Source organism: Protopterus annectens, chromosome 5.part0 (assembly GCF_019279795.1).
Source record: "Protopterus annectens isolate FY-2018-M chromosome 5.part0, PAN1.0, whole genome shotgun sequence".
Taxonomy (NCBI): Eukaryota; Metazoa; Chordata; order Ceratodontiformes; family Protopteridae; genus Protopterus; species Protopterus annectens.
This window is the reverse complement of record NC_056735.1, coordinates 366,153,294-366,225,382: the sequence shown is the minus strand read 5'-3', so window position 1 is coordinate 366,225,382 and position 72,089 is coordinate 366,153,294.

The following is a 72,089-nucleotide window of genomic DNA, read 5'->3' as shown; positions in this document are numbered from 1 at the left end:
TAGTTAGTCAGGGAGAGCAGACAAGCATGTCATCAGAGGAGTATGGCAAGCTAACAAGGAGCTATTTGGCTGAGATGTGCCGGGCTAAACAACTGGTGCATGCCAAACTGACTAAAGTAGACATTACTGCAGCTTTAGTAACAGCTGCATCACATAATAGCAACCAGGAAGACAATCAGACTGGCCGTGGAGATGTACAACTCTTAGAAAATGGACGGCTCAACCTTTCCACATAGGACTTAAAAATCCATCTGGAGTTAAAGAGACTTGCGTTGGAGGCCAAGCATTTGGAAATAGACACAGCAGAGAGACTGAGACATCTGGAGGCTGAGAAAATGAGAAACTGTGACGTCTGCAGGCTGAGGAGAATGAGAGGCAGAGGCAACATATAAAGGAAATGCTGACTCTTCACCGGAGTCATGGTGGTAATGGCGAAGGGAGTAACTGTACCCCAGAAGCAACAAAAGTCAGTAAATTTCTTCCATAATTTACAGATGGGGATAATTTTGATAGCTTCATTCATATGTTTGAGGGTATGTAAACAGTATAACGTTGACCAAGGGCTCTGGGTACAGTTTCCGACCCCCTTACTCCATGGTACAGCTGTAACTGTAATTTCTAAACTGTCTGATACTGATTGTTTAATTATAATGTTGTAAAGAACTGTTTGCTGGAATATTTCAAGTTAACAACTGATGCTTATAGGGAAATGTTTTGTGAGCATACATGCAAGATAGATGAAAGTGTGTGTGAATATGCTGCTGAACTGAGCACTTATTTTCATTTGTGGGTGAGTGGATGTCAGATCACCACTTTTGAAGGGCTGGCAGACCTTTTGGTGAGGGAACAAGCCCTTAGCACTTTGCATGAGGACATGAGAATCTGTTTAGCTGATAGACAATGCACCACTGCAGATGAGTTGGGGAATAAGGGAGACCAACACCTAGCAAGCAGGGCATCAATGCACAGGAAAGGGACACCCAGTGCTGCTCAAGGGTGTAAGGGAACCCATGGTGGGCAGCCCAGACTGCCCCAACAGAGACTGCCAGTAGCAGGGGAAGCCACTAGTCCAGGTACATGTCCAGGAGCAAGTTAAATCTTTTAAATGCAACCAGTGGTGCCATGTAGCATATAGAAGTCCATGGAGGCAAGATGGGGAACAAAAGGTGGGAGAGCCAGTACATGTGAAGGACAAAATGCCAGCAGTAAGTTATTTTGAGTCAACAAGGGTACCAAACTACCACAAGAGGTTATATCCTCTTTTAGTGGATGAGAAAGAGACCATGGCTAAGAGAGATACGGCTTCTGACCTAACCATTGTGAAGCCTGCAATGGTTATAGAGGAGCACTACTTGCTTGGGCAGTCTACTTCAGTTAGAGCTTTAGGAGGGACCCTATTCTAAATACCTTTGGCTAGGGTTCACTTTGACTGAGAGGGTGGAAAAGGAAGCAAGCAAGTAGGTGTGTTTGAGAATATTGCTGAAGATGCCCTGATAGGGAATGAGTTTGATAATGCAGTACTGTGTGTGCATGCAGTTACACGCAATTAGGCTTGGAGGCAAGCATGTGGGTCTGGTACCCTGGGGGAGACCCAGACAGACTGCACACTTGTAGCCAGGACTGGTGAGGTGGTTACTTCAGGGAGGGAGCTAATTTGTAGCAGTGAGACAGAAGATGAGCCACAGCTGCTTGTGGGTACTGATGTTCCCTTGGACAGAGTGACTGCAAGAACAGAGCTGAGTAGTAGTAGTACTCAGGCTGACAGTGAGACACCACTGTCAGAACGATACAAGACTTCCTATGGAAGGGGAGCTGGGAGGGGTTACCAAGAGAGAGTTGAGACAGGCTCAGCTCTCAGACCCTACATTACAAGGCCTGAGGAAGGTAGCTAGTGGGGCACCTGATTCTCAAGGAAAGGGGGAATCTGTATACTGGGACAAAGGGTTACTGTATAGACAGTAGACCCCTGAAGGAGGGCTAGAGGGTGAGAGAATACAGCAATTGGTAGTGCCCAGAGCCTACCATCTGGTACTTCTAGCCATAGCCCATGATATTCCTTTTGCAGGTCATATGGGCATAAAACGTATGAAGATATATATTATACAGAACTTCTGTTGGTCTGGGATTTTCAGAGATGTAACAGGGTACTGCAGGACCTGTGAGCAGTGTCAAAGGGTAGGCAAGGCAGAAGACAAAGTAAAAGCTCCTTTGGTGCCTTTGCCTGTGATTGAGGAGCCATTTCAGAGGGTAGCTATGGATATTGTGGGGCCTCTGAGTGTCCCAAGTTCCACAGGGAAAAAGCATATCCTAATGGTAGTAGGATTGGGCACCCTTTGTAAGGGCCTTAGAGTAGCTGATAAGTGGTGGTTGGTGGCAGTGATAACTACCTTATAGTCTGGGTAGAAGGGGAGAATAGCTAGTAAACCTGTGCCACCTTTCCAGGAGTGTCTGTGTTTTTGTATATAAATCAAGTCTCAAAGTGTGTGTGTGTGTGTGTGTGTGTGTGTGTGTGTGTGTGTGTGTGTGTGTGTGTGTGTGTGTGTGTGTGTGTGTGTGTGTGTGTGTGTGTGTGTGTGTGAGAGAGCGTGTGTGTGTGTGTGTGTGTGTGTGTGTGTGTGTGTGTGTGTGTGTGTGTGTGTGTGTGTGTGTGTGAGTTACTTGGGCAGGGACATAATGCACTGGTTGGACAGAGAGGGTGAGGGAGGTTTTGGCTTGACCACTCGACTGAGATCTTAACCCTATGGCTGTGCCAGTGGGGAGTCTTATTGGGGATCTGGAGAAATAGGCAGAAATCATCCCCAGACTGACTGTGATCTCTGTGTGAACTTAAGGGAAATTTACTGTGTGTGCACTTATCATCCTCCCATTGTGTACATCCCTCACTGTTGCCAGTGGTGTGGATTGAATTTTCTTGATTACTGGGCCAGTGATGGGGTGTCACAGGGGGTTTCTCTTTCTCTAAGACTATTTCCAGAATGTGCCAATCTTTTCAGTGTGAGAATACTGCACTTTCTCAGTAAATCTTATGAGCTGTTACAACTGGAATTTCCAGAACCTCCACCCATTCTCCCAGTACTGTCAGCATGGAAGATGTGTGTCACACTGCAGTTTTCCCGATAGTCAGCCTGCTGCCACTAAAAGATTATATAAAGTTCCCTAGTCTTTTAAGTCAGATACACTCATCCTAAACCTGACCCAGCAGTTATAACTAGTTAATCCTACTGCTGCTAAACATTAATTTCAATCCTACAGTTTTTGAGAAGGGTGGGAAAATTATTTTTTAGTATGGAAAAAAAAGAACTTTATGCTTCTGCAACTTTGATTTTCAGAACTTTGAATTATCAGGCTCATATGTTTAAGTTTAGTCTGACTAATTGTGAAAGCATGAATAATGTTTTGTCTGCAGTTTCTTATGGTGAGCAAAATTTGCTTTAAATGGTTTAGTTTCTTTCATCTCACAGGTCACAACTTATTGACTTCTTTATGGGCAATGGTACTGTTTTGAGGAGGTTTGCCTGGCTGCATTATCAGAACATCCCAGAAGATGTAAATAATGAGATTTTTAATTCTTCTTTGGTTAAAGATTTACTTTTTGGTCCCTCTACTGCAGAGTTTATTAAAAAGCATGATGAGAGGAACAAGTTGATACAGAAAATCTCAAATTTTTCAGTCCTCTTTTTCCAAATTTTCCAAGGTATTCTCTTAACACCTCATTTAATTTTGGCAAAATACTGGCAAGCAGTCTTTTAAGAAGCAATGGCAAGGTGGTTCCAAAAAGAAGGCAGGAACTCCCAAAACAAAGGACAGTCCAACAAGTCAAGGTGAATATTTAAAGTACCATGCTCCCCCTCCCACCCTAGCAGTCCCTTTTCCTTTCTAGAAAGTCTAAATCTCCACTTCTGTCTTTGGCATCAGATAGTTTCAGACAAATGGGTTGTGAAGGTCATTCATCAAAGTTACAATGGCAATCACGGGAAATTCCTCCTTTTTAGGGAGTAGTTTCTCTTCCACCAGACCAGACTCCTCTATTACCCATGACCTTCAACATATGTTGTCTCAGGAAGAAATAGAGCCAGTTTTCCCTTCCCAGTTTGGGAAAGGTTTTTATTCAAGGATGGTTTTGGTGCCAAAAAAAGAAAATGCTTAGAGACCAGTTCTAGATCTTACTTTCCTAAACCAAGTTTTGATTGTGTGCAAGTTCAAAATGATGTCACTTCACAACCTGTTACCTGATCCTCCTCATTTATGTTTTTTTTCTGGTAATACTACATTTAAAAAATGCTTATCATCACATCCCTATTCATCCAGATTTCAGGCATTTTTTTAAGGTTTTGTGTGTCTGGGTCACATTTTCAGTTTTCTTCCTTATCCTTTGGGGTAGCCACTGCACTAAGAGTGCTCACAATGTGTCTTCCTCCAGTTATAGCTCATTGCAGGCTTCAGTGTATTCACATTTTTTCCATATTTAGACAAGTTGCTTATCTTTAAAGGGTCTTTTTCTAAGTGTCAGGACTCTTTCATTTGGATGAAAGATCTCTTCCAGAAGCTGGGATTCCAAGAGAACATTCAAAAGTTTTTTTTTACTCTATCACACAGGACTGTGTTCCTGGGGTGGGTGTCTGCTAGATTCCTCAGTTCAAAGAGCTTTTCTTACACAGAAAAAATAGATCTATATACAGATCTATGTCTATGGTTTTCTGCTCAGACGTTGGTCACTGTAAGGGAATACCTCAGGATTTTGGGTCTCATGGCATCTTTAATTCTCATGATATCCCTGGCAAGACTCCACATGAGAAAGCTACATTAGTATCTGGAGTCCCTGTGGTCCCAGCACCAACACCATTTATCTTTTCAAATCCTACTTCTAGGATTTGTCAGAAGAAAAATCACTTGGTGGAGACAACAAATATCCCTAAATCTAGATCTACCCCCCCCCCCATTCCAAAGCAGTCAGTTACCACAAATGTTTTGGTCTTTTCTTTGGAAGCAGTTTCAGGAGGGATAAAAGTGCAAGGTGTTTTGGACACCAAGGACAGATGCAAACACATAAAAATAAAAAAGATGATTGCTCTAATCAATGCACTCAACTCTCTGAATAATTTTTGGTCCCTTAGGCATGCCCAAGCTGTTATAGACAATAGCACAGTCATGTGGTACATCAACATGCTAGGAGAAAACAAGTCTTAACCCCTTTCCAAACTAGCATGCTAGCTTGGGATGTAGCTTTACTGCACAATCTGACTATACAGGTATTCTGCATTCCGTCAGAGAAAAATTGTGTGGCAGACAAGGTGGGCAGGACAAAGGCAGACCCTCATGAATGGAAACTAGATCAAGGGGGGGGGTCTTCCAAAATTTGATCCATCTGTGGGGAGTTCCTCAAGTAGACCTCTTTGCCTCTTCTGTGAACAATCAGCTGGCAAACTTCTGCTCCAGAACTCCATGCAAGAAAGCCTAGAAGACAGATGTCTTTTCCTTTCTTTGGATAGGAATGTTTCTGCATGCTTCTCCACATTTTCCACTGACATCCAGGGTAATTTTAAAGATTCAGAAGGAATTCCCCAAGATCACTGTGGCAACTCTCTTCTGGCCCAGGCAACAGTAGTTCTCCCTTCTTTTGGAAATGGCCAGGGGTAATTATCATAAGCTTCCTGACAGAATGGAACTACTTAGGTTCATAGGTTGGTACTAGGCTATTGGCCCTATGGCTTATACAAGCCTACCCATAACAATTCCCTGGCTATTTCTTCCCACATTATTTACTTCCCTGGACCCCTGTCTAGCAGGGCGACTGACGTGATCCCCGGGGTGAATTTACTTTCTCCCATCCAATCATCAAGGTTCCTTTTGAAGAGGGCCAAAGAGGCGCTCTGCTTGACATGTATGGACAGTCGATTCCAGAGTCTGGGGAGTCTCTGGGTCAGGAACCTACCCCTCCAGCATGCTTTGTTTATTGTGATGGCAAGGTTTAGATCCCTGGAGCGTGTGGCTCTGAAGTATTGGGATTTCTTTAAGTGTAGCATCTCCAACAGCTCTGGGTTTGACATGGCCTTGTATTTTAAGCAGAGATCCCTTCTGAGTAGACGATATGTGACAGAGTATAGCTAGAGTTTTTTAAGGCGGTCAGCATAGGGCATCTGCTTTAGGCCTGTGATTCTTTTAGTGAGGTATTTCTGCGGCCTTTCCAGTTGTTGCACCTGTCTTGAGAGGTACATACCAAATGGGACATTGTATTCTATAATGGGTCTAATGAGGGATGAGTACAGTGGGACAATGACCTCCTTTTTTCTGGATGAAAACTCTTAGTGATGGGGTGTGCCACATAGAAGGCTTTCCTGACTGTTGTGGCAATGTGGTTATCAAAGGTGAGACCACTGTCCACCTGTGTCCCTAAGTCTCCTATAACACTTTCAGTGTTTAGTGTACTGCCAACTATGTGGTGATTCATGGGTACATGTTTTTTTCCCAAAGGGGATAACTATACATTTCTTGGCTTTGAGCTTGAGCCCATGGCTCTGGCACCAAGCATCTGTTTCTGTAAGGCCCTTTTGTAGAGTATCCACATCATTTGGGGATTCAGTAATTGCTCCCAGTTTGCAGTCATCTGAGTACCTTGTTAGCCAGAATCCCTAAGTGTTGGCCTGTACTTCATTGAAGTAGATGCCAAACAAGAGCGGTCCCAGGAATGATCCCTGAGGTACTCCACTTGTCACTTGTCTGGAGCTGGGTTGCTGGATACAGGGCCGACTCCAATCAACTTCAGCTGATTGCCTGGATGATAAGGCTTTAATCCCATTTAAGCACCTGTTTACTGAGGATGTGCAGCAGGTACTAATGTAGGCAAGAAGACCTGCTACTAGAAAATCATATATTAGCAAATAGAAAAAGGTTTTCTAGCTAGTGCCAACAACATAACTAGTACCCTTTCATGGATAATGTTTTTCTGGTTATATATTATTTGTGTGAGTTACTATCCTGTGGCCTTTCTTACTCTTCTAGCAAGGCTTATCAGCCATTTCATTATGTCAGCCCATGGATCCCACTCTTTCAATACATTTTCATACGAAAATATTTTTGAAAGGGGCTTTGCATGAGAGACTTCGAAGAAAACTGGTGTTGCTCCCTTGGGATTTTAATTTTGTGTTAGAGAAGCTAACACTTGCTCCATTTGAACCAGCTTATCAGGCTGATGTGAGATTCTTAACATGGAAAACAGTTTTACTAATTGTTTTCTGCAAGAAGAGCATTTGAGCTGCAAGCTCTTAAGGTGAGTCATCCCTATCTCATTTTCCACAGAGACAGGGCTTGTTTGAGAAGAAATCCTTCCTTCACTGGTATCCAAGTTAGTTTTAATCCAAGCTATCCTCCCTGTTTTCTTTCCTGACCCCAGAAATTAGGGTAAAAGGATATTCCATACCTTGAATTTCAACTCAGGTAATATTTTGGCAGAATAAAATCTTTCAGATAATCAGATCAGTTGTTCACTTCTTGGGAAGGTAAGACGGGACAACCTGGGTCAAAACAGACCATTTCCAAATGGTTGCCTCAGGCTATTACCTTTTTTTTTATTAAACAAGAAAACATCTTTATTAAATTATCACATATAATGTAGGCAATCTTACATTTATATGGGAACCACCTAACCTGGACCGAAACACTAAAGGCGGAGGCGTGTCCATATTCATTAAGGATATCCACACCTCCAGGCTAGTTGCTCAGCATAATGCATCCGAGATTATCCAAGTGCAACTAACTCTGGGCAAGACCGCAATCCAAATTGTAGCTTGCTACAGATCCCCCACCATGCCCCAGGATTCCCACTCCTCATTTCTTAATACAGTGGAAAATATTAGGGTACAACCTAACACCATAATAATGGGCGATTTCAACTACCCTACCATTAACTGGGAAAACTACTCATGTACCAACTCTTGTGCTCAACGTTTTCTGGAATTCATAAATTCCAATGCCATGGATCAACTTATCCACATCCCCACCAGGGGCAGCAATATCCTAGACCTGGTTATTACCAACATGGGCAACCGGTGCTCCACACCAGAGGTCAATTCCTCGTTGGTCAGATCCGGCCATAAGCTAATCACCCTAGACATCCACATCCCTCCCCCACCCCCATTAGGGAAACCACAGTAAAAAAAATTTCCAAAGCCAACTTCACGCTTCTTAAGACAGAAGTGGCAAACTTCACGACATCCATGCTGACGGACAATAGAGGTATGACTGCTGAATCCTACACAAATGCACTTTATAAGCACTTACATGAGTGCATGGATCATGCAATTCCTAACAGAACCAAGATGCTATCCTCCAAAAAAAGGAAGCCAATCTGGTGGTCCCCTGCCATAAACAAACTCTACAACAGAAGAAAGAAACTGTTGCAAAAAAGAGTAAAATCCCATGATTGGAGAAACTCCCTGGTCAGTTTCAGTAAGAAAGAAGCTGAGATCCCTCATAAAATCCTCCAAAGCTAGTTATGAAAACAAAATCGCCACTGACTCTAAAGACAACCACAAAGCATTCTATAGCTATGTCAAGAATCTCAATGGCAACACTCAGATCTGCTCTGAGTTACAGCACAATGGCACTAAATATACAGAACCAACGGATATTGCCAACATCCTGGCAGCGATAGGTTCAGTGCTAACTTTACCCCTCTGTCAACCCCTAAAGGGCCCATCTCTATACCAGAAGAATGCAAAGTTCCTGTAATCATGGCTGCACAGGTAAAAAACACACTATCCAAAGCCAAGAACACAGCATCCATGGGACCTGACGACATCCCAGGCTGTGTTCTACATGAACTACAGAACAAACTGGCACCCCACCTAAGTGCCATGTTCAATCATAGCCTCACCTCAGGCTATGTGCCCACTGAATGGCTCACAGCGACAGTTATCCCACTCCACAAAGGGGGAGCCACCACAGACCCTGGAAACTACCGCCCAATTAGCCTAACGAGCCTGGTCTGCAAGGCTATGGAGCATATCATCATGGAACTTATAAACAATGACATTGGTAATCTCCAAAATCAGGACCCCACCCAGTTCAGGTTTGTAAAAGGCAGATCATGTCTCCTAAACCTGATAGACTTCTTTGAAGCAGTCACCAAATCTGTAGATGAGGGTAAGGTGGTTCACACAGCCTATCTACATCTCGCCAAGGCTTTTGACACCATCCCCCACTCTGGAATTATAGATAAACTCACTAAACTAGGTATAAATCCCTATGTCACAAGATGGGTTGCCAACTGGCTCACTGACAGAACCCACACTGTGAAAGTAGCAGACTCTAAATCCAGCTTCAGACCAGTGACAAGTGGAGTACCACAGGGTTCAGTCCTGGGTCCTCTCCTGTTTGGTATCTACTTCTCTGAAGTACAGGCCAACACAGAAGATCTTTGGTTAATGAAGTTCGCAGATGTCTGCAAACTAGGAGCCATAATCAAAACTCCAAAAGATGTGGACATCCTACAAAAGGGCCTTGCTGAGACAGATGCCTGGTGTCAAAGCCATGGCCTCAAGCTCAATGCCAAAAAGTGCATTGTCATTCCTTTTGGTAAAAACTCAGTACCCATGAACTACCACATAGGTGGTAGTCTACTTAACACCGAAAGTGTGATAAGAGACCTTGGGACACAGGTGGACAGTAGTCTCTCCTTTGATAATCACATCACCACAGAAGTCAGGAAATCCTTCTATGTGGCACACCTCATCACAAAAGGTTTCTCATCCAGGAAAAAAGAGGTCATTGTTCCCCTCTACACGTCACTCATTAGACTCATTATAGAGTACAATGCCCCTTTTGGTATGTACCTCACAAGACATCTACAACAACTGGAAAGGCCACAGAAATACCTCACAAAGAGGATTACCGGCCTCAAAGAGATGCCCTATGCAGACCATCTCAAAAAACTTCAGCTTTATTCCATTGCATATCGCCTACTCAGAGGCGATCTTTGCCTAACACACAAAGCTATGTCAAACCCAGAGCTTTTAGACATGCTCCACTTAAAGAAATCCCAATCCCTATGAGCTACACGCTCTAGGAACCTAAACCTCGTCACCACAATAAACAGAACATGCTGGAGGGATAGATTCCTGTCCCAGAGACTTCTCATACTCTGGAACAAACTACCTATGTATATCAAACAAAGCTCCTCATTAGCACTCTTCAAGAAAAATCTTGATGATTGGATGGGAGATAGGAAATTCACACCGGGGATCACTTCTGTGGCTCTGCTCGACAGTGGCACAGGAAAATAATTTTCTTGGGTGGCAGCCAGGGTACCTTTGGCTAGGCTTATATTGGCCCTAGGGCTAATAGCCTAGTACCTACCTATGAACCTATGAACAGTACATGCAGAGGAGGAATGAGGTTAAAAGAAGGCAGGACTTGAATGACCTATGTAATGTTTGACTGACAATGACTCGATAGATTATAGGTGATATATAATGTTTGCAACTATAATTATGTCAATGTAGTTTGTAATGTGTAATGTTTGCAACTGGAATTGTGTCTGTATGGTTTGTTTTCAAAGATCCTATTCCAGTTGTTTTATTTCTGTTACTATATTCACTACTTCTAGAAAAGTTGGTTTAGACTTTGATTTCCATTTTCTACTAATTGCTTTTTTGGTAGCCACCATAATTACACTCAGCAAGGCCTTACTGTATCTATGCAATTCCAATTCTGTAAGATAGCTCAAAAAATAATTTCCTTTGTTACACCAGTTTGCTCACCCAGTATCTCTGACAGAGCAGTCTGCAGGAATCTTTAAAGTCTGACAACTCATTACACTCCCAGAAAATACGTTCCTAGTTACCTCTTTCTTGCCCATCACACCTCTGACATTTGCTGTCTACCTGAGGAAAAATTCTTTGGAGCCTATTTAAAATCTTCTAGACTTTGTTGCATATTTGGGAAACAATACATATACCCGCCCCATGTTTCTTTGTGAATTGTTTATCCAATCTCTCCCTAGTCCTTTCTAACCTCCTCCGATTGATATTTTTAGTTATTGTGCAATATTTTATATACTCTACTAATTATTCCTTTTTTAACAGCAGCTTCTTTTCTAGATTCTACTAAAAACTCTATCAGTGCTGGTCTTTATTTTAGGCCACCCTATTTCTTTCTCTGTGCCTATACTCTGATATCAATCCTTGAGAGGGAAGGCAATCTCTAAGCTGCAGTCCAAATAAGTTTTTGGAGTCTTTCCCTCTCTAGTTATTTGCTCCCAATACCTTGGTTCCTTTGCCAGTTTTCTCCAATAAATTCCATTCCCCTCTTGCCTATAGTCTGTATCCCTAATTGCAGTCGTTCCTATCAGCAAAATCTACTTTCTCCAGTCCCATGTTCACTTAGTTCTTGGAATACTTTCTGCTACTTTATGAATCTAATATTCTGTATGATTATTGTTATTTTCCTTAAAGGTATGCATCCAAAATCCCAGTCTCTCCTTGTTTCTTGAGCTTCTCACCAGTTTCATCATCATACATTTCCACTTTCAATTATAGTTTTCTGCTTGTGCTATGTATAGAAGCCTTAACTGTGTGGCTCTGAAATAGGCCTTCAAATCAGATAATCACAATCCACCTTGTTCTGTTAGAAGAATCTGTTTATCCCACTTGATTCTTGCCATCTTCCTCTCCCAGATAAAATCCTTCAGCTCTTTATTAATTGCTATCCACAACTTTTACTCTGGTTGATAAAAATGTGCCTGAACTGTGTATAAGACTAAAAGGACTAAAAACATTTTAACTGCTTGTATCTTACTATTCATATCCATATAACAAAGCTTCCATTTTCTCAGTTTTTGTATTATCTCTTGTTTAGTCTTCCCACATGCCACAATGGAATCATTTTTAATCCATACTCTTAAATACTTCACCTCACAGTAAGACGTTGTCCTGTTCGGTTCTCAGCTAGTGCGTCTTCTGTGTGGAGACATGCGTGAATGGGCATACCTTTGTTGAAGGTTGTGCATCAGGGCCAGCAACTCGGCACATAAAAATCTACTGTCAATCATTAGTGGACCGAAGTTCCGCTGTGGTGACCCCTAACCGGGAAAAGCTGAAAGACACAACTCTTAAATACTTCATTTTATAATGTCCCCATAAATATGGATATTGCTGAACCAATTTGTGTGTGGCTACATAATTTACCACTATTGCCTTTGTTTTAGCTTTATTAATTTTGTATCCCAAAAAGATTTGAAAATGTCTCACAGTGTTACACAACACTGTAATGTCTCTTCTCAATTTCATCAGGTCATAAAATAATATTATCTGCAAATAGAGACAGCTTTTCCTGACTACCATATGTTCATAGTTTCATAGGTAGGTACTAGGCTATCTGCCTGAGGGCATTTATAAGCCTAGCCAGAGTGTGTCAGCTTTCACCGCCCCATTGATTAATTAACTGAGCCTCTGTAAAGAAGAGCCAATGAAGTGATCCCGGGGTGTATTTTTTGTTACCCATCCACTCATCAAGGTTTCTCTTGACGAGTGTTAGTGAGAGGCTCTGCCTAATGTAGTTAGGAATTTTGTTCAAAAGCATGGGAGAGTCTCTGTGACAGGAATCTATCCTTCCAGCATGTTCTATTTATTGTTGTGGCAAGGTTTAGCTCACTAGAGTGAGTGGCTCGGAGAGACTTGGATTTCTTTAGGTGGAGCATGTCCATCAATTCTGAGTTGGACATGGCTTTGTAAGTCAGGCAGCGATCACCGCTGAGTAAGCGATATGCCACTGAGTATAGCTGGAGTTTTTCCAGTCGGGCTGCATAGGACATATGTTTGAGGCCAGTAATCCTCTTGGTGAGGTACTTTTGTGGTCTTTCCAGCTGTTGGAAGTGTCTTGTGAGATACATCCCAAATGGGGCATTGTACTCTATGATGGCTCTGATGAGTGATGAGTAGAGGGACACTATAACCTCTTTATTTCTAGATGCAAACCCTTTAGTAATTAGATGGGCTACATAGATGGATTTCCTAACTACTTTGGCAATATGATTGTCAAAGGAGAGATTACTATCTACCTGGGTCCCCAGATCTCTTATTACCTCTTCTGTATTAAGGGGGCTGCTACCTATGTGGTAATTCATGGGTGTTTTGTTTTTCCCAAACTGGATGACTAAGCTTTTTTTGGCATTTAGCTTGATACCATGACTTTGACACCAGGTGTCTGTCTCAGTAAGGCCCTTTTGGAGAATGTCCATGTCAGCCGGAGAGTCAATTATGGCTCCCAGTTTGCAGTCATCAGCGAACTTGGTTAGCCATAGACTTCCTGTGATAGCCTGTATTTCTGAGAAATATATGCTGAACAGTAGGGGTCCCAGGACCAAGCCTTGTGGGACACCACTTGTGACTGGTTTAGAGTCGGACCTGGAACCCGCTATTCTTACCGTGTGAGTTCTGTCTGTTAGCCAGTTGGCAATCCATCTCATGATGTAGAGGTTTATGTTCAGGCTGGTGAGTTTTTGTATAATTCCCGAGTGGGGAATGGTGTCAAAAGCCTTGGTGAGGTCAAGTTAGCTGTGTGAACCATCTTTCCCTCATCTATGGCCTTGGTGACTGTCTCGAAGAAGTCAACAAGGTTTAGTAGGCATGATCCACCCTTAACAAAGCTGAACTGGGTCAGGTCAAGTGTTTGGAGGTTCCCAATGTCTTTGTTAATGAGTTTCATGATGATGCGCTCCATAACCTTGCAGACCAGGCTAGTCAGGCTTATGGGGAGATAGTTACCAGGGTCAGTTGTGGCCCCTCCTTTGTGGAGTGGAATAACCATTGCTGTGCACCATTCTATGGGCATGTAGCATGTGGACAGGCTGAGGTTGAATAGTGTGTTTAGGTGGGGGGGTTAGTTCATTCTGTAGTTCATGCAAGATGCAGCCTGGGACACCATCTGGCCCCATTGATGCTGTGCTTTTGGCTTTTGAAAGGGCTGTTTTCACCTGTGCATCTGTGATTTCTGGGACACTACACTTTTCCAGTATTGTTGTGGGCCCGTTTGGGGGTGAGAGGGGGGTGAAATTTGCACTGAATCTATCTGCCAGGATGTTGTCAATATCAGTAAGCTCAGTATATTTTGTGTTATTTTGCACTAGCTCAGAGCATATCTGTGAGTTGCCACTTAGATTCTTGGCATAGCTAAAGAAGACTTTGTGGTTATCTTTCAAATCCTTGGATATTTTTCTTTCAAAGCTAGCCTTGGATGATTTTATGAGGGACCTTAGTTTCTTACTGATACTGATCAGGGATGTCTTTCTTTCTTGGTATTTGCTTTTTTTCTGAACTAATTTCCTCCTTCTATTGTATAGCCTGTTTATGGCAGGGGTCCACCAGACTGGTTTCCTTCTCTTAGGGGAGTGAGTCTTGGTTTTGCTATGGATGGCATGATCCATGCATCCTTGTAGGTGCTCAGAGAGTGCATTTGTAAAGGTTCTTGCATCTTGGACACTGTTATCCTTTAGTGAGGGGGCTGTGAAGCTTACCACATCTGTCTTAAGTAAGGTGAAGTTTGCTATAGAAAAGTGTTTCACTGTGGTTTCCTTGGTTTGGGGTGGTGGTGTGGTGTGGACATCCAGAGTGATTAGTTTATGGTCTGATCTAACCAGTGATGGGTTGACCTCCGGTGCGGAACACCTGTCACCCATGTTGGTGATAACCAGGTCCAATATGTTTTCACTGCTGGTAGGGGAGTTTACTAGCTGATCCAGGGCATTTGAGTTAATAAATTCCAGTAAGTGCTGGACCTGGGAGTTTGTACTTGAGTAGTTTTCCCAGTTAATGGTAGGGTAATTGAAATCGCCCAATATCAGGGTGTTCAGTAGGACCTTAATGTTTCCAGTGTCTCCAGAAAGGCAGAGTGGTGGTCCTGGGTCATGGGGGATGATCTGTAGCAGGCCACAATTTGCACTGCAGATTTGCCCGATGTTAGTTGCACATGGATGATCTCAGAGGTATCATGCTGCACCACTAACCTGGAGGTGTAGGTATCCTTGATGAATATGGATACACCCCCTCCTTTTGTGTTTCGGTCCATGTTATGTGGCCGAAATGTGTGGTATGAGTTGTAGCCCGGTAGTGCTGGGGTGCTCAATGGAGACTTGAACCAGGTTTCAGTTACTGCACAGATGTCGACATTCTCCATACTGAGGAGTGCTTCGAGCATGTGCATTTTGAGATTTAAACTCCTGACGTTGAGTAGCATAACCCTGATTTTTTTATTTGTGCTGTTTACAGAGATGGGTTTGACTTTTGAGCCTTGCCTAAAAAAGGCACTATGGAGGCAGCAAGAGCCCTGGCCAGTATTCGAAAGCCTAGGGGTGACAGGTGCAAGCCATCTCTTGCGAAGCAATGAGGCTTGTTGAGCATGTCATCCCAGGCTGACAGACACTGGATCCCCTTTGAATGACACCAGAAGCTTAGCCAGTTGTTGAAATTGATCATTTTTTCTTTATACTGCGGTATCATTCTTGGTGAGGGCAGGATGCTACTCAGGGTCAGGGTCATACCTGCCTGGGCTACATGATCAGAGAGCTCTTCCATGTCTCTTTTCATGTAGTTCAGGGAGGTACGTCTCAGGTCATTCACACCAACATGAACAATGACAGAGTCATATTTGTACTTGTTCTGGAGTGACCTGAGTGCTTGTGTTATGTGGTGGATTCTGGCTCCTGACAGGCAGTTAACAGTAACCTTCTCATTGTCCAGCCTAGTGAGTGGGACATCAGTGTGCCTGACTATAGAGTCACCTATTACTAGTGTGTTAGGTATGTTATTTTGCCTTAAGGGCTGTGATTGTGCGGCACACTGATTTTATGTTTTTTGTGTTCTGGTTTGTGATGGCAGGTGCAGGTTTTTTGGGTGTCTGCTTTGGAAGTCTCTGATGCTTTTGCAGGTTTTTATTTAGAGCCTCCAAGTATGATTTCATGTATTTATGTGTATTTTTTGCCAGTGCTGGTTTAGTATGTCTATGTGAGGCTGGAGGTGTGGTGCAAGTGTTAACCTTCTCCTCATGACTGCCTGTTCCAGTCTTGGGTGGAGAGAGCTTAGCCTCCAATTTAGCTATATGATTGTATCTCTCGCATATGTTAATGTTTTGTGGTAGGAGGAGAGGGTTGTCTATGTACATGAGGCAGTTGTAACATTGCCTCAGGATACCCAGGTTCACCAGCTGGACTGGAGAGTATACCTGAAATTGCCCTTTGGTCATGCCTGAATAGTAGGGTGAGCTGCTTAGTCGCTTGGTTGGTGAGGGGTGACTAATGAGCCTTGCCCTGCTGGGCAATCAAGTGTCGGGGTATATTAGTGCTTGCTATTATGTCTGAGCAAGTGCTGGACTGTAGGATGCTTTATAAGTGCTTAGGTTGAGAGTTAGACTATTTTCAAGGGAAAAACTGAAGAGGAGACTTGGTGAAGCCGGGAATAATTTAGCCCTATCTAACTGGCACAGCCCGGATGTGCAAAACCATGCAAATGTGTTTTTTACAGCAGGGAAATGAAAGAGATAGAAATTAGCCCAAAATGGCCTATAAACTACTAACTTCTGGGCTGGAACCACTCCTCCAGGGACAGATGGCTGCTCAAAGCTCCCTCTCTCACAGATGAACAGGGAAACCTCCTTCTATCCAAGTAAGGTATGGGCAACTCAGAAACTTGTAACACAGCCCTGAATTCAGCACTAGCCTGAAAACTGGACTATACTAGCTTAGAAAGGTGGGAAACAAGGAACATTTTGTTTGAAAAGATAAGGCAAATACAGTAATAAAATACACTTAAAACAGCTTTAAATGACTACAACCCGTAAAAATACACTTAAAACAGCTTTAGATGACTACAAGCAATCAGAAAAGGCTTTTAAACAAATTACCCAATTAACCAGTAAAAAAATCTCAAAACTGAGCCCTGTTCCTGTAGTCTTCAATCAGACAAGTTATAACTGCACACTCCTGCCACTGGGGTGCAGGGGAACCTTCTCCAAAAATGAAGGCCTGGATTAGTGCTCAAGTTATACAAACAAAGTTAGATTCAGCAGGCCTGAATCTAGTTTATGCAACAGCAAACAAGGCATACCAATTTCAGTAAGAAATAGTTCAAATATGCAGGCACTATAAGCCTCTAACCAGAAATTCCCATACCAATTATATCCTTGAATTTCTGAGTCCCTTATTTTCTTTGCCAATGGTTCAAAATATAATGTAAATAACAAAAGGGAGAGAGAACAGCCCTGCCTGGTTCCTCTGCTCAAGTAGAAATTATCAGAGAGGATCCCATGGACTTTAATTTTCACTTCATTTCAATCATATATCCTCCTTATCAACCTTATAATTTTATCAGGGAATGTAAATGCTTCCATTGCCCTGCTCATAAAGTCCTAGCTTACTCCGTCAAATGATTTCTCTGCATCAAGACCTTGTGTCAGTATGGTTTGTTTTCATTTATATAAATGTAAGATTGCCTATGTTATATGTGATAATTTAATAAAGAACAACAGTGGTATTTTCTTACATTCTGCTTCCCTCTGGATCATCAGTGTTCTGTTAATGTTGTCAGATGTTTGCCTCCCATCCACTAAACCACATTAATCCATATATATATCAATTTTGGCATCACTTTTGCCATTCATTTAGGCATTAAGACATAAACACTTTATAATCATGGTTTAGTATTGAAATTGGCATTTATGAAGCTAGACCTGATGAATATTTACTCTCTTACGGTATAAAGCATAACCGCTTTCTTCCAGGATGTTGTTACTTCTCCTCTTAAAATACTCTTAAACAAAACCTTCCAGATCTTGATCAGTGTTTTCCCTCCTAACTTCCAAACTTCCACAGGAATGCCATCTATTCCTGGGGACTTTCCTGTAGATTGGTTATACACCACCATTTGTATCTCATCTCCTCCTATCCTAACTGTTAGTGATTAAGCCTCATTTACCTCTAACCTTGATTTCCATATGTCTCTACTTTATACAGACTTTCATAGAATTTCCAAAATATTTCTAATACTTCAACAGGATCTGTTTGTATCTTCCTAGTTATAGGCTCCCTAAGCTTGATGACAGCCCTTTCTATTTCCTATTGCCTAAGTCATTGTGCTTAAAGTTTAGTTATTATCAAAACAGTTACTTAACAGCAAACTTTCTAAACTCATATTATCAAGGTAATCCCTTATTTTCTGTTTAGCATTCTGCAGTTGCTCCTCTTCTTGTTCTGTGGGATTCCCCTATTTTGTAATACTTTAACATTTAGTAGTCCCTGTAAATAATTCTTGTTACTTCTTAACCATATCTGCCTTTCTTTTATTTCCACTCTATTTTTAAACTCCACTTTAATTTTATCCTACTCACTAGCTGTGTTTTCAGAAGACATTTTACCTTCTCTAATATTTCCTGAATAATTTCCACTACCCATTCCTTAAATTTCTCTCTTTTCAACAAATGGATGGGAAGGCACCAGTGTCACATTTGTATTTCATTTCCCTGTCTTTTCATTTTAGTTATTATTGTTGCATGATCTGAAATAGTTATTGGATGCATAGCAAGACCTTCAATTAAATGCACATGTTCCTGTGAAATGTAAATTCTGTCTAGCCTAGCCCGTTTTTTGCATCTTGGGGAATAATATGTAAACTTACTCCAAATGCCTATTACTGAATTCACTTCTTCCATGCCAAATATTCTCATAAATTTCTTCAAAAAGCTACCCTCCTGTGTTATATGTTCCCTTGTTGGCCCCCCAGACACAGCTTCACTGTTGCAGATCAAATTCAATTCCCCACCTATAAGTAACATACCTTGCTGAAAGCTAATTAGTTCTCCCAGAATTTTCTTAAGCTCCATTATAGCAGTTTTCGGTGGAATATAAATACATGCCAGTGTAATCCTCCTCCCTTGCCAGTAGCCCCTTCATACTACAAATCTACCATTATTATCATTTTATCCTCTTCTATCACTATTGGAGCTCCTTTTGAAATTAATATAAGTACTCCTCTTTTCTTTTGCCACATGTATTCACTGAATAACTATCCCAAAAACCTTTCTTTATCAAATTCAGATGTTCAGTTCTTTCCAAGTGTGTCTCCAGTAGCATAGCTGTTTGCACTCTAAATGTTTTAGTATAGTTCACAACTCTTTCTTTTTTGTATTTATCTATGAGAACATTCACATTTAAAGACATTACAGAAAGCATCATTTTCTTAAAATGTTATTATTCTCACCTTTTATGCATAACAGACCATATGTTTGACTTTCTGAAAACTTGAAGTATTTGCATGGAGATCATGGTACAGTGGAAATAGGGGGAATTTACCCTTTCCTCATTGCAGTGCAATCTTAGAGTTGGACTATATAAGTGCAGCCCTCCACATGGAGAGTGCAGAGGGGCTTGTCACCCTGCAAAAAAACTAGATTTTTGTTGTTTTGTTTCATTTAAGTTTTTGGAAAGTCCAACATATGGTCTCAACCATATGAGGTTTGAGTTTCCAAAAACTCGATAATCTGACAGAAACACCGAAGACAAAAAGACTGAGAAAAGATTCACAAAAATGAAAATGCCGAACTGCATAAGTATTCACAGGGCAAGTAAACACTTCCCCAATCTGGGGAAATCATGCACTTTTCTCCACTGTAGTGTGATACCAGAATTGGTATATACAGTTAGGGGGTGTGTGGGCATAGCCCCCCCCCCCACCTAGATAGGTTTTAGATAGTGTGGTGTGTTTTACTGTAGTGATGGGCAAATGTTTACTTGCCCTGGGAATACTTATGTACTTCAGCATTTTCATTTTCATGATTCTTGTTTCGGCCTTTTCATCTTCAGCGTTTTGGATTTTCAATTATTCGAAGTAGATCCTTATATATATATATATATATATATATATATATATATATATATATGTGTGTGTGTGTGTGTGTGTGTGTGTGTGTGTGTGTGTGTGCGTGTGTGCGTGTGTGCGTGGTAGGTAAGTAAAGTAAATGAAATAAAAAAATAAAAGATGGATATGAGGGATGTGGGAGTTTCTGTATCAGAAATGATAATAATGTCATTCAAGTTAAAATTAAAGCTAATGATCTGTTTAATTTCTTTACATGTAGGGCAAAGGAGGACTCCTACTTCTTGGTGTTTGTATCAGTTCAATGCTTAGGTCATCATTAATATGTGGTCTTGTACTGGCCATGTAGTCATGGCTTTGTAGTCAGCTCGGTACCATTTTCTTACAGCCTGCTCACTTTATGTTTATCAACTGTTTCATGCTTACTGGTAATAATTTGCTTATATAATGTACTGATAGTACTTATGAGTGATGTAAATACTTTTTTTAACTTTGGAATCTTACTTGTCACACATTGCTCATCTCAGTAAGCAGCTTAGCTCTATATCACAACCACCAAACCATAGATCCATTTTTGCCAAAGTTGTTAAGAAATCATTACCTAAACAATTAAGATGTTGACAAATATTGGCTGCATAACATTACTTACTCTCAAACATCTTCACTTAAAACTTTTCACGAAAGCATAACTAACTTGGAGGTGAAGGGGGCAGCTGTCCTGGGCACAACCTGTTAGGTGATGTGAGAGCTACTGTAGAAGAGGAGTATCAGTTCTTGCATGTCATTTCTACCATCAGATTTGTTGGGCAGCTGGGCATGAGTGCAGTATTGGTAGTCATTTAAGCTGCTTTAATTGAGATTTCAGTTGCTTAAATGGTTTGCTTGCAGTGTGTGTGTGTCTTTGAATCTGTATCCAGGACACAGTATAGTTATTTTACAGTTTACAGTTGATGATTGCAAACAGTGAAAGAGATGTTACATAAAAACTATTTTTGTCATCAACTCTGGAAGACATTTTCTGTTTTTTTTTTTCCTGATACTCAGCAGTGGTTGTGGTGGAGTGTTGATTGAGAGATTCCCCAGAGAGCCATTTTTCCAAGCTATAGTTCTGCTTCACTCTTCAGTCTTTTTTTTTTTAATTAAGAGTGTGTGTGTGTGTGTGTGTGTGTGTGTGTGTGTGTGTGTGTGTGTGTGTGTGTGTGTGTGTGTGTGTGTGTGTGTGTATGTGTACGCAAGAGGATGTGGGGCGGGTGCTTACCTGCATGTGTGTATGGGTGTGCAAGTACACTTAATAAGGGACAGGATTATAGTCCTTTTAACTGTTATGTTTTAACAATTCATCTATCTTGTGATTTATGTGGCATTTGATTATAGATGAATCCTGAGTAAGGCAGTGCATTTATACAGCCAAGTATTTGGTAATTATAGTCACCAGTGTAAGCAGAAGCTGATAACTCAGTATATTTTTTTGATTATAGGTGTGTGTGTGTGTGTGTGTGTGTGTGTGTGTGTGTGTGTGTATGTGCATGTGTGAATGCACGTGTGTGTGTGTGTGTGTGTGTGTGTGTGTGTGTGTGTGTGTGTGTGTGTGTGTGTGTGTGTGTGTGTGTTGTGTGAAATACCCTAGTTTCTGGTTAAGTGACTTGCTCAGTTGGAGAATCAATCCCTGTACCCTTGATCTGGAGCCTTAGTCTTCCACAGCAATTGCTAGGCCTCCCATTAACTCTTTTTCAGTAGAGTTTCATAGTGTTCACTATTTGGAAAATTTTAATACAAAACCTGCTGTAGTTATGTTAACATTTTAAGTGAATTAGAGTTGTCTGGCACTTAAGGCTCTGAGCTGCTAACAAATTACTTCTAGTAGTAAAAAGTACAAGGTCTGAATCCTTCCACCTCTATCTGCTCATAGATCATAGATCATAGGATCATAAAATGTTACAAGGCTATTGGCCCTGAGGCCCTTATAAGCCTAGCCAAGAGTTTAGCCCATGTTTACACAAGTCAGCACTCAAAGCCCATGTCCAGCAGGGACTCATGGTGTGACTATGATCAAGTCACTCAGAAAGAAATCCCAGGTCACCCTGAAAAGGGACACCTTCTGTAGTGGGTTTACCTGTTTAACAAATAGTTATAATATTTAAGATGCGCCCCCCAAAATTATTTTTGGCTTTGTCCAGAATTATTGAGCAAAAAAAAGAGAATTATTTTGGTCTGCTCCTTGTATAGTCTACAGCTTTCTGGCACATTGTTATGGAATATAGTCGCTAAATGTCAGGCAAGAAAGTTTCAGTCTTTGGGTTCTTCAGAAAATGCTTGCTAATGTAACTTTCTAAGTACATAAGAGAGAAATGTTATTGTTTTCCTGATTGTTGGGTCTAGTGAGCAGAAATATACTTCCTGGTCATTATTTATGCATTTGTTAATTAATTTTATCATGGGCAAACATCTGCAGTTGTACAAGGAGCTGTAATTGATAGTCACACCTTTGTCTGCTTGTCTGTGTGTATATCCTGTATCACAGACTAGTTACAGTGTAAAGAAAGAAATCATTTGTAGCAAACGGGCTTCATCATATGAGCCATGTTCTTTAGGTATGGTTCGTAGTTTTCTTCTTTTGCTAACTAATGTCATGTGTTTATTCATCTGTGAATAAACTGCACAGCATGAAGTTTATGAGTTTAATGTTAAAATATCAACTATGAATGCATTTTAACTTAATTTTTCTAGACACAATGGTGTGAAATACACTGCATTGGGCTACAACAGTTTGGCACTTTTTGCAGAAGAGTTAAGGCTATGAGCTGTTAATAAGCTGCTTCCTGTTTTGCAACTTTTGATTCCATCAGCCTTTGTGTTGTGTGAGTCTGACAAAGGTATTATTTCACCAGGCAGTCCCTGGGCTGTCCCTTAAAAAAAGACACTTGTGTCCAGTAGGCTATCCCATGCTATTAACAAATTCATTAAACATTTTTTTTAATTACTGCATCCTTCAGATAGTCCTTGATTAGTGGATCACTATATGCTTATATGCTATTTGATTATGAACCCCTGCATGTCTAATGTAGTTTAAATAACTGTCAGATGCAATTTCAATAAAGGTGAGATTCAAAGGAAAAGAAGCTTACTGTTGTTCTTGCTGTCTGTTTTCAATATGAGAGTGTTTTCTTTGTTCTTCAAATGGCTGTCACAGTCTGATGTAGGTCAAATGATTCCCTGATATGTTTTCAATGCATTTGAGTATTAAAGGAAAAGAAGTTTACTGTTGTTCATGCTGTCTGTTTTCAATGTGAGAGTGCTTTGGTTGGTTATCAAATGGCTGTCAGTGTTTCTACTGTAAAGTGTTTAATGGAAGTTTTAAATTATATCCAAATCTCGGTGATTATAAAAGTAAAGAAGAAAATAGTATGCACACTGGCATGTTTCAACAGTACTTTATTGTAACAGGGGAAAGACTGCCAAGTAATGGAATGCTGGTATGGCTGGGTGGGGTCTTGTCCATCACTCTGCCTAGGGCCCCATTTAGCCATGATCTGGCTCTGCTCTTCTTGTTCAGAAATTGCAAAGAAGTATTTAGCTTTGTATGTATATCCTATCTTTTTGTCTTTTTATCTTTTAAACGAGGTAAAGAGGCAACCCAAGAGCATTGTCTGGTTCAGTAACTTAATCAAAGTTACACAGTAGGCAAATGGAGGTAGAAGGAATCAGACCCTGTATCCTCAATTATAGGAATCAAAAAACTAAGAATTTAGAGCCTTATCTTCTTATACACTTTGTACTATCTGTCCACTCTTTCTACCTCTTTCCTTACCCTATGTATTCTGCAACACTAGTGATTCTCACATCTAATCCTCCTCTCCTTTTTTCCCACCAGGTCACTGTAACTTGCCAATCCAACTAAAAGAAAACAAAAGCCTATTTCTGGCACAACCAAAGGCTCTATGCTCCTCCCCAATACTGATTCCATAGGTCTTCTCAGTTTAAAGCCATTTGTATGTTATCCTATTGCATTACTTTGTTAGTATTCTACCATAAACATATCACTGCACTGTATCCCGGCTCCTTGCCTTCTTCTATCTCCTCTGTTCCCACTAAACTACTCCTCCACACTGTTTTAATCCTCATTAGATACTTCTGACCCTTGCTCTCTACTACTTTTTCTCTAATCTGCACTTGGTCCCACTTACCACTGCAATTCTACCTGTCTCATCTTCTCTGCCTATTACCTGACCCCCCTCCCCTTAACCTCAGTAATTCTGACACAGCACACTTCTCTGCAGTAGCTCATCCACTGATCTTAATTACACTATCTTAATCTTCACTGATTATTTTTCTTGACTCCTGCAACACTGGCTTAGCCCATTCTGTTTGCTCTCCTACCCTACCCCCATCCCCACCCACCACAGAATACATTACTTTTATACATAGTCACTCAGATCTCCTACCACCTGCACCTCCCCTTCCTTTAACTTACACCAACTATCTCTCACACTACAATTCTATTCTTACTAATCCCACAAACCTACTACCCCTCCATGCAGACTGACACACCAACCTCCTACCTTTGCCAATCATCAAACTTCCACTCTAACCCAAGAGTCCCCGACTGTCACTGCTGCGTTGTCTCCACCACTACTTTCCAATACTTACCCCTTCACCCTCCTCATCAGCTTCACTGCAAAATTCCCCTACTCATCTCCAATAACTCTCACCTAAAACATAAATCTCCACTTTCCATAATCTCCCACTCAATCATATTACTTACTTCCAGACCTTTTCTCACACTGCATCAACATGTTCCCTACTCTCGTTTTAACAACTCTACTTCTACTGCTCTCATGCCTCTCTTCCTACCACACCCATATCAATCCCATACACTAATCTCCTACCTCCACCCACTTTACCTCACCCATATAAATCCTACACTCTTTTGCAATATTTCCTTCTCTCCCCAATTACTAACGCACCACTTCCCAAAATCAAAATCTTTCCCATCAGTCCAACCATCCCTAGGACTAAGCTGAAAGACTACTTTCATCATCTCTACCTAACCACCTCTCTCTACTCTCCTAATACTTTGCTCTGCTCTGGTGACATTCACCCTAACCCTGGACCCAGCAACCATACCACTAATAATCTACCCACACAACCTTTCACACTTCACTCTAACTCACCCTCAAAGCACTTAACTCTATATTCTATCAATATTCACAGTATTCTAAACAAAGTAAGTGAATTTCATGCTTGGGTGGCGCAACAGTCCCTTAACATTATAACCCACACAGAAACCTGGCTCAAACCTCACATCCCAGACAAGAAATGTTCCCTCCTTGGTTACAATGCCCTTCATCTCAACCGACCTACTGAAAAAGAAGGAGGTGTTGCCATTATTTACTCCAACCACCTCTCACTTTGCCTTCCACCCTCCCCCCTCATTTCAACCAGCAGAACTGCTAATAGCAAATTGCAAACTCAGTGATCACAAAATCTTAACCATACATACCTCCTGGTGACAACATCCCAATACTAGAACAAACCCTCTCCTGGCTAACACATAATATGAACAATGAAACTGCCCTTCTAGGTGACCTCAGTATCAACTGGTTGCACTAAACCCCAACACACCAACACACTGCATTAACCTATATGGCTTCACACAACTAATCTCCTCTCCTACTTTTATCAGTAAACCTACTAACTCTACTTCTCTTATTGACTAGATAACTGTATCTGACTCACACATATCACCATCCTGAATCCCTTTCTGATTCTGTAAGTGTCCACTCTTCTATAAGAGTTGATAGATTCTCCCTTCACTACACTAGATCACATAAATTTAAAGAATGCCATAACTATCCAATTTTCACCCTGAAGTCTTCAACAGCATACTCTCCCCTGTTAACTGGAACCCACTATCTTAACTCCCACTAGAGGAAGCAGTCCTTAAACTCAACTCCATGTTTTTAGATGTACTGAACTCCCTAGCTTCACTCTTCTTAAAGATTGCAGCAAACTCAATAGCTTATCCCTCCATCCTGATCAACTATTCTATTAAAGAATCCACAATACCCACAATTTGGAAGCAATACTTTATTATACCCGTTCATAAAGGAGGTAACTCCACAGAACCAACTACCGACCAATAGCAATACTATCCCTGCTCTCTAAAATACCGAAAAATGTGTACATAACAAATCCTCAACTATCTTACCCAAGAAAACCTTCTAACCTCTACCCAGCATGGCTTCTCCCCAAACCACAGCACCACTGCAATCCCCATATCCTTTACTCACCAGATCCCACTTGCTAGAGACAATAACAAACTAATTTCCTGCCTCTCCCATGATCTTTCTTAAGCTTTCAACACTGTCTCTCATACTAAGCTTTTAGCTAAACTCTCTGACCTCAGTCTTTCTAATTCAACCATCTCTTGGTTCTCAAGCTACCAATCCAACTGACAGCAATCAGTCAGATGGCACTCCTTTCTACCCCACCAACCCATCAATATGGGTGCCCCACAAGGATCAATACTTGATCCTCTATTGTTCAAGATCTTTAGAAATCATCTCCACACTTCCTGCTCACACTCATCTCTAATACAATATGCCAATGATTCTACAGTCATCTCCATCACTGACAACCTCTCAGAACTGCTCACCCTTATACAAAACTCACTTACTTCAACTGAAAACTGGCTCGCCAACAACCAACTCATACTTAATCCCAAAAAAGACCAAACTTTTGCTATTCCTTCGTAAATCCCTTAATCAACTCAAAGCATCATTCTCCAAACATATTTTACAATACCATTATCACTGTGGAAACTAACACCAAGCTCCTTGGAGTTATCATAAACAACCAACTTAAATTCAACCTTCAGGTGCTCTGTTGTATTAAGAAAACACACCAGAAACGTGGCCTACTATACCATAACAAAAAATTACTAACCACTGACTCTCACCTCTCTCTTGCCTATGCCTACCTTCTCCCCAGTCTCCTTTACAACTCAAAAATCTTAACTAACATGCATGTCTTGTCAAAACTCAAAAACACCTACAACAAAATTGCTAGATTTGCTGCCAACCAAACCCCCAACTCTCATCACTGTCACTTTCTCTCACTTCTTAACTGGTTAGAACTCCCTCACCTTCTCAAACCCTCTCAACTTCTGCTTATCCACTCCATCCTCTATAAGCCTGCTTTCTGCCCACCATCTCCTCTCTCATCTCCTTATATACTATTACCAGAACCCTCCAAAACTCAGACCAAACCCACTTAGAAATTTATAAGCCAAAAAGATCAGTTGGTCAAAACCTCTACAGCTACTTTCCTTCCCTATCTTGGGACAATCTTCCTCTGTCCATTCTAACAATAACCCAGACAACAGAATTTAAATAAGCCCTCAAAGAATTCCTAACAAATTCATGGAATTCCCACTGTAAACAACCTCCATAATCTTCAAACTATGACTTCACTTTACTCCCCCTCTGCAGCCCTCAGAAGTGTTTGCTTCATCATCTCTCTACTATTAACATACACTAACCCTCCTTCCTCAGTTTTCTCTCCTTTTAACCCCTTGCTTTCTTACCTCTGACAGCATCTCCTATCTTGCCCTTACACCTCTACACCTCCCACCTCTCCAACTTCTACTTTATACACTACAGAGTATAGTATACATAGTTTATAAAATAATTATGTCAGAATTATATTCCCTCAAACTACATAACCAGTCCTTACAACCAGAATAGGTTTAACTTATCATCAGTGTTAGTTACATGAATGCTCTACTCTTGTAAATATCAGAATAATTTACACTTTATACTCTTGTGCAACAATTTTACTTCTGCGGTGGTGCAGCGGTAGCATTTTTGTCTCACAGCAAGAGGTTCTCCTGTTCGATTCTCAGCTGGAGTGCAGGGAGTGCCTTCTGTGTGGAGACTGCATGTCCTCCCCGTAATTGAGTGGGTGTTCGAAAGACTTGCGTTAATGGGCATGCCTTCATTGAAGGTTGAACGTCGAGCTGGCACCTCGGTGTTTGTGAAAATCGACTGCCAATCATTAGCGGACTGGAGTTCCACTGTGGCGACCCCTAACCGGGAAAAGCCGAAAGACAACAACAGCTCTTGTGCAACAACTTTTAATTATTGACTGTATAAACCAAAAGTACTTTCACCCTGGACAGCTTCATAAAAGGCCAATTGCAAATACTGTTCCCTTCAAATTATTTAACTAAAGTTCATTGTATTTTCTATGTTTTTTAAGCTAATTAGGTAACCACTGTCTTGCTTGTGGAGCTTTTCTCCCTGGGCCTCCACTGAAAAAGGGCACTAGCTCAGTCAGTGTATCCCGGTGAACAAATGTTAAATGAAATAAATAAATAAATAAATAAAATAATCCACTGCAGTAACTGACAGATCTTCACATCTGTCTTCATTTCCTGATAAATCACTGAGGGTTTTAGTCAGTCAGTAATCATTTATGCCCTGTCTCTCATTAATTTCATGTCAGTGGTGCATCAAGTAACACTCTCACCTTTGGTGCAAAAAGCTGTAGGTTCTATTCGCATATCAGGTCGATGGATTGCTGGCAGTGCAGTCTGGGGTGCAGGGGTTTTGTACTTCTGAGTGTGCCGTCTTTCAAATGAGATGTTAAACCAAGGTTCCATCTGGTTGAGCTGGTGGTTGATCAGGTAGATGTAAAAGATTGAACGGTACTTATCAGAAAGAGTAGGGAAGTTACCTGTTGCCTTGGCCAAATTAGTTTAAATACCATCTCAGGTCTTCCTTGAAAAGAAGCCACTAGCCTAGTGGGTCTAAACTGCTGAACAAATGAAATGTTTTTCTAGTAAATCACTGTAAATTACTGTCAGTTGAGAATACCAGTCATTGCAGTTTTATAGTTTCATAGGTAGGTATTAGGCTATCGCCCCTGGGGCCTATACTAGCCCAGCCAAAAAGGTACCCTGACTTTTGCCACCCAAGAAAATTATTTTCCTCTGCCACTGTCAAGCAGAGCCACAGAAGTGATCCCCGGGGTGAATTTCCTATTTGCCATCCAATCATCAAGATTTTTCTTGAAGAGTGCTAATGAGGAGCTTTGTTTGATGTATATAGGCAGTTTATTCCAGAGTATGGGAAGTCTCTGGGACAGGAATCTATCTTTCCGGCATGTTCTGTTTATTCTGGTGACAATGTTTAGGTCCCTAGAGCATGTAGCTCAGAGAGATTGGGATTTCTTTAAGTGGAGCATGTCCAACAGCTCTGGGTTGACATAGCTTTGTATGTTAGGCAGAGATCACCTCTGAGTAGGCAATATGCGATGGAGAAAAGCTGGAGTTTTTTTAGACGGTCTGCGTAGGGCATCTGATTGAGGCCAGTAATTCTATTTGTGAGGTATTTCTGTGGCCTTTCCAGTTGTTGTAGATGTCTTGTGAGGAACATACCAAAAGGGGCATTGTACTCTATAATGGATCTAATGAGTGATGAGTAGAGGGGAACAATTACCTTTTTTTTCTGGATGAGAAACCTTTTGTGATGAGGTGTGGCACGTAGAAGGATTTCCTGACTACTGTAGCGATGTGATTATCACTGCCCACTGAATGGCTCACAGCAACAGTTATCCCGCTCCACAAAGGGGGAACCACCACTGATCCCGGGAACTATTGACCTATTAGCCTGACGAGCCTGGTCTGCACGGCTATGGAACATATCATCATGGAACTCATAAACAAAGATATTGGTAACCTGCAAACTCTGGATCCCACCCAGTTCGGGTTTGTGAAAGGCAGATCATGCCTCCTGTCTTTGGCCTAGCACTCTTGTGTGGGGTCATTTACTGCACTGTTATAACTTGCTGATACCTGTTAACCTCTGCTAGCTCTGAAAAAACAAATAAACAAAAAAAAAAAATCTTGCTTTTTTCCCACTTTTCTGAGATTTAAAAAAGTTCAGTTACAGGCTTGCTGTTCTTGAACTGTTTGTAAGTTTCTGTGAGGCCATTTTTTGCTTGGGCTAAAGGAAAGTCTCTCTGTTGATCAGTGGCAGTGAAAAACATTGAGCAGCCTGCCTGCCCCTGTGGGAGTGGTTACTGACTTGAAACTGTAGTTTTATTGGCCATTCTGGGTCAATTCCAAAACTCCTTCATCTTCCTCTCTTAAAACCTGGTTGTCTCGTGGTTTTGGCATCTTTTCAGGCTTGTTGGCTGTTGGTGAAGCACCCACCAAGAGGAGAAAACGCTGAGAGAAGAAAGGAGCCACTTTTGAGACTTTAAGTATTTTTCCTCTGTTTATTTGCTAAGTTTTTCTGCATAGCCACCTATTTTGAGCATTTTCTGGCTTGTTAAATTTGATTTCTGCATTAGTAACTGTATTTAGAGCACAGCCTAGAGCTGTTTACTGAATTTCCTGTTTGCACTTATTTTTAAAATCATTTTTTCTCAAAACTTGCATTTTATCTGTCTTTGGCCTAGCACTCTTGTGTGGGGTCATTTACTGCACTGTTATAACTTGCTGATACTTGTTAACCTCTGCTATCTCTGAAAAAACAAAACAAAACAAAAAAAATCTTGCTTTTTTCCCACTTTTCTGAGATTTAAAAAAGTTCAGTTACAGGCTTGCTGTTCTTGAACTGTTTGTAAGTTTCTGTGAGGCCATTTTTTGCTTGGGCTAAAGGAAAGTCTCTCTGTTGATCAGTGGCAGTGAAAAACATTAAGCAGCCTGCCTGCCCCTGTGGGAGTGGTTACTGACTTGAAACTGTAGTTTTATTGGCCATTTTGGGTCAATTCCAAAACTCCTTCATCTTCCTCTCTTAAAACCCTCTTTTGCGTGGTTTTGCACGTTTTTGAGTGTAGCGCAACAACGGGCAGTGCCGCCTAATTGGGTTTAAACTATTCCTGGCTCCACAAAGTCTGCTCTTCACTTTTTCCCTTAGAACTGCTCTATCTCTCAATTTAAACACCATATTCTCATTCTAAGGCCCTTCACTGGTCCAATTAAGTAATCCTACAAGTTAGCACTATTAAACCATAAGCACTACTTACTCATACTCTCTACGATTACCCTGTCCTCTATTGGTCCATCTTAAATTCAGTTTCCCTATTACTCTAGCATGCCCAAAGGTCAGTCAATGGTTTCCTCTCCAGTCCAGTTGGTGAATCTGGGAATTTTGAGGCAATGTTACAAGTGTCTCATGTACACGGACAACCCTCTCCTCCTCCAAACAGGTTCAAATATATGTGAGAGATGCAACTATTTAGCCAAACTGGAGGCTGAGCTCTCTCATCTCAAAACTGGTGTAACCAGTCAGGAGGAGAAGGTAACCTCACACAACACAATTCCAGTATCACATAGTCCCACCACATCAGCAAACCAAACACATAAATACACAAAAACATACTCGGAGGCTCTAAATAAAAATCTACCTAAGCAACAAAGACCTCCAAAGCAGACATCCAAGCAAACGCTACCTCAAAACAAAACACACACAACACATAACCCACAAAGTCAGTGTGCCAAGCAGCCACAGCCCTTAAGGCTGAATAACACACTTGATACTCTTGTTATAGGTGACTCTATTGTCAGACACACTGACGTCCCGCTCACCAGGCTGAATAAAGAGAAGGTCACAGTGAGCTGCCTGTCGGGTGCTAGGATCCGACGCATAACGCAAACACTCAGGTCACTCCAAAGCAAATACAAATATGACTCAGTCATTGTACATGCTGGTGTGAATGACCTGAGACGTACCTCCCTGGACTACATGAAAAGAGACATAGAGGAGCTCTCTGATCATGTAGCCCAGGCTGGTATGACCCTGACCTTGAGCAGCATCTTACCTTCACCTAGAATGATGCCACAGTACAAAGACAAAATGATCAATTTTAACAATTGGCTAAAATTTTGGTGTCATTCAAAGGGGATCCAGTGTCTGTCAGCCTGGGATGACATTCTCAACAAGCCACGTTGCTTCGCTAGGGACGGCTTGCACCTGTTACCACTGGGCTTTCGGATATTGGCAAAGGCTCTTGCCACCCCCATAGTGCATTTTTTAGGCAAGGCTCAAAAGTCAAACCCACCCCCATAGACAGCACAAGGAACAAGAAACTAAGGGTAATGCTGCTAAATGCCAGAAGTCTTAACCTCAAGATGCACGCACTCAAAGCTCTCCTCAGTATAGAGAACATCGATATCTGTGCAGTGACAGAAACCTGGTTCAAGGCTCCAGAGAGCACCCCAGCACTACCAGGCTATACCTCATATCATGCTTTTCAGCCCCAAAACCCGGACCGAACCACAAAAGGAGGGGGAGTTTCCATATTTATCAAGGATATCCACACCTCCAGGTTAGTGGCATTGCACAAAGTATCGGTGACCATCCATGTGCAACTAACAGTGGGCAAGACTGCTTTTCAGTTTATAGCATCCTACAGACCACCCTCTCAAAGTCAGGAATCCCATTCGGCTTTCCTGAAAACATTGGAGAACATGAAGATCTCTCCGAACACCATTATATTGGGTGACTTCAACTACCCAAACATTGACTGGAAGCACTACTCAAGCCCCAGCACTTTAGCCCAAAGATTCCTGGAAATTATGAACTCAAATGCTATGGAACAACTAGTCACCACTCCCACAAGAGGGGACAACATACTAGACCTGATCATTACCAACATGGGGACTCTATGCTCCACACCAGAAGTATATCCCTCATTGGTAAGATCAGACCATAAATTAATTTCACTGGATGTCCACATCCCGATCCCACCCCTAGCCCAGAAAACCACAGTGAAAAACTTCTCAAAAGCGAACTTCTCACTTCTCAAAACTGAAGTGGAATCCTTCAAGGCCCCAGGGCCAGTGGAAACTACAGCCCAAACTGCAGAATCCTATATAAATGCATTCTACGGACATCTCCAGGAATGCATGGATCATGCTATCCCAAACAAAACCAAGACCCAATCATCCAAAGGCAGGCATCCAGTCTGGTGGACCCTGCCATAAATAAACTGTACAACAGAAGGAGGAAGCTACTACATGACAGAGCAAAATCCCTAATAGGGAAGGCATCTCTGATCAGTACTAGCAAAATTACGATCCCTCATAAAATCCTCCAAGGCCAGCTTCGAGAGAAAAATTGCACAGGACACCAAAGACAATCATAAGGCTTTTTTCAGTTATGTTAGAAACCTGGGATGCAACTCCCAGACTTGTTCTGAGTTGATTCTAAATGACAAAAAATACACTGAACCCACAGACATCGCCAATATCCTGGCAGACAGGTTCAGTGCAAACTTCTCCACCCCCCCCCCAAAAGAGCAAGTATCTATCCCGGCAGAGGGCTGCCTCCCAAACATCTTAGATGCTCAGGTGAAGGCTGCCCTCTCCAAAGCAAAAAACACTGCTTCCATGAGACCAGATGGCGTCCCAGGTTGCATCCTACATGAACTACAAGAGGAACTAATCCCTCAAATAAAACAGCTATACAATCTCAGCCTCACTACAGGATATGTGCCCACAGAATGGCGTACAGCAACAGTGGTCCCATTCCACAAAGGTGGAGCCTCTACGGACCCTGGAAACTATCGCCCCATAAGCCTGACTAGCTTTGTCTGCAAGGCTATGGAGAGGATCATCATGGAGCTCATAAACAAAGACATTGGGGACCTACAGACACTAGATCCTACCCAGTTCGGCTTTGTCAAGGGCAGATCCTGCCTTTTGAACCTGGTTGACTTCTTTGAAACAGTCACCAAAGCCATAGATAAAGGGAAGGTAGTCCACACAGTCTAGCTGGACCTTGCAAAGGCATTTGACACAATACCCCACTCGGGCATCATAGATAAGCTATCCAGCTTAAATATAAACCCCTATGTCACAAGATGGGTCGCAAACTCGCTCAAAGACAGAACCCACAGAGTGAGAGTTGCTGGAGCCATGTCAGACTCGAAACCGGTCACAAGTGGCATCCCACAGGGTTCTGTCCTGGGACCACTCTTGTTCGGTATATACTTTTCCGAGGTACAGGCAAACGTGGGAGGACTATGGCTCACCAAGTTCGCAGACGACTGCAAACTGGGCACCATAATCAACTCTCCAGCTGACACAAACTTCCTTCAAAAAGGTCTCACAGAGACAGATAACTGGTGCCAGCACCATGGTTTAAAGCTAAATACCAAAAAATGTATAGTCATACCCTTTGGCAAAAACAATGTGCCCACAAATTACCACATAGGCGGAAACCCATTAAGTACAGAGAAAGTTATTAGGGACCTGGGGACCCAAGTTGATAGCAATCTCTCCTTTGAAAACCACATTGCCAAAGTGGTTAGAACGACCTTCTACATAGCCCACCTCATCACGAAGGGTTTCACATCTAGATCAAGAGAGGTAATTGTGCCCCTTTATTCATCCCTCATCAGGCCCATCATAGAATACAATGCCCCTTTTGGGATGTACCTTACCCGACACCTGCAGCAATTAGAAAGACCCCAAAAGTATCTCACCAAGCGGATCAAGGGTCTCAAACAGATGCCATATGCTGCTCGGTTAAAAAAACTCCAACTCTACTCAGTTGCATACCGCCTACTTCGAGGCGATCTATGCCTGACATACAAAGCTATGTCAAATCCAGAATTAATGGACATGCTCCACCTCAGTAAATCTAAATCCCTTAGAGCCACATGCTCGAGGGACTTGAACCTCAGCACAGAAATAAATAGAACTTGCTGGAGGGACAGGTTCATAACCCAGAGGCTCCCTTCGCTCTGGAAAAGAATTCCAGTTCATGTGAGGCAGAGCACCTCACTGAATCTCTTCAAAAAGAATCTCGATAAGTGGATGGGGGATCGTAGGTTTGTCCCAGGGATTACTCCCGTGTCACTATTAGACAGAGGCACAGTAAACTAAACCTTAAAAAGGGCACAGTATACTCAAATCAAGGGGTGGCGTAAGCCATACAGAATCGGGCTAGGCTTATAATTGCCCCAGGGCAGATAGCCTAGTATGAACCTATGAACCTATGAACCTGACTGACTTCTTTGAGGCCGTCACTAAAGCTGTAGATAAGGGTAAGGTGGTTCACACAGCCTATCTTGACCTCGCCAAGGCTTTCAACACCATCCCCCATTCTGAAATTATAGCTAAACTCACTAAACTAAGTATAAATCCCTACGTCACAAGATGTGTTGCCAACTGGCTGACTGACAGAACCCACACTGTAAAAGTTGCAGACTCCAAATCTGACCTCAAAGCAGTGGCAAGTTGAGTACCACAGGGTTCCATCCTGGGACCTCTCCTGTTTTGTATCCACTTCTCTGAAGTACAGGCTAACACAGAAGGCCTCTAGCTAATGAAGTTCGTAGATGACTACAAACTAAGAGCCATAGTCAAGTCCCCAAATGATGTGGACATCCTACATAAGGGCCTCGCTGAGACAGATGCCTGGTGTCAGAGCCATGGCCTCAAGCTCAATGCCAAAAATTGCAGTGTCATCCCCTTTGGTAAAAACTCTGTACCCATGAACTACCACATAGGCAGCAATCTACTTAACAGCAAATGTGTGATAAGAGACCTTGAGACCCAGGTGGACAGTAGTCTTTCCTTTGATAGTCACATCGCCACAGTAGTCAGGAAGTCTTTCTACGTGGCACACCTCATCATAAAAGGGTTCTCATCCAGGAAAAATGATGTCAGAACCATACAGTGCAACTCAACTCTGCCCTTGCAACTGTTTAGCTCAAGACACTCATTAGACCCATTATAGAGTACAACGCCCCTTTTGGAATGTACCTCACTACCTTCCAGCAGCTGGAAAGGCCACAGAAGTACCTCACACAAAGGATTACTGGCCTCAAACAAATGCCCTACACTGACCGCCTCAAAAAACTCCAGCTTTACTCCATAGTATATCGCCTACTCCGAGGTGATCTCTGCCTAACATATAAAGCTATGTAAAACCCAGAGCTGTTGGACATGCTACACCTAAAGAAATCCCAATCCCTCCAAGCTACACACTCTAGGGACCTAAACCTTGTCACCACAATAAACAGGACATGCTGGAGAGATGGATTCCTGTCCCAGAGACTTCCCATACTCTGGAACAGGCTACCCATCTATGTCAAGCAAAGTTTTTCATTAGCACTCTTCAAGAAAAATCTTGATGAGTGGATGGGAAATAGGAAATACACCCCGGGGATCACTTCTGTGTCTCTCCTCAACAGTGGCACAGGAAAATAACTTTCTTGGGTGGCGTAAGTCAGGGAACCTTGTTGGCTAGGCTTATGTAGGCTCTTGGGCTGATAGCCTAGTACCTACCTATGAACCTATCAAAGGAGAGACTATTGTCCACCTGTGTCCCAAGGTCTCTTATCACATGTTCGGTGTTAAGTATACTTCCACCTATTCTGTAGTTCATGGGTACAGAGGTTTTACCAAAGGGGATGACAATGCACTTTTTGGCACTGAGCTTGAGGCCATGGCTTTGACACCAGGCATCTGTCTCAGTGAGGCCCTTTTGTAGGATGTCCACATCATTAGGAGTTTCGATTATGGCTCCTAGTTTGCAGTCATCTGCAACTTCGTTAGCCAAAGACCTTCTGTGTTAGCCTGTACTTCAGAGAAGTAGATACCAAACAGGAGAGGACCCGGTGGTACTCCACTTGTCACTGGTCTGAAGTCGGATTTGGAGTCTTCTACTTTCACAGTGTGGGTTCTGTCAGTGAGCCAGTTGGCAACTCATCTTGTGACATAAGGATTTATACCTAGTTTCATAGTTTTATAGTTTTCATTATTTAGAGAATGTATGTCCATGCAACACTTATCGTTCTGTTAACATCTCAAGTAATTTGGAGTTGTCTGGCACTTATGTTAATGAATTGCTTCCTATAGTTACAGGTACAGGGTTTGAATCCTTTCACCTCAATTTGCCTACTCTGTGACTTTGAGAAAGTCACTTAACCAGACAGGGGGCCCGGGTCACCTGATAATTTGCCCATTGGGTTAACCTGGTTGATAGATACATTAAAATATTTAAAATGTGTCACTTCTTTGTCCCTCGTTACTTTTGTTTTGTCCAAAATTGTTATGCAAAGAACTTGAGTTGTATATTGGTCAGTTTGTTTTAAAATTTGTGGCTTCTGCAAATTGTCATGGATTCCAAAGGGAATAGAACCTGTCAGACTGACATGGATTACACTCACTAAATCTTAAGTGAGTGTCAGATTTTGTGTCCCTTAGAAAATGTTTGATAATGCTTGTTATTCTATCAGCATTCTAAGTATATAAGAGAATTATTTCAAAGCTGTTCCTGATTTTGTTCCTTGTTTCAGATTCTTGAGCTAAACAGTTGCAAGGGCAGAGTTGAGTTGCACTGTATGGTTCTGACATCATTGAGCTGAGATATATTTCTGGGCCATTATTTATGAATTTATTCATTCTCTTGATCTCAAGCAATTATCTGAGGTGTACAGTCATACAAGTGGTTGTAATTGAAACGTATGTTTGAGGGGCTCAAACATCAAAGTATTAGCAATGTAGTGGGTATAATGAAGTAATAATAATAGAGATAGGGCAAATGCCTAATGTTTGAAACTAGAGATGCTAAGAGAGAATATGAGAAAAAATTCCTTTTTTTTTGTATGTGCAGTGGCAGGGTTGGGGATGGACTTTTTCAACTTACTCTCAAGTCTCTTAATCTTTGAAGAGCTGGCTGCATAGTAAAACAATTTATTATAACTGCTGTGCTGTATAACTTTTTTGTCTTGTAAATAGTGTAAAAGGAAGATATTTCATTGTAACCAAGTATCTGTTCTGGCAAGCAAAAAGAGATTATGGCTATCAAAGAAGTTTTTATAACTATAAAATCCACAGTTTAACCCTAGTGTGAGCTTCTTACTTCCTAGTTGCTAGTAAATGTGCTATGTTTTACCCATCCTGTTCCATATTATGTGAGATAGTAGAGTATTCTGCATTTTGACAATGGAAGTTTGAATACGGCTATAGCTTCTTTAATTATTTTGCTTTTTGGTGTTATGGATGGTATGGATAGCACGGTGCTCATCATATTGCAAGCTAGTTCTTAGCTATATTGCTTGATTGCTTGATGACATTTTTTTTATTTTGTATTTTGGGGGTGCTTGGCTGCCTGTCTTGGGCCTTGGACTTTTGCAACTTGAGTTGTTTCTCCTGAGAGTCGCTAGTGGCTGAAGAACTACTTATGTGGTAAAACAAGTATAAAGTAACATTTTAACCATTCCGTGAGTTCCTTTCCTAGTTGTTAGTAAATGTTCCACATTGTGCCTAGTACAGTGCTCCACATTTTGAAGATGGAAAGTTTACTATGGCTGCAATTTCTTTAATTATTTTGCTTGTTAATACTATGGATGTGATGGTAATGTCAAATCATACTAAACTGTCTAAAAGTGAAGAAGTAACAGTTTAAGAACAAAAGTTTTAATTACCACAGTCGTTAATACTACAAATTCTTATTTTTTTCTGCTCTGACTTGTTTATAGGCAGATATAATAATTTCAGAAAATTATAACTGCATCATTTAAAATCCTCCACATCCAAAAAAAAGTATTCAAATGTTGGAATGGGTTACTTAAACTAGGCATTCCATTTTGAGTACTACTCATACATGTCAACTGTCCTTATTTTTGCATAATGTCACTGCTTTTGCTGTTTGCCCTTCACTCATATGTTTGATTTTCTATTAGAACAGCCATGATTACAATTAGTCAGTAATGCCAGCCATTACAGTTTTATACTTCTTATTTCTTAAAAATGCATATTGATACAAAACTTGTGCTATGAATTAGAGTAATATTTAAAAAAAACATTCCTAATTTCGCCCCCCACCCCATTATTTTTGACTTTGTCCATAATCCTTGACCAGATAAGTTGAGAGGTATGGTGTTACACCAAAACATTCATATCTAAATTATTGCTATTGGTGTTTTTTCAGCAAACCAGTGTACAAGACAGTTCATGTTGCTGCATATATTAGGTGCAGTTTTTGTTGTTATTAACAGTTTTATTTCTAGGAGGCAAGAAAAGTAGTGTGCTTGTTTACACTCTTAGAAGTTCAACCAGTGGCACATTTGCTTTTTGTTGCAGAAGGTTGTTGGTTCTATTTCCATACGAGGTACTTGAATTTATTTTTTTTTCAGTGCTGACACTGTAGTGGAGCATAAGGGAGATGCGACACTGCTGGGTGTGCTGTTCTTTGGATTTGACATTAAACCGAGATTCCATCTGCCTGAGTTGTTGGTGTAAAAGATCATACAACATTTAGCAAAAAGAAAAGGGGAAGTTTTTCAGTGTCCTAGCTAAATTTCCCATATTTCGTATAAATACCACCTCTGGTCTCACATGAAAAGAGGCCATTGGTCTCACTCTTATCAATAAAAAATACAAATAAATAATGGTTGCCACTATATACCAGTTATTTAATTATATCTTTGTACTCTGACTATTTTAATGCCTCAAAGTCATTAAGTCGTTATAGTTATTGTATCTCAATGGACATGGGACTGTAAGGTGAGCTTGCATTTTTTCCCAGAATCCACTTCAAGCTCCCTTTGTATTAGTCATACTAAACATGAGAAAATAATTTTTTTTAACTTCCAAGTAAATAGAATGACAGTAGCGTGTTTTATCTTGAACGCTGGCAAAATGTGTTGTATTTGTTTTAAAAATATTTTCTTTATAGTGCAGCACAGTACAAAACAAAACTGACTTTTCTGTCTTTCTATTGAAGCACAAATGTCTTTGTCCATGACATTTTCACACCTCTGCTGTATTGGTAGCTGACTGTACTCCTGACTTGGTACACTGTAGCATACCAACAATTAATCCAAACCATAATCCTTAAGCATTACAAATTAGTAGTTTTTCTGTGTTGTGAACATTGTCAGAATTTGTCAGATTATGGCATTTACTGTTTTGTCATAGGGAAATGGTCTTTCATCAGTGGAGTATGGCTGCGTTGTTAACATGCCTCATGTGTTCTATACATTATTGGTATTTTTTTAACATTTCCTATGTGCCCCATCAGCTAGCTACTGTGCCAGTATTGTGCCTTAGCAAAAAAAGGAACTACTATTAAAGAAGTAACAGTTGCACATTTTAAAACCAATGATCAAACAAAACCAAAGCTACTTAAAAATGAGGCAAACTTATGCAAAAAGTACAGTTGTGCAAGTTGAACTTACCATAATAGTACATGTTTGAATGATCACTGCAGCAGTAGCCTTAGCTATATGGGTTATACCCTGTCAAGAATATAATAACTGGCCACTTTTCAAAGCTTCAGGGCACCTTCCATGCACCCAAACTGTCAGCTTGAGCTGAGCTGACAAAAGACAAGTTTGGGTGCAAAGCCCTTCAGAGCTTTCCTGCCAGCAGAGAGAGAAGAAGGCTGAATCTTGAAGGACTATACTAGGAACAACAAAAAATAAATATCCACACCCTGGCATAAAAAAGACACATCAAAAAGCAAGGGGGACAGAGGGAAGGAGCAGCTACTGCAGCAGTGACCATTCAAACATCTGCTGTTATGATAAGTTCAAGTTACACAATTGTACTATGTTCATCATATTAATCATTGCTACAGTAGCCTTAGCTACATGGGTAAATTACCATAGCTAACTACATTGAGGAGGTGGAAGGAGAAAGGTCCAGAAACCCCTGGAGAATGGTCCTAGCAAAGCATGATCTGGACCTAGAGAAGGATTCAAGCTTATAGTGCTTTGTAAAAGTATGTACAGAGGACCAAGTAACATCTTTTACAATATTTCCAGAATCCAATCTTTTCCAAAAAGCCATAGATGAAGCCAAGGCCCTGATAGAGTGGGCCTTGACCTTGCCTGGAATTAATTTGTTATGGTGAGTATAACAAAAGGTAATAGCCTTAGGCAATCATTTGGAAATAGTCTGTTTTGACACAGGTTGTTCTTTCTTCCTACCTTCACAAGAAATAAACAATTGATCTGAAGATCTGAAAACTTTAGCTCTGTCAAGATAGTAAATTAATTGTCTTTGAAGACCCAAGGTATGGAATATCCTTCCTCCCTCATTTTGGGCTCAGTAAAGAAAATGGGGGAAATGGATAGTTTGCCTTAAAGTAAACTTGGATACCACTTAAGGCATAAAAGGATTAGTTCTCAAAGAAACCCTGTTCTTATGAAAATTGAGATACGGTTTACTTACCCTAATTCCAAGCAACTCAGATACCCTCCTTGCAGAGGTCAGAGCAATCAGTAAAAATGTTTTCCATGTTAAGAACCTCAAGCCAGCTTCAAGTTAGCCAGATTAGCTGGTTGAAATACAGCAAGTGTTAGCTTCTTTAACACAAAATTAAGATCCCTAGTAGGGAAGGTTTACTTGGAAGCCTCTTATGCAAAACCCCTTTAAAGAACATTTTAACATGGGACTGCCTTGAAAGAGGAAGATCCATGCGCAGACCTGCTGAAATGGCTGAAAAATTAACTTTGATAGAGGAATAAGAAAGGCCATACACTAGTGACCCACACATATGAATGTAAAATCAGAGAGCAGCTAGCCCTAAATCAGCGCTAATTATGTTGTTGGCACCAACTAGAAAACCTTTTCCATTTGCTAATATATGATTCTCGAGTAGCAGGCTTTCTTGCTTCCGTTAGTACCTGCTGCACATTCTCAGTAAACAGGTGCCTAAAAGGAATTAAGACCCTATCATCTAGGCAGTCAATTGAAGATGATTGATGTTGGAGTGTATCAAACACTGTTCTTGTGTGAGTAGATCCAGTCTGTGAGGAAGTTTGTGGTAATTGCCCCTGGATATTTCCAAAAGAAGGGAGAACCTCTGTTGCCTGGACCACAAGGGAATCACCACAATGATCTTGGGGGATTCCTTCTGCAACTTAAGAAGTACCCTGGATATTAGTGGAAAGGGTAGAAAAGTATACAGGAATACTGCTATCCATAGAAAAGAAATGGCATCTGTCTTCCAGACCTTCTTGCACAGAGCCCTAGAACAGAATCTTCCCAGTTGATTGTTCAAAGAGGAGGCAAAAATATCTACTTGAGGACCTCCTCACAGATGCATCAAATCTTGGAAGACCCCCATTCTTGCTTCCATTTATGAAGGTCTGCTCTGGTCCTGTTCAGTTCATCTGCTACATGATTTTGCTCTGACTGAATGCAGGATGCCTATAGAGTGAGATTCCCTGGATCAGCTTGCGCCTTTCATCACACTTTTGATCGCCTCTACAGCAGAGGGGCCAAACACTAAATTTCTATCTAAGGGTGAATTTGAAATCTCATTTTTATCATCATCTGAGAGATTCTGGGAATGCAGCCATGCAAACCTCCTTAAAACAGTGCCAGTGGCCATAGCCTTGAAAGAGGTATCAACAGGGTCATACATACACTGTAAACAATGAGTAGTGACCTGTGCAACCAAAGAAACTAAGTTATTTAAAGCAGATTTTTCCTCTTAAGAAGAAACTGCAGATAAACCATTCCTCATATTTTCTCAGTTTGTCAGAACAAACTCTAACATATGAGGCTGAGAATTCAAAACTTTGAAAATCAAAGTTACATAAGTGCACATTTTTCCCCATATTTATCAATAATTTTCCCATCCTCATCAGAAAGATTAGGATTGGAATTAGCTATGTGCTTAGCAGCAGTGGGATAAACTAAAACTATAGTTGTTGGGTCAGGTTTGGGAATAGTGTATAAAATTTAAAAGACAGAGGAAATTTTTTTTTTTTAAGGGCAGCTGGCTGACTATCAGATAAACTGCAGGCAGTAACACACACATCCTCTAAAGCTGACAGAACAGGAGGAATGGGTATGGATTCTGGAAAAACCTTTTGTAACAATTCATGGTATTTTCTGAGGGATTAAGAAACCTCAGTGTTCTCCCACTGAACACACTGGCACATTCTAGCAATAGTCTTAGAGAAATTGAACCCTCCACAGAGAGAGACTCAGACACCAAGCTCTCCTCTGTCTTAATCAGAAAACCGAGGGGAAAAAAAACTGTACCCTTCCCTGCATCTTTCTGCTCAGATTCAGAATCTTGAATTTCTACAGTAAAAAAGGAATCCCTCCTTCTTTTATCGAAAACTTTTTTACAAGAAGAATCAATAGCTTGAATTAAACCCTGACACAGAATCAGTAAGGTAGTCCTATCCAAAGAAATTTGAGAAGGAGTAAATACATGCATAGTTTTCTATTTCTTCTTGAATGGAAAAATGGGGCCAACTGTATTACTAATGGCAGCTGCTGCTTCCCCAGAGCTGGACACAGCATTCTGACAAAAGGAAACCTTCCCTATTCCCATTCCCATTCCCAGGACCTACAAGAGTGGCTCTCCATTGCCCACTGAGGGGACTCCAGCAGCCACAGAGGACATGGCTAACCCCCAGTCCATAGTGGCTGTAGGTGCTACACCAGAAGGATTCAGGGTACAAGATGAGTGGTCTGAGGTACAACAAATGGGAACAGCAGTCACCCACCTGCAGCTGAGGCAAATTGCTAGCCTGTTGTGGTATCAAAGGCTGTTTGCTTAACTTTTTCTTTTTCTGGCTGGAAGGACTGACCATGGGACCAGTAGCCTGTTCCATGGTCAAGCCAAAAATGGTTCCTTTTTCCCAGGGAAGACAAGCAGCAATTGCCAGTAAAACTACCAGTCCACAAAGTTACTTCTTCTCTCTTTTTGACAGAAAAAAAAACACAGTGAAAAGCACTTTACAACATTATATCAGCCTCACAAAAGAAAAGTAAACACAATTTCTACAGAGTTAGTTCACACTACTTTTAAACTGACAGTAAAAAGTGCTCTGGTTTAAAACTACGTTACAGTGTCAAGACAGTTCATTAAAACACAATACTCCTAGCTTTAAAATAACTTTTCTGAAGAGAAACATAATAAATTATCAATAAAAGTAAGAATTGGAAGATTTTTTTCCCCGAAAGGTAACTTATCTGCCCAGCAAAGGAAAGCACAAGTTGACCTTTGATCCTCAAAAGCCTCAGAGGAGCGTACTCTTTGGCAGCAGTAAAGTTCTGAATGACTTTGCACACAGACTTGTCTTTTAGTCAGCTCAGCTCAACCTGCTTGATAGTTTGGGTGCCCTGAAGCTTTGGAAGCTGGTCAGCTATTATATCCTTGGCAGGATACAACCCATATAACTAAGGCTACTTCAGCAGTGATGAATATGATGAACATCAAAATGTAAATAGTTCCTGGATAGTCAAATTAGAATGATAAAAATGAGAACTTAAATATTCTTCCTTTTGTACCAAGGGAGAAGTCTAGACCTCCTTAAAAATCAATAACTATGCATATTACACATCTGAAAAGTGAGATCAGATCTTAAATTTTGCTTGTACTCAAGGAATTCATCATTCTTCCCTACAGACTATGTGCAATGAAAGTAATCAACTGTATAATTATGCACTATTAAAAATGACTCCATGAACAAAGAGATAAACCTTGACAATGACCCAGGTGAGACAGGATCAATTAATGATACAGACAATGGAGAAGCAAGCAGCAAAGTTGTATTCAGCAGATGAACCCAGCTTGTTTATCCTTGGGAGAGGAAAGATAGCTCTTTTTTTTTCAAATAGAAATTTTATTGATTTTAACATATGCATATATCACACCATCACAACGAATTGAAGATTAATCATGAACAGCAATATAGAAGAGATCCAAAACATAACATATAATATACAATATATATATATATATATATATATATATATATATATATATATATATATATATATATATATATATATATATATATATATATATATATATATATATATATATATATATATATATATATATGCTGTTAAGAACAGGAAAATCACTGCAAAAACTATAAATGCAAGTCTAGCTGGAAGAGGATAGATATGATGTACACACACACTGCATTAGACCCTTATCAATATTCAGATATCAGGAAAAAAAAGGAGAATTAAATATCAAACTCAGACTTGAGCCGTTTTCAAATCAGGATAAGGGTTAAAAGGCCTAAAGGTGAGTGGGGGTAAGTAATATTAGATACATATAGCTAAAAGTTGTTAACCATCAGTCAGGTTTTCAAATATAAAGTTCCAAAATTTCTGGTAGAAGGTCCGTTTATGAGGGTTAGATTGTAAAAGTTTTTGAGAAGTAATATATTTGATGGCCAGCTCCTTAAAACCCCCCAGGACATCTTGAAATAATCTATCCAGTGTTTAGTAATATAAAATTTGACCAAAAGGGAAAGTGTAACTAGGATATGGAATTAAATTTTGGTATATTAAGGCTGGTAACATGTAATAATGCTATTTCCCAGGACAGCGTTGGTTTGTGGTAACCCGTTTTGTCAAGCCTCACCCTGAGAGAGCACCAAATACTATGGGAATATCTACAAAACCACAAAATATGAATAATATCTGCATATGGTTAAGAGCAGCAGGAACATGAAGTGGATATATTCAAATCAAATTTGTTTAAGTGGACTGGAGTGAAATATAAATTATTTATAACCATAAATTGTGCATAGGTAAGTTTTTTAAAAGGCGAGAACAGAAGGGTGGATGTAATAGCTAAAAGTTTCTGCTCCACTGACAGGTTGGTCACTTGGTAATCCCAGTAATCTGCAAAGACAATTTTTCCTTGATATAAAATTGAAGTAATGAGTTTATAAGACACAGACAACATACTTTTCTTGCTGGCAACATTTTGCAACAGGTTGGTCACCAAGTTACAGTCAGAGTCAGTGTTAGGATATCTACGAAGTAATGATGCAATAATTTCCCTTACTTGCCTCAAAATTATGACGTATTTTTTAGGTAAATTTAAGATGATTTGAAGATCTGTTATTGATAAGTGACTATGCTTATGAATATCCCATAGATTGAATTCCCTGATTAGAGGGTAACTAACCAAACTGATCATATTGCAGTTCAGGTTAAGATTCAGGTTAAGATGGATGGGCTGGAAAAGGAGAAGTGCATTTTCTAGGTTAAGGGACTGAAATAACTCTTGAAAAGTTTTTATTATAGCTTTTAAGGAATGATGGATTTTTAGATTCTTAAGGTTTGATGTGCTTAAAAATGGAAGAGCTTTCGGGTTGAGATTATTATCTCGGCGTGATTATACCACATTTTGACCCAGTGGGGAGTCCAACTGACAGAATTTGAGTGATGACTGGTGATTGTAATTAACCTATTAGCATGTATGATTCTATAATACAAACGGAGATAAGATACTCGTACAGATTTAGGGTGCCATATAAATTTTGTGAAGGCTTTATGTACTCTGATAAAAAAAGGAATTAGGATTGGGGGAGAGAAATGTATTGAGATGATAGAGGAGCTTTGGGAGAATATTCATTTTAATGATAGAAGTTTTAGCTAACATAGGGAGTTTCAACTATTGCCATCTAGACATGTCTTGTGATATAGACAACCAAGCTTTTAATAAATTAGAATGTAGAATGGAATAAGAAAAGTGATTATAGGAAACTCCTAAGTATTTGAAGGAGTATACAGTGCGAAAAGATGAATCTGGAAAGAGATGATGCCTATGTGCTAAAGGGTTGATCGGGAAGATAAAGGACTTGTTTTGGTTAATTTGGTAATCTAAAATATAGGCAAAAGTGTTCTGGGAATCAACTAGTTTCTTGGTGTCAGACAAGGGATGTTCAAAGTAAAGGTTCAGGTCATCAGCAAAAGCAGTCAAACTAGTACTGGTGTTGAGGATTCTGTGGATTGAATGATAAGTTCTCTGCAATATATATATATATATATATATATATATATATATATATATATATATATATATATATATATATATAAGAAAAAGCGTTCTAAATATAGGTTAAAAAGAAAAGGGGATAAAGGACACCCTTGTCTAGTACCATTTGAAATTTGTATCAGTTGAGAGTACTGCTTGTTTATATAAAGGTGTGTGTAAGAACTCTTATATAAAATTTTGATAATGTTGACAAATTTAGAGGGAATGTCAAAGTAGGATAACACAGTGAACAGAAAGTTCCAATTGACACGATCAAATGTCTTGCATGCATCTAAAATCATTGCATATCTAGAGTTTCTGTCTTTTTTGGTGAGGCTGATCATGGTTTCCACAGTTAAAGTATTGTTCCAGGTGTGTCTGCTGGACATAAAACCCGCTTGTTCTGCAGAGATTAGGGAGTGTATTGTTTTTTTAAGCCTACCCGCAAGGATGGCCAAAAGGAATTTTTATGTCCACATTCATAAGGGAGATTGGCCTATAGTTATTTAAATTTGAATGATCTAGGTTATTTTTAGGGATTAGTATGGTCTTAGAGTGGTTAATATAAAGGTCGGTAATGCCATTGCTTGAAATGCAATTATATAGTTTGAGCAGGATGGGAGCTAGTATGGATTTAAATGCTTTATAAAAATCTGGAGAGTAGCCATCTGGGCCTGGGGTTTTCCCTAGTTTGAGATTGTCAATGGCTTCAAGGACCTCTTGAATATTCAAAGGGGTTGAGAGAATGTTTTTCTGACTCTCGTTTAATTTTGGAAATGCGAGGTTGATAAGATAGTTTTCTATCTCTGCACAAGAGGATTGGAGATTATTGCTAGCATAAATATCTGAATATATGTGATGAAATAGTTGAATAATTTGCGTATCTGTTTTATAAAGTGTATTTTGATGTTGAATAAATGCAATTCTAGGAGATTTAAGCTTATTTTCTATCAATCTAGCTAGAGCTTTGGAGGGGGTTTGAATCCATTTGGAGTATTTAATTATAAATCTTAATTCTTGAAAGGAGTAGTTAGATTGGTGCAGTTCAAAAAGTTCTCTTTGCTTATTTAACATCTCCTTTTCCGTGGCTAGGGAATAGTTAGCTAGAAGCTTATCATCTAAATTCTTAATCTCTGACACTAACCCATTTTCCTTCTCCTTTCTCATTTTTTTAAGATAGCTAGATTTTTTAATAAATAATCCCCTAAGCACAGTTTTACACGCCGCCCATCTAACATCAAAAGGGATATCCAGATCTCGGGGTTCAGAGAAGAATTCTTTTAAAACTATGGTAATCTCTTCAGCTACTTTCGGGTCTTTCAGGATGTTACTGTTCAGAGACTAGTTAGAACCTCTATTGACTAGGGATGTATTAGGTGTAAAATATATTCCTAAGACTATCATTGAGTGATCTGAAAAGAATCTGGGCTCAGTTGAGAATTTAATTTGCCTTTTAGTTAGCATACTAGACAACAGAAAGAAGTCTATGTGAGACCAAGAGTAGTGGCACTTGGAGAAGTATGTGAAAAAATTGTTATTCCCATTATGGCTATCAAATGAAACCGGGTCAATCAAATCAAAATCAAAGATTAATCCCATCAGAGCTAGGGAGCCCTGGGTGTTATAAGCTTTAGATTTATTAGAGCGGTCAACTTTAGGGTCAATAACCTTATTCCTAATCCCCCCCTAAAATATAAAAGTGGTTTGGGAATTTAAGTATAAAGTTATAGATTTTTAGGATGAATCCTTGTTGGCCTGAGCATGGTACATAAAGGTTTAGAAATAAAATTGGTTTATCAAAGTGTGGAGTTAGGCATGCGAAGTAGCACCATCTACCCTCTTGGTCAGCACCTTTGTCGACAATAGAAGGTTTAAAAGAATTTTTGATAAGAATTGCTACTCCCTTGGAATTACTATTGGTTCCAGATGAAATAATGTCTTTTACACACTTTCTGTTCTTCTCCTTAAACCAGTCCTCATTGATCATGTGTGTTTCTTGAATAAAACAGATATCTGATTTGGATTTACAGAGTAGGTGCATTAACAAATTTCTTTTATTTTTCTCCTGGAGTCCTCTGACGTTTCCAGGAAATTATGTTCCAGGCTTTATCTATACTTAGGGGGAATCAGGGTTAAGCTATATGGGTATATGCAGCGGGAAATAAATGGCTCAATGTTAATTCCAATACTAGTACAGTGACAACTATTAAATATACAGCACAAGACTCTCTCAAAGCTACCCGAGTGCCTACGCACAAAACCTCTATCATTGAGAGAGAGAAAACAAAATAAACAGTAGATAAGCATGACTTTAACATAATTATGAAATTCACATGAATATCAGAACACAAACAATATTTACAGAAAATATACATCGCTGATCCAACTCCAAAAGTAGCCATTAGAAACCCTTCTTATCATATCCAAATAGCTTCCGTTAGGGTTTTTACCAGTTACAAAAATTGGTTAACTACATAGGACCAAACCCATTTCAATAGCCAAGTACATTGCTAAATAAAGTAACTTAGCAATCTGTAATATTAGCAACATAATATCTATTACTCAGAGAATGGCTAGTAAAATATATGAAAAAGAAAGGTATGGAGATGGGAATATATGCCTAAAAAATTACATTTATAGGTTAAGACTATTAACTTATATTCCCTGTTCTCAAGTTTGCCCGATGTATCCTACTTTAATGATAGTAAAACACTCTATTTACTTCTATTAATAGCACAACATAGCAAAAAACATCAGTAAAAATTTTAATTTACTGAACCAGCAGAAGGCACATGAAGTAGTGGAAAAGAAAAGTATTAACAGCAATAGAAGCCAGGTCATTGAGAAACAGTTGTAAATCTTAACACTGTATGACTTGATCGACGAGGTTCCAGTTAGGATTTAAGTAATCATCAAGTTGGGCCCACCACTCTTTCGCTGATGTCCAGGGCATTCCATCTTAACAAAAACATTAAAACCACAGTTAGAATATGGTTTATTGCCACAACAAGAACTGACAAATGTACCAGAGCACAGAGTATTAAAAACAGGAGTAATTGCTTAGCAGTATAGTAAAACCCTAAGCCGGGATTCTGTCAGCATAATGTAACCGAAAGTTATAGATATAGCCAGAGATACTCCGGAAACTTTAAACACGTATGTATAAGGTCTGCACCATACTCGAAGCTTAATAGCCGAACACAAATTCGAAGGTTGTTTTGGGGGAGAGCTTATCCCGAATCTAAATCTAGGGAGCGGCTACACAGATTCAAAATAACTCTCACCTTCATATGTAGTAAAATTCAGCTGGTATCCTGCTTTTCGTTAGGATAATTAACTTTATAGAACCAAAGCAGATCTTGACATTCTTGCATAGCAGAACTGCTCTTCATGAGAAAAGTGGCAATAAATGCTACAGGGCCTTGCTGATCCACATACGGCAATACAGATTAACAGGGGAATTACGCTATCTGATTTCTGGCTTACTAGGTGCACATATAAGACCTCGTCAAGTTTGTCACCACTCAAAATTCTACAAGCTAACCAATGCTGGACCAAACATTCCTGGGACTAGCTGGTGATTAGCGAAGGCAAGCTTTACCCTTAAATAGCTATTTCTACTTATCGGAGGGTTAGCGACCAACTTAAGCGACCATTAAGTTAGATCAGAAACTTCACACCTGCTTTCCCAGATATCACTTCTGCAGCAGAAAGAGCTATCTTTCCTAAATCTTTCCTTGTTATTTAGGAAAGATAGCTCTTTCTGCTGCAGAAGTGATATCTGGGAAAGCAGGTGTGATGGCAAGACCACCATGATAATCTGGACATGTGTGCGTACTAAGCAATGCAGTGATATTCTGTAGCTAGATCAAGCAAATACAAAGAAGCAAGCATGTTTCTGTGGTCCAGCAATACAGAATGCCAGCATTTAACTGCTGCAGCAGTGGAGGAAATCAGGCCATCAAAATATCTGATATCTGCTGTATGGTGGCCTACCAGGAGTGGCTTTTGCATGAAGTGGAACAAGTGGGTTGGCCAAACAATACAGGGATTAATGGCTGTCAGGCAAGAACAGGAAAAGTGAAAGAAAAAAAATGAAATATTTTCTAGGATCACAGAGGTATTATTTAAGTTAAACTTCTAGTGATGAGCACATCTGTCCCATATTCCCCAGAAAATAATAATTTTTGACTTGAATAATAGACTGTCATGAAATTCCTATTGGCCCAGTTAAATTATGATCACTTAAGAGATTGGCCAATCACATCATCAGCCATCTGCTCATTATTTTTACTAGAGTATCTACTGCATATATTTGGCAATTGTGTGAGCTAAGGTATCTGTACTAGCTGCTGTTGCTGCAGTTGCTCTAATCATTGAAAAGCAATGGGAATTTGAGAATCTGCTGCTGCTTTTCTACCATTGATAAGTGGCAGTTTTGGTAGCATTGTATTATTAGTAGTATAATGAATATTTGGCAACCACCACCTACTAGTGCTGTGAGTGTCTACTATTTCATGGCTCTCTAAGTGCACAGTTTACTGGCTGTAACAACCAAATAAACTTCAACTAAATAAAAATGTTTAGAATTAGGGAAAACACAAACTAGACTCAAAAAAACATGTTTCTTTGCTTTTTTTAAAGCTGTCTCACTATGTTAAACTCCTTTAACATAGCGAGACACTTTCTAAAAAGCAACGGAGATCTTGCCTTCTCCGTTGCTTTAGAAAGTGTCTTGCTATGTTAAAGGAGTTTAACATAGTGGGACAGCTTTAAAAAAAGCAACGGAGATCTTCCTTTCTCCGTTGCTGTTTTTAAAGCTGTCTCGCTATGTTAAACTCCTTTAACATAGCGAGACACTTTCTAAAAAGCAACGGAGATCTTGCTTTCTCCGTTGCTGTAAATAAAAAAAAAAAAGACTTATACTAATGGAAAAGGTCCGGGCGATTTACAACATGCACGCTGACCAATCAGCATGCATGTTTTGGAATATTAATGGGGGGGGTCATTGTATAATGGGCAAGTTGTAACACAAACAGGAGAAACTCTCATGGTTCAGTAATTGCGTTTTATTCAGAAACATATTCAGAAAGTAAACTTCAACATGCAGTGGACCTCCATTAATTTTCTGTTCCATGTTAATTATATTTGATTCAATACTGTATTTTGACAGTAAAATTCTATAAATAGTTTTATGTTAATTAGCTTGAAATGGGAATATGATGGATGCCATCTTTAAGTTTCCCAATCTTATATGATCTACTAAGGGGCATCTTCTTTTCAGAAGTGGCCCAGGAGGTTTGGTTTTCATTATGGGGCTTGCTGACAGTGCATACATTAAGCAGGGTTTTGAAGGAAATCATACTTTTGCTCTAATAACAGATAGCTTTCTATTTTGTTTCATATTAACAAAGGTTTCATTACTGTAACACATTGTGTAGTGACCTAGTGATGTTAAAACATTGCACTGTTTGTTATGGGTGTCATTTTCTTGATTGTGTGATTGTTAACTGCAGGATCCCTCTTGTAAGAGTATGTGAGCATGCGTGCAGGTATGTGTGTATGGCTGGGGGAATAGTAGGTTTTGCCAGGCCCATTGTAATAAAAGGACACCCATGCACTGTAGCTTGAAAACAGAGAATGTATTTGAGTCTATGTGCATAGCAAATGGAGACAACAGGCCAATCTAATTAGCTTTTAAAGTTCCTCACCATTTTACTTGCCTTCCTTCCTTACCTTCATTTTTACTTTTTTTTTTTTCTATGACTGCCATTCCCGCTTGAATGCCTCTGTGGATTTCCCCTCCACCAGCCATCCTGACAGTTCATTCCATGGGTTTATGATCCACTCTTATTATATCTGATGTTTTTTTTTTTTTTCTTAGAGTATATATATATATATATATATATATATATATATATATATATATATATATATAGTTTATATTTAATTGGGTTAGAGCACTGATCTCCATGGACCTTTTTCAAACTCGTCCCAGGAGCACTGTCTGGTTAAGTGGTTTGCTCAGAGCGTCACAGTAGAAAATATGAAGGCTGAGGGAATCAAACTATGGAATATAAAAAGCAACATGTTAGCAGCTCATAGCCTTAATCCTCTGCCAGACTATTTGGTTGTCTGTTTTTTTTTTTTTTTTTTTTTTTTTTTGCTTACATGTCATCTCACAACAAAAGTTAATTATAGTTTACATTGTTTTGTCATTCTCAGTTTTTTTCAGACTTGTGCTTTTGCATGGTGAGGTATCCCACAATCCTCCTGAAAGTTAGTTGTCCTGATTTTTTGCTGAAGTACCTATTTTTCAAGAACCTTTGTCTAAATGTTCTATGTCTGCAGGTTGAGAAGAATGTTGATTAGTTCTAGATGAATGAGCACTCATCTCATCAGTTTTGTACTGATGTTTTGGAAGAAAAACACGATGATGTGATTTCTATTTATATACTGGCAGTGACAGCACTATGTGTGTGTTTTTCCCCCTTTTCCTCATGTTTGTGTAACTGTTCAGTGTTAAGAAATAAGGGAATGTCAGGGGAGGCCATGTCCCCAAAAGAGGGTGCAGAGGGGCTTGCCACCTGAAAATAGACTTTATTTATTTTTTTTATCCAGATTAGGTAACAGTCAGTTATTTTGTCTATTTGTAACTTCATTCAGCTATAACTATGTAACAAATATGGGAAACAGTATTTATTTCATCCTGTGTGTCAGTAAGAATCTGACATCTCTACAGGCACTTGTAGCACTTCCTTGTTGGCATCAGTTTGAACAGTCCATAAACCGGATGGTGTATCTACCATAGCATCTGTTTGAATATATGTCCTGTAGGGATTGAAGGCTGGAGCCAAAGATTTTTGTGGCCTGTTTAATGATTTTATCCAGTGCCTTCTGATCAGCTTGAGAGCAACTTCCATACCAGACAACAATGTTGTTTGTCAGCACAGTCTCAATTGTGGCTCTGTAGAAGGTAATTAGGACCTGTGGGAACCCCCACTAATTATAGATGCACATGCCTTCTTCATTTACATATCTTCAGAAAATCTTGCCTAATATAACACTTCAAATATCAAAAATATAAATGTATTTACTTATTTGTGTATTTATTATTGGCATTTGTTTACCCAGATGGTGTAACTGGGAAAGTAAAAGTTACCCATTTTCAACAGAGATCCAGGGACAAAAACTCCAAAAAGACACTCAGTGCAATACAAAGATCAAATAACAGTGAATTTTGTGATGTACATAAATACAGAGCATGTAAACATTAGTAGTGATAGATTTATATACATTATCAAATTGAAAGTACTGGTGTATATTGACACAAGAAACTGTTATGGTAATAGTGGTTCATTAGTCAAAAACAATGGCAAAATAAAAACATAAGTTGTGTTGAAATAGTAAGAAACACACTTAGGAAAACATTAATCTGTTATAAGAACATAGGTTCATAGGTTCATACTAGGCTATCTGCCCTAGGGCATTTATAAGCCTAGCCAGAATGTGTTTGGCTTTCGCCACCCATTTTAAATTTATTTTGCTATGCCCTTTTTCGAGGTTAGTATACTGTGCCTCTGTCTAACAGTGACACAGAAGTGATACCCGGGGTAAACCTACGATCTCCCATCCACTCATCAAGATTCCTCTTGAAGAGAGTCAATGAGGGACTCTGCCTAACCTGGACTGGGATTTTATTCCAGAGTGAAGGGAGCCTCTGGGTTATGAATCTGTCCCTCCAGCATGTCCTATTTATTTCAGTGCTGAGGTTCAAGTCTCTCGAGCGTAGCTCAATGGGATTTGGATTTTCTGAGGTGCAGCATGTCCATTAATTCCGGGTTGGACATGGCTTTATACGTCAGGCACAGGCGGTATGCCACTGAGTAGAGCTGGAGTTTCTTTAACCGGGCAGCATATGGCATCTGTTTGAGCCCTTTGATCCTCTTGGTGAGGTACTTTTGGGGTCTTTCCAGTTGCTGCAGGTGTCTGGTAAGGTACATCCCAAAAAGGGCATTGTACTCAATTATGGGCCTGATGAGGGATGAGTAAAGAGGCACAATGACCTCCCCTGATCTAGATGTGAATCCCTTCATGATTAGGTGGGCTATATAAAATATTTTTCTAACCACTTTGGCCACGTGGTTGTCAAATGAGAGATTGTTATCAACTTGGGTCCCCAGGTCCCTAATTACTTCTTCTGTGCTTAATGGATTACCACCTATGTGGTAATTTGTGGGCACTTTGTTTTTGCCAAAGGGGATGACTATACCCTTTTTGGCATTTAGCTTGAGGCCATGGCTCTGGCACCAGTTGCCTGTTTCTATGAGGCCCTTTTGGAGGATGCTTGTGTCAGCTGGAGAGTCGATTATGGCGCCCAGTTTGCAGTCATCTGCGAACTTGGTCAGCCACAGTCCTTCCATGTTGGCCTGTACCTCTGAGAAATATATACCGAACAAGAGAGGTCCCAGGACTGAGCCTTGTGGGACACCACTTGTAACTGGTTTGGAGTCTGACATGGCTCCAGCAATTCTAACCATGTGGGTTCTGTCCTTGAGCCAGTTTGCAATCCATCTAGTGACATAGGGGTTTATATTTAAGCTGGTGAGCTTATCTATAATGCCCGAGTGGGGTATTGTATCGAAGGCTTTTGCAAGGTCCAGGTAGGCTGTGTGGACCACCTTCCCTTCGTCAATGGCCTTGGTGACTGTTTCAAAGAAATCAACCAGGTTTAAGAGGCAGGATCTGCCCTTAACAAAGCCGAACTGGGTAGGATCCAGTGTTTGTAGGTCCCCAATATCTTTATTTATGAGGTCCATGATGATCCTTTCCATAGCTTTGCAGACCAAGCTAGTCAGGCTTATGGGGCAATAGTTTCCAGGATCCGTTGAGGCACCACCTTTATGGAGAGGACCACTGTTGCTGTACGCCACTCTTTGGGCACATATCCTGTAGTAAGGCTGAGATTGGACAGTAGTTTTATGTTTAGGTTTAGCTCTTCTTGGAGTTCATGTAGGACGCAGCCCGGGACACCATCTGGTCCCATTGATGCTGTGTTTTTTGCTTTGGAGAGGGCGGCTCTTACCTGAGCATCTGAGATGTCAGGGGGGCAGCACTCTGCTGGGATAGATATTTGCCCTTTTGGTGGGGAGCGGGGGGAGAAGTTTGCGCTGAACCTGTCAGCTAGGATGTTGGCAATGTCTGTGGGTTCGGTGTATTTTTTGTCATTTTGGACTAATTCTGAGCATATCTGGGAATTACCACCCAGGTTCCTAACATAACTAAAGAAAGCCTTGTGATTATCCTTAGTGTCCTGTGCAATTTTTCTCTCGAAGCTGGCCTTAGACCATTTTATGTGTGCCCATAGTTTTTTGCTAATACTGATCAGTGATGCCTTCCCTTTTTGGGATTTTGCTCTATCATTTAGTAGCTTCCTCCTTCTATTGTATAGTTTGTTTATGGCTGGGGTCCACCAGACAGGACGTCTACCTTTGGAAGATTGGGTCTTGGTTTTATTTGGGATCGCATGATCCATGCATTCCTGAAGGTGTTCATAGAATGCGTTTATAAAGGATTCTGTGGTCTGGGCCGTATTTTCCACAGGCCCGGGGACTTTGAAGGATTCCACCTCAGTTTTGAGGAGTGTGAAATTTGCTTTAGAGAAGTTTTTCACTGTGGTTTTCTGGGCAGGGGGTGGGGTCGGGATGGGAATATCCAGTGAGATTAGTTTATGGTCTGATCTTACCAGTGAGGGATACACTTCTGGTCTGGAGCATAGAGTCCCCATGTTGGTGATGATCAGGTCCAGTATGTTTTCCCCTCTTGTGGGAGTGGTAACAAGTTGTTCCATAGCATTTGAGTTTATAAATTCTAGGAACCTTTGGGCTAGGGTGTTGGAGCTAGAGTAATGCTCCCAGTCTATGTTTGGGTAGTTGAAGTCGCCCAATATAATGGTGTTTGGAGAGACCTCCATATTTTCCAGTGTTCTCAGGAAGGCTGAGTGGGGTTCCTGGGTTTGGGAGGGTGGTCTGTAGCAGGCTATAAACTGGAAGGCAGTTTTACCCACTGTTAGTTGCACATGGATAGTCTCTGATGCTTCGTGCTTTGCCACCAACCTGGAGGTGTGGGTATCTTTGATGAATATCGATACTCCCCCTGCTTTTGTGGTTCGGTCCAAGTTTTGGGGCCGAAAAGCATGGTATGAGGTATAACCTGGTAGTGCTGGGGTGCTCTCGGGAGCCTTGAACCAGGTTTCTGTTACTGCACAGATATCAATGTTCTCCATGCTAAGGAGAGTTTTGAGTGCATGCTTCTTGAGGTTTAGACTTCTGGCGTTGAGTAGCATTACTCTTAGTTTCTTATCCCTTGTGATACCTATGGAGGTGGGTTTGTCTTTTGAGCCTTGCCTAAAAATGGCACTATGGGGGTAGCAAGAGCCTTTGCCAATATCCGAAAGCCCAGGGGTGACAGGTGCAAGCCATCCCTAGCGAAGTATCGTGGCTTGTCAAACATATCATCCCAAGCTGACAGGCATTGGATCCCCTTTGAATGACACCAGTACTTAAGCCAATTGTTGAAATTGATCATCTTGTCTTCATATTGTGGCATCATTCTTGGTGAGGGTAAGATGCTACTCAGGGTCAGGGTCATACCGGCCTGGGCTACATGCTCAGAGAGCTCCTTTATGTCTCTTTTCATGTAGTCCAGGGAGGTACGTCTCAGGTCATTCACACCAGCATGGACAATGACTGAGTCATATTTGTACTTGCCTTGGAGTGACCTGAGTGCTTGTGTTATGTGGCGGATCCTAGCGCCCGACAGGCTGCTCACCGTGACCCTCTCCTTGTTCAGCCTGGTGAGCGGGACGTCAGTGTGCCTGACGATAGAGTCACCTATTACAAGTGTATCAGGTGTGTTGTTTAGTCTTAAGGGCTGTGACTGTTTGACACACTGGCTTTGTGAGATATGTGTTGCACGTGTTTTGTTTTGGGGTAGCAGCTGCTTGGGTGTCTGCTTTGGAGGTCTCTGCTGCTTGACAGATCTTTATTTAGAGCCTCCGAGTATGTTTTTGTGTGATTATGTGTTTGGTTTGCTGTCGTGGTAGGTCTATGTGAGACTGGAATTGTAGTGAGTGTGGTTTCCTTCTCCTCCTGACTGGTTATGCCAGTACTGAGTTGAGAGAAATTAGCCTCCAGTTTGGCTATATGGTTGCATCTCTCACATGTGTTGGAATTTGTTGGGAGGAGGAGAGGGTTGTCTGTGTACATGAGGCAGTTGTAACATTGCCTCAAGATTCCCAGATTCACCAGCTGGACCGGAGTGGAGATTGACAACTGATCTTTGGACATGCCAGAATAATATTGGGAATTCCTTAATAATTGAAAACCAGGGCCAGTGGGGAGTGAGGGTGTAGTGCTTTTAATTTTTAGTGCTGACTTATATAATTGCTTTAGTGAGCAAGTGCCAGGTAACTTAAGTGCAATGTGTTCCAGGTAACTTAAATGCAAAAACGACAAACAGTAACTTTCTTTCAAGTGAAACAAGGAAATAAGTACAGTAAGCAATGCAGATATCACTAGTGATCCACAGAAGCACTGAGAAGCCGCGTATTAGGTGGAATTAGCGTTCCAGGGAAATAACAAGCAAACAAACAACAAGCATATAAACAAAGCTAGATTCAGCAGGCCTGGATCTAGTCTATGCTACAGCAAACAAGGTGTACCAATTTCAGTAAGATACAGTTCAAATATTCAGGCACTATAAACCTTTAACCAGAAACATGAGAAACAACTACTAGGACAAGCCCCAATAATGACAGTTTTTTGGTACCAATTGACAAGAATGTTTGAAAGCTCAGAGACAGATAAGACTCATATTGATGCATGTAGTTGGCATTTATGGAGTCACAGACAGGTGAGGTATGCAAGTGGTGAGAAAGGTAGGTTAGATGTGCCCATTGGGCAAGCTATGGTTACATAGAATAGGGGGTGGAGAGTAGGAAAATAAGTTTTTTTTCCAAATAAAATTATTATTTTCACATTATAACAACAACATAGGTCATCTAGGCATGGAGCAGCATTGGATATCCATTGACCAAACACAAAAAATTGACAAAGTAACATCGAGATGCCCAACTGGGTACTTTGATTCCTATATACAAATCTTAACAGTGCTAATTGACTAATCTTTGTTTCTTATACAAAGCAGACATTAACATAAATCCTATTGGACTATCAATAGCTATTACACAGTTTATAACTACAGATTGCACAACCTAACTATATACACTATTTACACACTGGTGTCACCTTAGTTTACAATTTAACTTCATTCAAGAAACCTTACCAGGTTAGACAATGTTTGTGTGTCTGATGTGTAGAGGTGTAGGTGATCCATGGTGTTTATAGCTTAGGCCTTCTTGATGTATTGAGTGCATTTACTTTTGTGATAAAATATCCAGTAGAGTTTTTCAATAATTCTGACAGTAAGAGAGTTTCTTTTGACTTTTTGTAATAAATTTGCTTGCTAGTATGTATTTTGTAGCCATACATTTGTAGTCTTCCCGTGAAATTTTAGATCTGTCTAGCTAGTTATTAGCTATGTATGATTTCATAAGGGCACACAGTGTTATTATGATGTGCTTGTTTATATAAGCAATATTTTCCAGAATTATATCCAGTATTGCAATCTCCCATGACAAGGTAGTCTTTGTATAACCTTTTTTTCTCCAATTTAGTTCTTAGCAAACACCACAATTTATATACATTTTTGCAGCTCCAAAAGACATGGGGGATGTCGGCTGCACTGTTTGGACAAAGGGGGCAAAGAGGGGAATGAGTAGGGTCAAATTTATTTAGAAGGACAGGAGTAAAGTAAGCATTATTATTTATCATGATTTGAGTATAAATTAACTTTTTGAATGGGGTTAATTTCATGGTGAGTTCTATTGCAGATATTTTTTGTTTTGTGGTAATGATGTTATTATTTTTGTCTCAGTATTTGGAGTATAGGAATGAGTCCTGATACTTAATTTTTATTATTAATCTATAGGTATTTGATAGTACTTTTGACCTGAGAAGTAACAATACTAACATTCTGTGCCTGGTACAAGCTTCAAGGAGAATTGCAGATAAGAAACCCAGGTACAGGGAGGATTGGAGACAGAAACAATTTCCCAACAGGAAAGACCCCCTAAAAGTTTAAGATTGTCAAAGAATGCACCTTGAAATGTAGTTAATCAATAAACTGTATGACATCAGGCAAATACCAAAGTACTGACTCTGAAAACTCCCAACAGACCACATTACATCAACATCAAAAGGCTGCTTTCATAAAAAAATTGTATAAAAAGAACAGTGACTGAATGGTGTAGTGGATCTGATTTTTTGTTAGATCTGGTACTTGTGGGAACATGTTAATTCTGAGGTAATTGGAGAGTATCATTCATATATGCCTTGAAAAGTTAAACTTGGTACATGAAAAGCTGTAAACTGTGACATTATTGTACGTGTCGTCTGTTACATAGACAAATTATTTTATTAGTAACTGCACATAATATAGTGCTGATAAAATTATAGTCTACAAAGTTCAGTGCATTAATCAGACTTTGGTTTCAACAAGCACCATCATCATAAATAACTTTTCAGACTATTTTCATCTAATACGCAAGTGTAAAACAGGAAAGCTAGAAATTCATTGATATGTTGAAGCAGCTTTTAAACTACAGTCTGATTGGATTCAAGGACATGAACAAGTTTTCATGCATAACAGCTCAATAAAAATCTATTATGCTAATGCAAGAAGTTTAAGTTCAAAGAAAGAGGGACTACGGACCTTAATATATCTTTCTCAGTATTCCATAATTGCAATTACAGAAGCAGGGCAGAGTAGAGATGCCTGGATTCAGAAAGTATGAATATTTGAGAATAAATACTACAAATAGTGGTGCTGTTTTATTTTTGCTTGATTCTATAGTTGCTAACTTATTATAGAAAGATGTTGAAATGGAATCACTTGCATTGGAACTACCCAGTTAGTTCAACACATCAAGTTTACACCCTTGTGGAAAGGCATCACCCCAGCTATGCACCATATCTGATGGACAAAGCCATGTTCTAAATTCAGGCTGAATAGATCAAGGAGTGGGTTTGCCAGCACTTGTTTAGTGCTTCTTAGAGAATGAGCTATGTGCACATCTTCACTCTGACTGGAGAATAAACATTCTCCAACAGCGTGTTAATGTACAGGTATTGGCCAGAAAAATGTCCACCACTTCATGGCAGCATATTATGGTGCCATGGAACAAAGAAAAACTCAAGTGGACACCATTTTACATCTCACTAAATGGAGATTTCCTGTTTAGCTAACATAAAATTTCAAAAAAGTAAATAACAAAAAGAAAGGAATGCAGGTTTGTGTGTGTGTAAGAAAACAGAAAGAAAGATATCACATACCGATATCTTCCATCTGTAATAACAAGCAGTCCATAAGCACATATTGTGTAAACAATAAGTATGAAACTCTAATGTCTAGCATTCCTGACTAATTTAATCCAAAATGATTTATGAGCAAAATAAACATTCCATTATGGACTGAGCAGAACTATGCAGCAAAATCAGGTATAGATAAGAGGCATGGGGAAAATTGCAATGCCTTGCATTCTACATTTGTTTTCTTTCATTTGATCACTATGAGACTCCTGAGGTGTATTCAGTAAACAAACTGTCTAGAACTGCTAGTAATGTGTGTGTGTGTGTGTGTGTGTGTGTGTGTGTGTGTGTGTGTGTGTGTGTGTGTGTGTGTGTGTGTGTGTGTGTGTGTGTGTGTGTGTGTGTGTGTGTGTGTTTTTTGTTGACATTAAATATTTACATAATTTATATTTTTGGTTGTAAAATGCTTCCTCCAACAATTACATATACTATATGTAGTTTGAATCATAGGTTCATAGGTGCGTACTCATTAGGGGAAGGAACTATTTTATATCAAAGATATATGAAAAAAGCATATTGTAATAAAAAGAGAAAACAAATTAAAAAAACACGTAATAGATAGCCTGTGTTGTCAGTCCTCACAACACCCCTAGAGATGTGTTAATTCCCTGATAAGGCCCACCTTCCAGGCATTATTGCTTGCCCATTAGGCAGCAGAGTCTCCTATCAAGTTCCATGGAGGGCATATTTTTTCTTTCAGGAAGAGCATTTAATGAATATTCTTTGGTGATAATTGAGGGTTGGAGACCTTCAGGGATATGTGGGGTTTGAGAAGTAGTCTTTGGGAATGACGTTTTCACTGAATTTGTTTACTAGTGTGTTGGCAATATCCAGTAGATCTGAGTAGGTGTTTCCATTTTAAATAAGCTCTGACCAGTGTTGAGTATTAGTTCTTATTTTCCTGATGTAACTAAACAAGGATTTGTAGTCTTCATGTTCCATTTCTAGTCTATGTTCATGGAATGCCTTTGTTTTACTGATGGCATTTTTTTCAATTTCTTTGATAAATGTTTTTGATGTTTTCTCTTAATTTGAGGTATATTTTAAGAAGCTAATTTGTTGTACTGTATCATTTATATATGCTTGTGGATCACCATGCTGGTCTGCATTAAATTTCCCATTTTGTTTTGATCTAGTTCGGACATCAAAGTTAATATATTCATACAGATGAGAAAATAAACTGTCTACATAAGCATTTGCTGCATCAACATCTTGGGTAATACAACAAAATGGGAATTTGCAGACTTCATCATAGAATTTTAGTAGGTTTGTACATTTGAAGTCCTTCAGTTCAGTGATATTTACATATGAAGGTTTAGGGATTTTGATGTAGGAGGTTACCAGTGTGTGATCAGACTTAAATGGTGATGCGAATACTATGGGAATAGTACATATAAATATTTGTAAGGACCAGGTCAATAATATGTTGTCTTCCAATGGGCTCTTTGACACTTTGGTCCAGGGAATTCTTATCTATGAAGTCTAAGAAGTTTTGAGCACATCCTACATTTGCGGTATTGGTTTCCCAGTTAATCCTCAGGCATTTGCAGTCTCCTGGAATAATGGAGCTTTAGTTTATATGAAGTTCATCCATATTTTTTAGGAATTTAACATGGTTTTGAGGAGACATAGAGGGTGTTCTGTAGCAAGCTATGATCTGACAACTGATTCTATTTAGTGTGATTTGGATATCAGTAAGTTCTGATTTTCGGTCTTTTGGCACTACAATCTCTAACAAATATGGATATGCCCCCACAGTTTCTGTTGGTTCTAAAGATATGCTATGCAGAAAACCCAAGTGCAGAGGGAGTGCTCTCTGAACATTTAAACCAAGTTTCAGTAACAGCACACACACTAATGTACTCCAAATGCAGGAGTTTCTCATGGCCACATAACTTGTTGTTTATACTCCTAGCACTGAGCAGACCTTTTTGCGGTTTTGTGCTTGAACTAGTTTCCTAGTTAGGCTGGGAGATCCATTAGTTGGCACTATGGGGGCAACAAGGGCTTTTGCCAGTATACAGAAACCTTAGACTGAAAGTGCTATCCATCCCTGACAAAGTTGTTTCTATTGTCAAGCATCTCATCTCAAACTGACAAATGCTGGATCACCCCAGAATGACAACAGCTATTTATCCAGTTGTTTTGTACTTTGGCATCATTCTTGGTGAAGGAGGAATTCTGCTCAATACCATGTTCTTTCCTGTATTTGTGAAATGAATGGAGAGTTCTGATGTGTCTCTCTGCATATCCTTCAGTGGTTTATCCACCAGGTAATTTATCCCAACATGGACCAACACCACCATGTCATAATCATATTTGTCTTGTTTAAGGCACCTGAAGCCCCTTGAAATGTAAGCTATTTTCTCTCCTGAAAGACAACTGTCACCCTGCTTTTATCCAGCCTTGTCAGAGCGAAATCAACATGCTTGATGAATTAATGTCATGAAAACTATGTATTTTAAAACATTATTTGTTATTGCATTTGTTATGACTGTTTGATGTCAATAAAAATTAAGTTTCAGAAAAAGAAAGAAAGAAAGAAAATGTCACATATCAAGAACACCCATTCTGTTCATTACTCTTTAATCTGGCTGCAGAAAATTATGTATTTTATTTTGCTTTTGTTTACCAGGTTTATCTGCTGGGGAAAAAAGTTGCAACATATTGCCAAACATCAAGTAATATTGGTGGGGTGGCCTAATGGTTAAGGTGTTTACCTTATAGACACAAGGTGCAGGGTTTGACTCTCACATGGGGTAATTGGCCAGGCTTAAAATGGCCTACAAGGGCAGTTAGCCTAGTAGTAACCTATGAACAATTACATATACTTTTACTAATTAGATTATATTTCTGTGAAATCAGTGGAACAATTACATTATAAAAGATATCTAAGCAATTGAAGAGGTGTATTAGAAGGTTTGTCAAATAGATAATACATGTTGTGATTAGTGACCAGAAATTAGCAGCATTCATCAAAAATCACAGTAAAAGTCAGCCTTTTGGTAGACAGGCTGTGGTTCCATCTGAAAAACTAGTCATTGAGAGGTATGCCAATCACATATATTTGATATCTGTATATGTGTGTCTGTATTTTGACATGTATGCATAAAAAGTGAAAGTAAAAAATCATTGGTATTCAGAAGCCATGTAACTGAAACAATGGCATGTCCTTAAGAGGTCATTTGCATGTCTACAACTACATGAGGATTAACATATACAGTACATAGGGAAAACTACCCCACGATTCAATAAGCTAAAAAGTCTGTGCAGGAATAGTGTAGCCATTCCTGCACAAAATATGGCCACCAAGCGATCCAGTAAAAAAGCCTGGGGACGTGCATGAGCCTGCTAACACTATTCTGCCATGGACATGACTGGATTATGCTAATGACCTCATTTGCTGGAGAAAATCATGCAAATGAGGTCAATTAGTGATCCAGTAAACAGGCAGGCATCCGTGGCAGAATAGTGTAGCATGCAGAAATGTATTCGGCTACTAGCTGAATACATTTCTGCAAAAATCAAAATGGAGGCATGACAGATCAAAGTAAAGGATGTATTCTAATCCTTAGGCATGCCAATGGCCAAATATATGGCCATTGTCATGGAAAAGTGTTGCAAAATTATAAAATTCAAAGGTTTTTTTTTGGCCGATCTCAGTTATTTAAGCATAGGGCAGAGGCATGCAAATGGGATCGTGCTGAAAATAAAAAAAATGTGAAAAGGCAATTTTAAGTGAAATCTGTATTTTGCTATTATAGTCTATGGCATGCAGAATCAAAACAACAGCAGGGAACAGTGGTTGCTAAGGGGGAAGGCTCTGGTGTAGTGCTGTAACTAGGGACTAAGGCAGTGGAGTATGCTAATGAGGGAAATTTACTGAATCACAAAAAGAAGACAAGTGCCAAACTTCACCTAACCAAGCAGGAGCTATAAGGTAGTGGTGTAAGTAGGAGAAGCAGCTGACATGAAAAGGGTGTGTGTCATGCTTGGTGTAAGCACATTGGAGCTCCACTGTTCACATTTGAGCTTAGCTAAGCACAGCTAAGAAAGGGGGAGGGTGTCTGACGCTGTATTGACTTATTCCATAAAATGAAAAGCATGTTCATGTCCAAGGGAGGGCCATTTTCAATGTTTACCTAAGCTAAACGGTTTTGCACAGCACGCACTGAGTCTAAAACAAAAAAAAAATTGAAATAGCAGAATTGTTTACATTTGGGCGCCGGGTTTGCACCCGCTCGCCTTGGAGCTTAAAAAAGGCGGAAATGGGAAGGGAAAAAAAAGAAAAAAAAAGAGAAATAGCAGAATGAAAGTAATCAAGAACAAATAACATAGCTGGCAGATGGAATGTATCATAGTCAGCCAATCATACAGGCAGCATCTGCAGCACAACAGTATAAAATATGCAACACCTTCCAGTCTGGTTTTTCCCACAAACTCTGCACCATTGATGTACACATGCAGGGGAAATTTAACCAAAAAAATATAATGGGCTGCCATTGCTTTGATCCATCAGTATGTGCTAGAGGCTGAGGGCAGTGAGGAGGATAATGCATGCTGACAACTGCCACAGACTGAGGAGGAGGAGAAGAGTGTTCAGACCCAGGGTAACTTACTAGGGCTACATGATCTGGAGATAGTAGAGTGCTACAGAGTGGACAGAGACATACTTCAGCAAATCATCAAGCTGTGCCAGCCTCAACTCAGACACAGAGCCAAAAGAGGGGAACCCATGCCAGTGGATACCAAGGTATATGTAGCCTTAAGAATACTAGCTACAGGTACTTTCCAAAGACCTACTGGGGACATCATGGGGATATCACAGGCATCTGCATCCAGGGTACTCCACCAGTTCCTGGATGCCATCCTACCACATGCCAGTGAGTACATTTACTTCCCCAATGCCTGTGAGGAGAGGACCAGCAATATGCATGTCTTCCACCTTGTAGCAGAATTCCCATGGTACTCGGTGCGATAGACTGCATGCATATCCACATCAGAGCACCACCCGGTAAATAGTGTAGGGTCTACATAAACAGCAAGGGCTTCCCCTCCATCAACTGCCAGGTCATGTGCAATACCCAGGACATTATCATGAATGTGTGTGCTGGCAGCCCTGGAAGCTATCACAACTCCTACATCTGGCATTCATCACAGCTGTGCCAGGCATTTGCCAGTAGGGACATCCCATATGGCCATCTGGTGGGGGATGCTAGCTATGCACTGGAGCCGTGGATGATGACACCCATCAGAAATGTGCACACACCCACTCAAGAATGCCATAATGAGGCACATGTACAAACCAGGGTCATTATAGAGTGTGTGTTTGGGATGCTCAAGTCACAGTTTTGCTGCCTTGGCATATCTAGTGGAGCCTTGCAGTACTCTCCAGCCCCATGTGCACACATGCTCATAGAATGTGCCATGCTACACAATATGATCCTGTGAAAACAGCTGCAGCAGGAACAGCACAGGGAAGGGCCACACAGCCCCCCACCATTTCCAGGGTCCCCACAGGCACAGAGGAACTCAGAGGAGGAAGCCCCTGATTCTGCTCCTGTAGGCAGCTGGAGGCATGCCTAATATACCCAGGCCTTGGCAAAGAGGCAACACATAGCACACACACACTTAACACTGTAGGGACCCAGGGATTACCACCTCTCTCTGACTCGCACACATAGTAATATGGATGACACACACCTTACCTGTAACTTACCATGTATAGGCAGTGTACTGTGTACATCCAACATAGGCAGCCCTCAAGCACTGTCCTCACAACTGCTGCAGGCACAAGGTAAGTCAGTCTTTTTAACAATAAATGAATGGATTAGTATGTTTTGGTAGCATATCTATGGTAATGCTACATGCATGCAAGGGAATGGGGTGGCCTACTGGGATAGCAGCATACAATTGACAGCTATGTGTGACACCAGGAAATGTCTGCACAATACTGGCTTCCCCACACTATGCAGTATCATTTAAGGTGATAAATCCAACTACAGTATATGTGGGGAGCCAACTAAAGGGGGGCTCATAGGTCACATGCATGGATGTCACTGTCGGGATCCCATACCCACCCCCAGACTCACACAGCAAGTCAGCTGTAGAAAACTATAAAGGAATGTCTGGCAAAGGCCCACAAATAGTGGCAATGATGGAATACCCTCCTACAGACTTACAGAGTGATATCACAGCAGGCCTTGCATTTGCAGTAAGGCTCTGAAGGGTAAGAAGTCTGAAACAATTGTATGGCATTACAATCTTACCTGTGGTCTCTAGTGATATGCCTCTATTCTCCAAGACAAGGCACAATACTATGCTAAATAGAACCAAAATGTAAATCCAATATCAGCACAGTCTGTGCAAATGTGTACCGTTGACAGGTGTGCCTCCCCCGCACACCCATATTCCCATAGAAATGCAGTAACATGTAAGTTTGTAGGGTAGTAGCAGCAGAGCACACATTCCTAGGGCTGTCCCAATCAACATGATAACTTGTTGCATGTCCACAATATGCAGGGGTCAATGAGCTATGCATATGTGTGGGGAATACTGTCAGGATGTGGCCAGCAATTTCTCATGGCTGTTGTGTCCTAGTGGCCTAGGTACAGTACTATGGTAAACAGGGGCATGTTCCATGAAATGCAGTGCCAACTATTTTGCATGTCACTTACACGTATGGCTGGAGTTGTACACACTGTCCAGATGTTAATATCCATTACTGCCAGGAAGCTGGACAAATCATGTACAGGGGGCCACACATATGAGCAGTACACAGGTTGGAGTAACCTACACAGTGCCTACCATACCTCCCAACTGTACAGACATGTTGCAGAATGTACAGAGGTTTGCATCATATTTGTGGTGTCTTTATTCTGAAATAGTGATTGTCTGGCAAATCACTGGCAAACCACAAAAGTCTAAAGTCAGAAAATAATGATGGATTGTAGTGTCTCAGACTTCATACCTTATGTAAAAATGCATGCTAATGCAAAATGTGTTATTGTATCACCCTTCCAGGTTTCTAAGGCCAATAGTTACAATGGGCCGTATATTTAGGCCTTTGTCACCCAATTACTCATGGCTTTGTCCAGATGTCTGGCCCACATACGTAGAGAGGTATGGTGCCTAGTAGCACAGCAGTGTGTTCTGTCACTTACCATTGTCACCTCAGGGGGGTCCACTCCCTGGCAGCCTGGGAACATATGAGTGACAGAATGGCCTGCATCAGTCTCACATGGCCTACAGGGCTCTGGCAAAGGCCCATGCCTCACCCATAGTGCCTTTGTAGGAAATGTCATGGTGTCCATACTACCAACATAACACAGTCAACAAAATGCAAATGTAAGTCCAAGCCACTAAATGCTAGTAGTATACCTCTCAACCTCGTAGAGGGAGAAATCTGGACAAAGCCATACATAATGGTGGGATAAAGGCACAACTATAGGGACACATTTGAAATATTGCTCTCATAATGTTAGAAAGTTGATAGAATAACAGAGGGGGTATGTAGTAGCATGGATGTCATGAATGGTATGAAGTTTGAAACTCTAATGTTCGGTCATTATTCCCGGACTGCAACCCTGATTGATTTGCAACAAATGTGCTAGAAAACCACAATGTTAAGGAAAACTGATCAGCTACATGAGCCATGAATCTGGATAATCTGCGAGAATCTGTACAGTTGACAGGTATGGCCACACCAGGATATGACCTTTCAGGTAAGAAGAATACTGCACAACCAGAAGATCCCCAGCCAGTATATCACCAAGATGCTGGACCTTTTACACAGCTTCATCAGTCAATTGGCTGTAGCCACACCTTCCATCTGGTCGGATTTTGCAAGAATGTGTAGCCTTTACCTCATAATAAAGGTCTGTACATCATCCATCTTGTATTTCTCTGGTAAATAACTGTGATTATCCAATTATATCTATCAGTAGGTAATGACATAATACAGTACAGTGTCAAATATTACATATGTCAGAAAATGTCTGCTAAAACAAACCCTGTAACTCAAGCAACTCATACATTGATAAGAACAATAGTTACAGTATCCCCCTATGTTTGGCCCATTGTTTCCCCATATTGGCAGCCTATTTCCAGATATCTTGCACATATAGGTTGCAAGGTATGGCTGTAACACACAACACCCCAGACTGGAGTACAACTATCCCTGGAATGGATTCCCACACTTACTATAGAAGGTCATACTGAGCATGCTCCTACATTTAGAGAAGTGAACCCCATGTCTGAAACCACATCATACTATACATCTCTGTATTGTGCAAATGTTTTTGCATACACATAGCTATGTAAACCTACCTGCCTCCACACACACCCATCAGACAGGATTAACCACAGCCAGCTGTAGGTGGCACATATGTGGTATATCTGTATCTGTGGCATGTGATACACACACATATATGGGCAATATATTACAATATGTCAAGCATACACACACATAGACATGGGAAAGAGAGGGACAGACTGTGATAGAGTGAGACACACAGGGAGACACACACACAGAGAGTGAGTCATACACAGGAATACCCTGAAAGGCATAGAGTGATGTCCTGCTGCAGACAATTGCATACCAGTTGTAACCACTGGCATGTGCCAGCATGAATATGAGATTCATTGTCAGATGGCACTGAGGTGGGGGTTGGAATATCACATCACCTACTGTTGTGTGTGTGTGTGTCTGTCTGTAGGTCTAAGTATTATGATGCCTTACCCACCCAGAACACTTCCCATTTTCCTACTTTACAAGATCTGTTAATGTCATTCACCTTAGAAGTGCCTTTGGACTGGTTTCAGTCCTGTAAGCCCTATAGCTTGTGTGATAATTGTGTAACACTATAGAACAAATAACTAGTTAGGTATGGGTTCTAATCTCAGTCCTGACAAATGTAAAAGTGTGTGTGTTTGTGTGTGTGTGTGTGTCTGTAGGTTAAAGATTTTGAGCCCATTCACACTCAGTACACTTCCCATTGCCCTACTTTAGCAGTCCTGCTGATGTCAGTCACCTCAGAAGTACCTTTGGGCAGCCCACAGCCCTACAAGTTCTGCGGCAAGTGCGATAATTGTGTAACACTATAGTACAAATAACTAGTTAGGTAGGGGTTCTAATCTCAGTCCTGGCAAATGTAAAAGTGTCTGTGTCTGTAGGTTAAAGGTTTTGAGCCAGTTCACACCCAGTACACTTCCCATTGCCCTACTTTAGCAGTCTTGTTGATGTCAGTCACCTTAGAAGTACCCTTGGGCAACCCACAGCCCTACAAGCTCTGTAGCACATGTGATAATTGCATAACACTATAGTACAAATAACTAGTTAGGTAGTTCTAATCTCAGTCCTGTCACATGTAAAAGTGTGTGTGCTTGTGTGTGTGTGTGTGTCTGTAGGCTAAAGATTTTGAGCCTATTCACACCTGGTACACTTCCCATTGCCCTACTTTAGCAGTCCTGATGATGTCAGTCACCTTACAAGTACGTTTGGGCAGCCCACAGCCCTACAAGCTATGTGGCGCATGCGATAATTGCATAACACTATAGTACAAATAACTACTTAGGTAGGGGTTCTAATCTCAGTCTTGGCAAATGTGTGTGTGAGTGTATTTGTGTTTGTAAGTGTGTATATCTGTTGGTGAAAGTTTTTTGTGGCCTTTCTCACAAAGTATATCTCCAGTTGCCATACTTTACAAGGGATGTTGATGTTCCTCACCTTAGAAGTACCTTGGGACACCCTTGTCCTTATAAACTCCATGGCATGTGCAATAAATGCACAACACTGTAGTAGCAATAAGTAGATAGGTAGGGGTTCTAATCTCAGTCCTGGCAAGTGTGTTTGTGTGTTTCTGTGTGTGTGTGTGTGTGTGTGTGTGTGTGTGTGTGTGTGTGTGTGTGTGTGTGTGTGTGTGTGTGTGTGCGCGTGCATGCGAGAACAGTATCCTGTGTGAGTGGGGGGGTGGGGGAGTTTGGGTGAGAATCATATCCACTGGGGGATGGGTGTTGCAATTTTTTGCTGTGGTCTACACAGTACACGTTCCAATGTATACTTTACAAGGTCTACTCTTGTCATCCACTGTAGAGGTAGCTGTAGACACTCTGCAGCCCTATAAGCTCTGTTTCCTGTGCAATAACTATGTAACAGTATGGAATAAATGACAAGATTTGTGGGCCTTCTAATCCTTGGATACCATTCCCAATTCAGGAATCATAGACAAACACGCTCAGCTAGGCATCAACCCCTATATCACTAAGTGGCTTGCAAACTGACCCACAGATAGAACCCATTGTGTGAAAACAGCAGACTCAATGTCAGACTGCCAACCAGTCATGAGTAGAGTCCCACAGGGTTTGGTCCTGGATCCCCTCGTGTTCAGTATCAATGCCTCTGAAATCCAGCCCAACACAAAGGGACTCTGTCTGACAATGTTTGCAGACAACTGTAAGGTGGGTGTTATTATTACCTCCCCACATGATGTTGAAGCCTACAGAAAGGTCTCACTGAGACCTACAACTGGTGTCAGAACCCTGGACTTTAGCTCAATGCCAGAAAATATGCCGACATCCCCTTTGGGAACAACATGGTTCCCATGAATCACCTCATCGATGGTAGTCCACTGAACACTAAAGTCATTATTAGAAAACTGGGAAGACAGGTTGACAGCAAGCTCTCTGTTGACCACCACATTACCACTGTGTTCAGAAAGTTCTTCTGTGTGGAACATTTCATTACTAAGGGTGTTGCATCCAAGAAGTAAGATGTCATTGTCTCCCTCTACTCTCCCTTCATTAGGCCAATCAATGAGTACAATGGCCCATTTGGCATGTACCTCACTGGACAACTGCAACAATTGGAGAGGCTGCAAAAGTACCTCACAAAGAGGCTCTTAGGCCTTAAACACTTGTCCTATATGGACAGACTCCAATAACGCCAACTATTCTCTATCTCATAT